Genomic DNA, 71323 nt, shown 5'->3' with positions numbered 1-71323 from the left:
GCTCAACGTCTACTCACGAACACATGGCCAAAAACAAAGCACAACAGTAAGCATACAAGCAAACAATAACAAAAACCAAGAAACAATACAACAATACATAAAAATAGCACACTAAACTAGTCTAAAACTATTCTACGCATTACAACGATCCCGTGGATATAAAGAATGCCTAAAATGGAGCTAAAACGCAAAATCTAGGTCAAAAACAAGTTCCAGGGACCTATTTGTAAGAAAACTGGAGTTCCAGGGGGTTTCTGGGCAAAACCGAGGACTAAAATGTAATTAAAGGATAGATCCCGGGGCTAACGTGCAAAACCGAGGCTCTGGACTGTGGGTTCTATTTCTATAAAGATCAGGGGTCTAACTGAATAAAACAGGGCCTGGTTGGAAACAGTTTTGAACGGGCGCGGACTGCGGGTTGAATCCTAAGAAACCGGGGGACTCTTTGACAAAAACACCAGCCCGAACCGGTATCTAGGGTTCTGGGACGTTGGATCTTGATCAAAAGGCTCAGATTCGTTGGGGGTCGGATCTAATCGCGTGCGTCCGAAACCAATCGGACGGCCATGGGGCTTTGGGCGCGCGGGCGGCGGCGGAACGCACGGAGCGCAGCGGCGCACGAGGGAGCTCGCCGGAGTTCGCCAAATCCGGCACTCCGGGGGTCGGTTTGAGCTGGGGATGGGCCGTGGAGGATGCTCGTGGCACGTGTAGTCCACCTGGGGTGCTGGTTAGGTTTGGGGAGGTTCAGAGCACTGAGTTCGGCGGCCATGGCGGCGAGGCCTCGCCGGCGTGCGGCGTTCTAAGGGCTCTAGGGGCTACGGCCTGTACATTCTAGCACAAAAAGAATCGGGGATGGTTGCGGGTGCTCACCGGGCCCGAAAACGAAGGTGCTGGCCGGGTGAAGTCAGTGGCGGCATTGTCCGGCGGCGTGGCGTGGACTGGTGCTCGCGGAACGGGCCGGCGGGGTGATCCTCCGGGCTACAGATCTTTACTGATCAACGAGTGAGGTCGCTGCGAAATGGTACGAGGGGTCAGAGAGGTTCAGCGGCCAATTGTGGTGAGATAAATCGATGTCGGAGGTGCTCACCGGCGGCGGGTCGGGGTGGAATTCCCGTGCGAGGCGTGGGGCAGAGGGTCGGGAAGGCGGCCGGTGTCGATCCTGGCCCCAAGGCGCTGCGGCGGCTCTCGGTGGCGGGGGCGCGGTGGAGCTGCGGGACCACGGCGGCGCAGGAGGCGTTGCATAGCGGAGCAAGGCGGGCGGCGCTAGGGTTTGATGCAGAGGGGTTGGTGGCGAGATAGGGTCTAGGGGCTGCGGCGCGGGTGGTTAAAAGACAGGGCAAGGCGGGAATTGCGGCGGGGCGCAGCGGGATAAGGATCCCGGCGAACTCGCCGGTGATATCGGGCGTCCGTTGCGCGGAGGGGGAAGAGAAGGGGGAAGGGGGCTCTGACGCGTGGGGCCGGTGCGTCAGAGGCGGGGTGCACGCAACGAGCGGAGGAGCTGGCAGGTGGGCCTACGGTTCGGGGCGTTGACGCGGGCTGAGCGCGGCATGGGCGCGGGGGCGAAAGGGCGCCGACATGTGGGGGCCACATGGCAGCGGGGCTAACGCGCGCGTGAGCGTGTGCGTTGCGCAGGGCGCGGGAGCAGGCCGGTGCGGGCAGACCGATCGCAGGAGGGAGTGGGCCGAGCGAAGGAGGATAGAAGGCTGTAGCGGACCGGAGCAGAGAAGGGCTGCCTAGGCCGCGGGAGAGGGAGAGATGGGTTGGGCCGAGAAGGAAGTGGGTTGGGCTGGGTTCTTCTCCTTCTAATTATTTTCCTTTTCTATTTCTAACTCAAACTCAAGCCAAATGAATTCAAATAAGTTTGAATTCAAACTCTAACCAAACAACAAGAGAAAATGATGCTCCAGCATGAATGCAACAACAAGTTAACCCTATGATAAATTTTAATTACTTGAGGAACAAAATTCTGATTAAATGCAAGACTAAACACAGCAAAGCTTAGAAATTTAAATAAAGCCAATTAAATTTATTATTAAAAGCTGGAATTTAATTTAGGGTGTTACAAATCCTACCCCCTGACAGGAATCTCGTCCCGAGATTCTGGGCTGGCTAGCAAAGAGATCCGGATATGTCTTTACAAACTCCTCTTCCTTCTTCTGGCAAGTCCTCCGGAAAGACATCTGGGAATTCAGACACCACGCAAATACTATCCATGGGTTTAGCCTCTATCTGATGAAGAAAACCAGAAGGCTCTGTAGCACTGACTGTCGCCTCTTGGCCATCAGATGCGGACAAGTGAACTGTCTGCTGAGCACAATCAATATGGACTCCCCATCTGGTAAGGGTCTCCATGCTCAAAATCACATCTATCCCCGAGGAATCAATGACAACCAAACCAGTGCGAAATTCTGCCCCCTTTATGACAATACTAACTCTGGAGCATATAGAGCATGTGTGTATCTGGCCCCCAGGTGAGGTAACTACCATAGCTGTCCTCCTACAAGAAACTGGTATACGGTGCTGCTCGGCAAATGACTTGGAAATGAAGGAATGAGTAGCACCGGTATCGAAAAGCACTGTAGCTGGATGAGAGTTGACCATGAACGTGCCAATAACCACGTTAGGAGCCTTGGCCGCTGACTCGGCCGTCACATGGTTCACCTTCCCCTGTCGTGGCGCCCTGGGTTGGGCTGGGCGCCCCTGCTGTCCTGCCTGCCGTGGAGCCTGAGGTGCTGGACAACTTTTGGCATAATGACCTTTTTGCCCGCATTTGTAGCACATGCGGTGGTGGTGAATGAGGCTACTTGGTTGACCTCCCTATGAACTTAATGTCACATCTTGCATTATTCCTGCTGCTTGCTCTTTGGACCCCTTGTGACCGTGTGGCTGAATCACATTCATAGTGATAGTCAACCCATCAACATAATCATAGAGTGCTTGGTTCTTGACCTGTGTATCTGCAGAGCACTCAGGGTCCTTTCTCTTCTGGATGGTCTGTAGCTCGTTGACCGATGGGCCGTTAAGGAAAAGGGAATCCTCTGCTAGCTACTCTTGACGAGACCTCTTTCTCTTTGTACTGGAGAACAACCTCTAGTTCCTCCTAGTTGTGGCTTCATCTTCAGTCGCATGAACTTGACGACAAGGAACGCCATAGAATTGGCAACATGGGCAAGTCTTCTCATCATTCTTCGGGTGGTGTGTCATCTGCGAAGACTGACCTTGTACCGTTATCGGCTGCTCCATGGAAACTATTGCCTGAACACCATCACCCATTGCACTATCTCCAAAGGCTTTTTGTTCTGCCGACATCTGAGCTGGGATAAAAGGAAACACAGGTAAGGTCAAGGAAGAGAGAAAAACTCCACTATTTAAGGTTCTATCTTATTTTAGACAACACTGCCCATGCATCACTGCTGCAAACTCCAGATAGATGTCACATAAACCCGAAAAAGAGAACTATAGAATAACTCTTCTGTCTCATCTGAGAGATTCTCAAATTCTTCTGTACTATCTTTAGGCCGGGGTGTCATAGGTGCGCAGAGGCGGCAGTCGCAGCGGAGAAGGACCGCCGGCGCCGGAAGCGCCGGCTGGACGCCCGCCGGCTGCCGCAGCCTCTCGCAGTGGGAGCACGAGGACGATGCTGCTACAGTGATGCTACAGTGCTCAACGCCAATTATTGCTACAGTGCTAGTAACGGGCATTAAATGTTTACACGTAACGGTAACTCACTCACATTACCAAAATGGAACCTCGATAATGGGCTTAAAAGTCCATTACTCATAATTGTGCTTTTCGTAATGGTCATTAACCGACCATTACGGTTATTTGTATTTTCAGTAACGGACGTTGGGAGACCGTTACGGATGATGAAATTATTAGTAACGGTTGTATTTAAGAACCGTTACGGGCTGCAGCCAAGTAACGGTCTCACCAAATGCCCGTTACCATTGTTACTTATCAGTAACGGGCGTTGTGGTGGCGTGGTCGGGCTCGAGCATGCCAGGATTATTGGTAACGCTCGTTGTTCTGCGCCCGTTACCAATGCCGTGTTACCTATTTGTGGTTTTTACATAGTGGTAGGAGAAGATGGCAACAAATAACTTATTAGAAGAATATTGATGCAATCTAAACACACATGGAGAGACGGAGTGGGAGTGCAAACTTGCAAACATGTCCCTGCTTTATCTGTTTTTCCATATTTTCCAACAGCCTATCACCAATGGCTGAACCGCGCGCTTGTTGATGGTCCTTAAGTATCATTTCCGACCGTCAACTCTTGCACCTTTTTACCGGAAATAATCACCAAACTTAGATATAGGGCATACAACTAACCATTTCCACAAGTTTTCGTGATTTGTCATATGTAGGCACCCATATCTGTAAAAAGAGAAAACACAAGTGAACACGAAGGAAAATGCACAGAAGGTTCACACTGGAATGTGTCACTTACAAGAAGGGTCCACATGTCAGAGAAAATGGGGGAACCAAGGAAAAAGCACCACGAGATCTTGACATGGGCCCACATATCAGACTCCCCGCAAAAGATCAGGATGAGAGGAGACCAGGTGGGGCCGGCCGCCCCTGTGGGCCGGCCGAACCTGGCCAGCCTCCCGTCCAGGTGCACTTTGACGTAGAGTAGCCCCTACTCCTCCTGATCACCTTCCATATATGTTTTTGGCGGGAACCGACCTTGAAGACTATAAAAGGGGGCTCCCTCCACCTCTCACAACACACACCATTTCATATGTGAAGGAGAAGAGTAGAGAGGCTCCACCTCTTTGTATCCTTAGCCTAGGGAGTGTGAGAGGAAGGAGTGCGAAGAAGAGCCGAACTTGTCGGCCTCTCTTCGGCTTTGTACCTCTACGGATACGGTACATTTGGAGTACATATCCGGGTTCTTCTAATTGGTGAGTTCTGGTAGAGTTATTCTTCTGTTCTCATTCGTTCACGGGTTCATCGTCCATTCTCGTAGCGGATACTCTAGAAGAGGGCCCCTGATAACGACGGGATAACCCTGCGCGACTCTAGTGTAGTAGTCGAAGGCATAGGCGTGGTGTCTGGGCCTTAGATTACCTTTGTTTGTCTCGTACTCAGCTGGCATTGTCGGGTAGATGGTAGGTGGTGACAGCCTTGTCCGTCCGCTACGGAGATAGGCTGCATGGTTAGTGCAGTCCCCCCCCCCCCCCCCGCCTGGGTACGACATAGAGCAATACCGGATATTCCTTGGCAGACCTGGGTCAAACCGGTGCCTGAAGTGAGTGAGTGGAAACATTAGTGTATCTTCGCTTGAACCCATCCTTAGTTCAGAACCACACTACCCTAAGGTCTCTCTATCTCCTATCTTCTTCGGGGTAATCTAGATAGAAGACAGTTACACACTCGTTCCCCTTGGAAAATACGATACCCTGAATACTCCCGGGTGAAGTGCTACAACGGTATTTCCGTGCGCTTGCAGATTCCTCTGTATGAGTTAAGAAATACCAACAAGCATTTCTGGTGCCGTTGCCGTGGAACGGTTGCTGTAGTTGTCTTCGAACCTGGTTACCCGTGTGTCTTTTCTTTTATCCTTTCTTTTATTTTATCCTTATACCATGTCAACCTTTTCGATCCACCAACTCTCTGCACCCTTGGGCGAGTTCTTAGAGCCACCACAGTCATCCAAGCCAATCACAGCTTCGGGCTTTGAACTCCGCCCTGGCTTCATAGCCATATTCCGGGAACAACCCTTCTCAGGATATGAGCTAGAAAATCCCTATCATCACCTACGAGAGTTCGAGCAAATGTGCTCTTGCTTGTCCATTATAGGCATGGCACAAGAAACACTTCGGTGGAAGTTATTTCCTTTCTCTCTTGCTGAGAAAGCGAAACAATGGTACACCCATAATGTGGGAAAGGTAAACGGAGAATGGGAGGAATTGCGGAACAGGTTCTGTCTCACATTCATCCCTATTTCTTGCATCGCTTCCCTACATAAAGAAATCCTCGACTTTTGTCAGGATGAGAAGGAGACCCTTGGGACAGCTTGGGCTAGATTTTCACAACTCACACATGCCGGCCCAGACTTGTCCATTCCCGACCATGTGCTGCTTCAGCATTTCTGGTTGGGGCTGAACAATGACACAGCCCAATAGCTTGATATCACTGCTGGGGGATCTTTCGCCTATAAAACCACTTCCGAAGGAGTGGCACTCCTGGATCGTATCCTGGAAAACACTTCCTTCACAGAGCCCCTCCCAGTAGTACAACCTTCAAGCCAGGAGGAAGTCCCGATAGCCGAACCCATTCATTCTGTAGTAACCCATGGCGAGTTATCGGCCAGACCTTCCCCTGAACCAGAAGACCCGGAGGAGGAAGAAATTCTGCCTCCGGAATTTCCGTTTAACATTGAGGAGGATATATTCTATGACTTTGGCAACACCACATTATATCCCCTCCAGAAAAGGCCTCCAGTCCCATTAGACCCACCAGGCAGTCTCGATAAGGCTTCCCTTAGAGAGACCGTAAAAAGGGTGACTGCTATCATGAGCAATGAATGGGTACAGGAAGGGGAAGCATCTTCTAAAATAATCCAATTTCATGCCCCCTCCTTAACCATTCCATGCTCCATAGAAGGGACTGCAGTCACAGCTCTTTACAATCCCATGGTTGGAGTAAACATTATCTCTGCTATGTTCGCGTCTGATCGCTTAGGCGAAAGACAAGTTACTCCAACTACAAAATCCCTTAGGACTGGGCCATATTCCACGCTAAGAGGGATTGGGATTGTGCACGAAGTGCCAGTTTGGCACAGGGAAACGGAGATTGCTCTAGACTTTCATGTCTTCGACGTCCAGGACTTCGACATCCTGATAGAGCATCCCGTAGAAAAGCTCTTCCTAGATGTTCTTGATCTAGGAGAACTTCAGGTGTCTCTTGGGGGAAAACCATTCACTTTGCCTATCGGCCAAGCCAAAAACTCCATGGCCGAATCTGTTCCCCAAGAAGGATCAATTGAGGAAGTGTTGGCAGTCATGCCAGAAGATGACTCTAAGCCCTCCTTAGAATGAGATGCTGAACTCTTCATCCAAGAAGAGGACGACTTAGAGGAAAATCTCGAACTGCCCTTTCGCGAGAAACCAACACGGCCTCCAATAGAACTAAAAGTCCTGTCCGACGGTCTTCGCTATGCTTTCCTCAATGGTGACACACAAACTCCCGTCATCATTAATAGTCACCTTTCTGACGAAGAGACGGCTAAACTCTTAGCCGTATTAGAAAAGCATAGATCCGTCTTTGGCTATTCACTCGAGGACCTAAAAGGGATCAGTCCTACTCTTTGCACTCATCGTATCCCTATCGACTCTACCTGCAGACCTTCTAGGGAGCCTCAGCGTAGGCTAAATAACACGATGAGAGAAGTCGTTAAGAAAGAGGTCCTTAAACTCTTACACGCCGGGATCATTTATCACGTGCCTCATAGCGAGTGGGTAAGCCCAGTACAAGTTGTACCGAAGAAGGGAGGTATGACAATCGCCCAAAACAGCAAAAACAAACTCATACCTCAAAGACCTGTCACGGGGTGGAGAATGTGCATAGAAGGAAACTCAACTCGGCCACGAAGAAAGACCACTTCCCGCTGCCCTTCATTGACGAAATGTTAGAGCGGTTGGCCAAGCATTCTTTCTTCTGTTTCCTTGATGGGTATTCTGGTTATCACCAAATCCCCATCCACCCTGATGATCAAAGCAAGACCACGTTTACTTGCCCATACGGAACCTATGCTTATCGCAGGATGTCTTTTGGGCCTTGTAACGCACCCGCATCGTTTCAGCGGTGTATGATGTCTATCTTTTAAGACATGATCGAGGAAATCATGGAAGTTTTCATGGACGATTTTTCCGTCTATGGAAAAACTTTTGATCATTGTCTCGAAAATTTAGACAGGGTCTTGCAGCGATGCCAAGAAAAGGACCTAGTGCTGAATTGGGAAAAATGTCACTTCATGGTCCGCGAAGGCATCGTCCTTGGACACCTTGTGTCCGAGAGGGGAATTGAGGTGGACAAAGCAAAAATAGATGTTATAGAACGTCTCCCACCTTCAGTTAACGTCAAGGGGATCCGTAGCTTCTTGGGTCATGCGGGTTTCTATCGCCGTTTTATTAAAGACTTCTCTCAGATCGCTAGACCCCTTACAAACCTCTTAGCTAAGGATGCGCCCTTTGAATTCACGGATGAGTGCCTTCGCGCCTTCGAAATCCTGAAAAAGGCACTCATCTCGGCTCCAATCATTCAACCCCCAGATTGGAACCTCCTGTTTGAAATAATGTGTGATGCTAGTGACTTTGCTGTTGGTGCGGTCCTAGGCCAAACCAAAGATAAGAAGCATCATGCAATTGCCTATGCTAGCAAAACTCTGACAGGAGCACAATTAAAATATGCCACTACTGAAAAAGAGCTCCTTGCAATTGTTTTTGCTATTGATAAGTTTAGATCTTACTTGGTTGGAGCAAAGGTTATTGTTTATACTGACCATGTAGCTTTGAAATACTTGCCCACCAAGAAAGATGCTAAGCCCCGTCTAATTTGGTGGATTCTCTTACTCCAAGAATCGACCTTGAAATAAAAGATAAAAAGGGAGTAGAGAATACTGTAGCCGATCATTTGTCACGTATGCAAGTTACTAACCGGCAGGAACCACCAATCAACGACTTCCTACGCGACGACATGCTGCTCAAAGTGACGGACTCCAACCCATGGTACGCAAATATTGTGAATTTCATGGTTTCAGGTTATGTACCACCGGGGGAGAACAAGAAAAAGCTGATCTTCGAGAGCAGACGTCACCTTTGGGATCCACCGTACCTGTACAGGGTGTGTACAGATGGATTATTGAGGAGATGTGTTCCTACAGCAGAAGGAGTACAAATAATAGAAAAGTACCATACTGCAGCTTATGGAGGCCACTTTGGAGCTTTTAGAACACAAGCAAAAATTTGGCAAAGTGGTTTCTTCAGGCCTACAATGTATGAAGACACTAGAGAATTCATTCGAAGGTGCCGAAGATGCCAGCTGCAGGGAGGCATCACCGCTCGTAATGCAATGCCCCTCACATACAATCTCCAAGTTGAACTATTCGATGTATGGGGCATTGACTTCATGGGACCATTCCTAAAGTCTCATGATTGCGAGTACATCCTGGTAGATGTGGACTACGTCTCCAAATGGGTGGAAGCATTACCCTGCCGAGCTGCAGACGCCAAGCATGCGAAGAAGATGTTTCATGAAATCATCTTCCCTCGTTTTGGAACACCAAGGATGGTTATAAGTGACGGGGGGGTCCCATTTCATCGACAAAACCTTCCATCGCTTCCTAAAGGAACTTGGTGCGAAACACAACATTGCTACACCCTATCACCCCCAGACCAGTGGACAGGCAGAAACTTCTAACAAACAAATCAAGAATATTCTGCAGAAGACGGTGAATGAGATGGGCAAAGGATGGAAGAATATGCTGCCTGATGCACTTTGGGCATATAGAACAGCATACAAGACACCCATCGGCATGTCACCGTACCACTGGTCTATGGGAAGACATGTCATCTCCCAGTTGAACTTGAGCATAGGGCCCATTGGGCCATTAAGAAATGGAACATGGACCACAAGCTCGCTGGGAAAAATACACAAATGCAGCTGGCAAAGTTGGAGGAATGGAGAGAAAAGGCATATCACAGTGCCAAGATTTACAAAGATCGCACCAAAAGATGGCACGACAAGAGGATCAAGCCTAAGGAGTTCAAGCTAGGTGATAAGGTACTAATGTTCAATTCCAGGGTAAAACTCTTCGGAGAAGGGAAACTTTGCAGCAAATGGAAAGGCCCGTACACCGTCAACAACACATCTTCTCACGGAGCAATCACACTTCAGGATAATGACGGTGAGTACTTTAAGGTAAATGGCCATCGACTTAAACTCTTTTATGAACCTTTCCGACCCGGTGAAGTTTTCGATGAAATCAAGTTAGTAGACTTTGATTCTATGCATCTTCTCCTTAGAAATGAAACCCGAGCACCCCTTGATCACCTAGCCCATAACCTTAAGAGCCCACACGAGAAAATTGAGGCCCAACCGAGCCCAGAGGGGGGCGGCCGAGCCTAGGGGCCGGCCGGTCCCACCTCATGGCCGTTGGTGCTGGGTCTTTGAATTTAAACTCTCCAACATCCCTTTTCATATTTCCTTGTGTGGAGACACCGAACTTCGGAAGGTTTGACACCATTTTGATCCTCTTTTTCCTTTAAATTCATCTCCTCCACTCTCCTTCTCATTCACCCAAGCTCCAAGCACTCCACCTTGCCTCAGCCTTTTCCCACCTGCAAAGCACCATTTCCATGGCCGGGAAGACGATTGTCCCGTTCGTTGGGTCCGAGTCCACGTACGGACTCAACGGCGAGCCATCTCCCGCCAACCAAGCTTTAGCGAGTCCTGCTGTGGAAGAAGAGGCAAGGCACATCGCCACGACACCGCTGGCGATCCTGCCAGCACCTGGGAGGAAGATGGCGCCGAGGGGCGCCGAGGAGGGGCGGCCGACCCCCTGGTTCGGCCAAACCAGGGAGGAGGGCCCTCGGCCTCCCCTTCGGCATGGCGCATCATCAAGAAGGCCTCTGCCCAGAGAGGCAGGGGAGGACGCCTGGGAACTACGTCAAGGCTGATGACGGGTGAATTTCGCCCAAAGAATGTCGCCGTTCGCCTTTTCGCCGATCCAATGCCTCCGATGCCCATGGAGGAGGGAATGCAGCATGCTTACACCGTAAGGGACAAGAGTGGCGACGTAGTTAGCCATCATTATACCACCTCATTCACCCCCATTAGCGACAACTCTCCAAAACGCTTTAGGGTCGTAGGAGTCCGGATTCCCGTAGGGGGGTACGGCAAGGGTCTCTTTCCCGCGCTCTCCCCCAAGGAGAAGGGAGAGACCGAATCCGTTGCATCCACCCCAAAAAGGGTGAAGAGGCACCTAACTCCTCCTCCCATCACACGTCCTGGGGGGCAGTATGAGAGTCAGGACGAGAAGGTCCTCAAGGGGCCCTAGGTCATCCAGCTTCTGAAAACTATAGTCGCGTTAAAGAAAGAAAATCAGAAGCAGGGCGACCAACTGGCGGAGTTATCCTTAGAGCTGAAATCGGTCAAGGACGACCTCGATACCCTCCGCCGCGGCCTTAGTTCCAGGATCTCCCGCCTGGAGAAGGGTAAGGACATCGCTTAGGTGTGCATCTCCACCAAGCGACAGGGCGCATTTACTTTTCATATTTAGTTTCTGAGCTTCATCTTTGCATCTTGTAATAAGCGCCCTTTTCATTTCAATATAATAAAGTTTGGACTCCCCGGATTTCAATCCGGTAGAGTTTCCCTTTTTTGTGCCACATTTTGTCTTGAGATTTTGTACAGGCACAGAAACAAGTGTGGGGGGTGCATGTCACAAACAAGCGACACAAAACCGACTCGACCAGCACGCAAAAGAGGAGGGCGAAAGGGGCCACCTCAGGGGCGGCCGCACCAATGGGTCGGCCGGCCCCTGATAATGCCCACTCGACTCCCCCCAGCTCCAGATCGTTGGTTTGCATCTCTAAATCTTTGAACCTCCCTGCATTCGTTTAAATTCAATGAATTGTTTCTAAAAATAAAAAGGAATACATCTCTCTATGCTTCCAAAAGAATAAAACCTTGCATGCATTTTATTCTTAGCTTTCTTTTTAACCTTGTGAATAATTTCCTATAGGGACCCCATGCTTTCTAAGTAATTGATCAATGAGATATGACTCGGTTTGATGGCACCATGCTCTTCCTGGCGAAAGCACTTGTTTTCTTTTTCAAAAATTGAAAATAATAAAAGCTTGACTCCTCAAATTATCGTAAATTCCTACCAGAGCCAAAGACAAGTTTTCATGCTAAGCATTCAAAAGTTGTTTACCTTTGCTTTGAGCTTTGTCAAATTCTTCAACCCTTGTTAGAAACTTGTCATGCTTTCTTGATCAAGATCACGTACACGTACTATACTTCCACACTGGGAGATAGTCTCCACATCCATCCACAAAAATAAGAACTCTATGACCATGCTCTCCAAAAAGACTTGGGCTATGCAAAAAGAAAATAAAAGATGTCTACCCAAAGAAGGTAGACCACATGCTCATGGAGTATGTCAAAAAAAAAGAGAAAGAAAAGATGCATGCCCAAAGAAGGTATGCCACATGCTTGCAAAGGCATGTCAAAAAAAATGTGCGATAGCTCACGGTCAAAAATAACAAGGGGAGAAAGAGTCAGAAAAAAAAGAGTTCATCCATGAAACACCAAAAATAGTCCACACACTTGCACATCTTGATCAGGTTGTATGACTCATTTCTGCTCGGATCCTGTTTTTGACTTAGCAATACAAGCAAGGCAAACATGCCCTTCCACTCCTACCCTAAGCCTCACATAAGCCTGAATAGATGGTAGGGGAAGGACGGCAACATCTTTGCCTTGGTGAGGATATAAAACAAAAAGAGTAACTCAGAGAGTAATTTGAGGAGCAAGGCTATCTTTTTGTTTTCAAAATAAAAATCTCTAAAGTGCTAAGCAGGGAGAGCTAAGAGCCTGAATTTCGAGTCGTTCCATTGTTCAATTACCCAAGACTGCATGGTAGCCAGCCAAAAATTCACAAGGACGAGAAGAAGCTTGGAATACCTTGTATGCTGGTTGAATTCAAGGAGTAGCATTGTAACACCCTAATTTAAATTTCAGCATTTAATAATAAATTTAATTGGCTTTATTTAATTTTCTAAGGTTTTATATGCTTAGACCTGCATTTAAATTAATTTTCTCTCACAAGTATTTAAAATTTTTTTCTAAGTTTAATATTGTGGTTGCATTCATGCTGGTGCATTGTTTTATTTGTTTGAGTGCTAGGGTTGAATTCAAATTTGAATTTGAATTCAATAGATTGAGTGGTGTGGAAATAGAAATAGAAAGGAATGGAGTTAGAAAAAAACCCAAACCATCTCAAACCAGCCCAACAACCCAACCCGCTCGGCCCACTCCTTCCCTGCTGGCCCAAACCTCAGCGCCAGCCCAGCCCGCCACCTCCTCTTCTTCCCTCCCCCGCGGGCCCAGCAACTCGCCCGGCCCAGCATCCCGCAGCCCAACAAGCCGCGCGCTTCCCCATCCTGGCTCACCGCACGTGCGACTGACAGGCATTGGCCCACCGGTCAGCGTTGTATTCTCCCCCTTCCTTCCTTCTTCCCCGCGCCGAACGCCTCTGCTCCGTCCAACCCCAGCCCCACTCGCCTGTCCCTGCTCCGTGGACCACCCCGACTCCCACAGGCCCACCGGTCAGCCTCGCCCCCATCCTCTAGAAGCTTCCACCCCAAGTCAGGGATCACGCCGAGTGGTTGGCGGGAGCCGCTTTCCCCGCGCAGGATCAGCGTCGTGCACCGCCGTGATCTCCGAGATCACCTTCCATAGCACCCAAGCCGAGATTCTCGGCACAGCTCCTTAAACGCCCCCGGGCACCCCTGTGCCCTCACCTTCGCCCCCACCACAGCCATAACCGAGGCACGCCGCGCCGAACCTTGCCCCGCCTTGCCTCTGCTCGGAGCAGAGCACCCCGCCGCCGTGGTTCCGCATGCCCAGGCCACCTCCGCCACCAAGAGCCACCGCAGGAGCTCCGCCTTGGTGCCAGGTGTGTCACCGCGGCCACCATCCCCGACTGTGACCCCCGCACACACGGGATTTCAGCCCGAGACCTGCCGCCGGTGAACTCGTCTGCCGCTACAATCCCACGCCGCTGATGCCGTTCCGGCCAAGCTGACCCCTCCTCTGGCTTCACAGGGACTCCACGCGTCGACCCGTGGAGCCCAGGAGCCCGGAGCACCCACACATCGACCCCGTCACCAGGCTCCGCGCCGACCTGCCGCCCGGACCTCACAGCCGACCACCCTACGCTGCAGCTCCACCCACATCGAGCCTCGGTGAGCTTCGTCTTTCCATCCCCTCCCTGTTAAACCGGTAGTTATAGCCTGTAACCCGTTCCAGAGGCCGGAACAACACCCACCGGCGTGCCTTCGCCGCGCACAGCGCCGCCCTGCCGTGGCGAGTTCACTACTGTGCAGTAGAATCCCGCACAGGCCTAGTCTAGGCTTGACCGTGCGCCACACACGCACACTGACCTAGTTTTGCCCAAACTCGAGCACTGGCGTCGCCCAGAACGCTCGCGCCGGCGAGCTTCGCCGCGCAGACCCGCTGCCGCATCTTCTAGCGCCGCCACAGACCTCCCCGAGCCCCGCTTAGAGCCCAGGTGGGTCACGCATAACGCGCTGACCACGCCTGACCCAAATCCCAGTCGAAACGACCCCCGGAGCGGCAGTCTTGGCCAAGTCCGGCGAGTTTTTCCCCACGCGCCGCCGCAGGACCTCTGTCCCGGCGAGCCCTGCCGCCGCCGTCGATCGGATCGGTCCTGGATCGCCCGATCTAAAATGGACGCGCGAGATTAGATCACCTTTGGATCTGATCTGAGCCGCGAGATCTCGATCCAACGGATCATATCTGAAGATACCCCTTCGCCCTGGCCATCTTGCTAAAGAGCCCCTGAACTTCTTTGAATTCAACCCGCGGTCCAAGTCTGTTCAAAAGTATTTACAGTTAGGCCCAGTTTTTAGCGTTTTAACCCCTGAGTTTTCCCAGACTAGAACCTGCCGTCCAGACCTGCTGTTTTTGCACATTAGACCCTAGAACTAAGGTTTAATTACGTTTAGGCCCTTGGTTTTTGCAGAAAACCCCCAGAAACTCTATTTTTCTTACAGTTAAGCCCCTGGACCTTGTTTTAGCTCTAGATTTCACATTCTAGCTCCATTTTAGGCGTTCTTTATGTCCACGCGATCGTTGTAACGTGTAGAATAGTTCTAGTTTAGTTTTGTTCGCTGTTTTTATGTATTGTTGTACTGTTTCTTAGTGTATGCTATTGTTTGCTTGTATGTTTATGTTGTGCATTGTTTTTGGCCATGTGTTCGTGAGTAGACGATGAGCTACCGGAGGAGACCCAATACCAGTACCAGGAGCCGTCTTCAGAGCAGTTTGAGCAGCAGGAGAACTTTGAGGAAGGTAAGTATAACATGAACAACACCTATCACTTTAAATACATTTTCATACTGCATTTTAATATTGTATGCCAATAAGGACTTTACTAGCCACTTTATATCCTTTATATATATCCCTTGGGTTGCATTTTGGTTAGTTGTGCTAGGTGCCGCGCTATAACACACTTGGTCCTTTTTAATTAATTTGATTAATGGTATATGCAACTTAATTCTGGGAGTGGCCCGTTTGAGTGGCTCACGTCTCGTTAAAAATTGATTTTTCTAGAAACTTGGTTTAGGGGGCTCGCACTGTGTTTTGTGCTAGCTACTCTCCATAAGGACCGTATGTCATTAGAGCGACAACCTAGGACAACCGCGCAACCACAAGACTGGAATGGAACGGTCTTGCCTGAATTTCGAGTTGTTCCATTGTTCAATTACCCAAGACTGCATGGTAGCCAGCCAAAAATTCACAAGGATGAGAAGAAGCTTGGAATAACTTGTATGCAGGTTGAATTCAAGGAGTAGCATCCACCATGGTCCTTCAACTTTACTCGAGGACGAGCAAAGGACCAAGTGTGGGGATGTTGTTGACGGTCCTTAAGTGTCGTTTCCGACCGTCAACTCTTGCAGCTTTTTACCGGAAATAATCACCAAACTTAGATATAGGGCTTACAACTAACCATTTCCACAAGTTTTGGTGATTTGTCATATGCAGGCACCCATATCTGTAAAAGAGAGAAAACACAAGTGAACACGAAGAAAAATGCACATAAGGTTCACACTGGAACGTGTCACTTACAAGAAGGGTCCACATGTCAGAGAAAACGGGGGAACCAAGGAAAAAGCATCATGAGATCTTGACATGGGCCCACATATCAGACTCCCCGCAAAAGATCAGGATGAGAGGAGACCAGGTGGGGCAGGCCGCCCCTGTGGGCCGGCCGAACCTGGCCAGCCTCTCGTCCAGGTGCACTTTGACGTTGAGTAGCCCCTACTCCTCCTGATCACCTTCCATATATGTTTTTGGCGGGAACCGACCTTGAAGACTATAAAAGGGGGCTCCCTCCACCTCTCACAACACACACCATTTCATATGTGAAGGAGAAGAGTAGAGAGGCTCCACCTCTTTGTATCCTTAGCCTAGGGAGTGTGAGAGGAAGGAGTGCGGAGAAGAGCCGGACTTGTCGGCCTCTCTTCGGCTTTGTACCTTTACGGATACGGTACATTTGGAGTACATATCTGGGTTCTTCTAATTGGTGAGTTCTGGTAGAGTTATTCTTCTGTTCTCATTCGTTCACGGGTTTATCGTCCGTTCTTATAGCGGATACTCTACAAGAGGGCCCCTGATAACGACGGGATAACCCTGCGCGACTCTAGAGTAGTAGTCGAAGGCATAGGCGTGGTGTCTGGGCCTTAGATTACCTTTGTTTGTCTCATACTCAGCTGGCATTGTGGGGTAGACGGCAGGTGGTGACAGCCATGTCCGTCCGCTACGGAGACAGTCTGTGTGGTTAGTGCAGTCCCCCCCCCCCCCCCCCCGCCTGGGTACGACATAGAGTGATACTGGATATTCGTTGGCAGACCAGGGTCAAACCGGTGCCTGAAGTGAGCGAGTGAACATTAGTGTATCTTCGCTTGAACCCATCCTTAGATCAGAACCACACTACCCTAAGGTCTCTCTATCTCCTATCTTCTTCGGGGTAATCTAGATAGAAGACAGTTACACACTCGTTCCCCGTGGAAAATACGATACCCTGAATACTCCCGGATGAAGTGCTACAACGGTATTTCCGTGCGCTTGCGGATTCCTCTGTAAGAGTTAGGAAATACTAACAGCGCTGAAGGGAAAAGTTAATCGCCGATGTCGACGTCAACATCTCACCATCTCTCGTGGGATAAACTCGCACCAAAAGGAAAAATATGGCGCAAATAGGACCTGCAGGCTCCGAACAACGGCGATGGAGTTGTTTTTTTTTTTGAGATCGGCGATCGATTTGTTAAGAGGAGCATGGCAGCCGGACCTACATGCTACGAGCATAGACGTTCGATCATGGGTGGACGGCCGGATTCACGTGACTACACTCTATCATCGTTTCAGGTGTAAGTTAGAGGATCTGATTCCGCCGATTCCTTTCGTTTCTTGGGAGTGGTGCCCTGTGACTGTATATAAATTGATCTTTTTTTCGCTATGTCTGGGAGATGGCCAAGCAGGTGTGCAATCATACAATATTTTTTTTGTCCTTAATGAAGCCCTTATTTCAGGCCTAACTTGAAGAATGATCAACGAATATGACGCTCAAGCTATTTGGTTTGCATCTCATATTGTTTTATATATAGCGCCTGTTTGGGAGCACTCCACTCCCAAATAGGCACTCCACTCCCAAAATAGGCACTCCACTTGTAGTCCATTCTATTTGGGTAGGACCGAGATAACGCGCGACCAATCGCGTAATCACCTATCGCGCGACCCCTATCCTATGCTGCCATGTGTCCTTCAGTTCCGTGCGTCAACACCACATGCATGCAAAGCAGCGAGTCATACATAAGATGTCCCTTTCGGAATGATGTCACTATTGATGTCAGCAATAAAAATTAGTTTTATTTTCTTTTAGTGATCATTAGTCTCTCATCAGGTATCCATTTTCAAATTCGTTTACACCATTGTGTTTCTTTTGACGAAATCTACAAAATAAGATCCATATTGAATATGTTTTGAAGCTGTTTATAAAACTATCAATTTATATTATATTATAGTAATAACTTATATAGATCATGTAGCAAATTATATTTTATCTTGAAGATATATATTAACGGGCATAACAACTTATGTTGTCCAATGTGGTAATTTATATAATTTATATGGACTTTTTGTATCAACGATTGTTGAGAAACCCAAATTTGTTACAATATGGAAAATTATATAGAGATCTGAGTAACAACTTATGTGAATTTAATATCACAATTTATGTAAAAACCTGTCAGGTAACTTGTATTGAATAATTTTATTACAATATATGCAAAATCAAGTTACATAGAAATTATGTAGCATCTTATAAAATGATTGTTGTCAACTTATTATTATGTGCGCTCACTCTCCTGCCTTTGAAAATCTAAAGTAAGCACTAATCTTTCTTATAGTCTTGAAACCAGGTTGACCATGTTGAGTTGGTTTTGCTTGCTCTTTTTCTCCTAACACCCTGCAAAAAAAAAGTGCAAAGAAAGTAAGCTAAGCATGAACAGTTTTTGCTGGTGGGGGAGAGTTGCCACATAGTTTGGTGCACATTGGTTGCTAATTATAAGTTGCTACATAAGTTGCTATTAAAAAAACAATAAAATTACCACATTGGTTGTTGATACAGATTGTACATGTTGTCTTCCACATTTAAAATTATTATGGAATCTCTGAGCCTTCGAGATTTTACATTTTGGAAGGAGACCTAATTGTTTTATTTGGGAACAAGCTTCATCGCTACCTTCAAATTTGTTTTTCCATACCATGCTGAAAAAATAAAAAAGTATAACTTGCACTTGATAGCTGAGTATCCCCATCTTCTGAGGGGTGATTTTTATAGACTGAGATCCTTTATATATGTGTTTGTGCTATACTATGCATAAATTGCTACATGACAATCCAAATGTAATAGAAACGACAGGTTATGTGCTCAATAAGTTGCTACCTGATGATCCAAAAATAAACTTCCCTCTAAAAATTATGCGTCACTCTATAAATTGAGCGAATTTCAATATAGATTGCTGGAGAAAAAGTATAAGTTGCCACATAATTTTTTCATAAGTTGCTACTTGCTATTAAGAAACACTATAGTATGCTCATAGTTTCTATGATACCACATGTCACTGCTGCTTGAAAATACAAAAAAACAGCACCTAATAAACTTTTTTGACATCCTCATGTGATAAAGACACAAGCCGACACATCAACTCTGATGATTAATCGCATAGATAAGAATCTAGCAGGTTATGTCATGATTGAACAGATAAAAGAACATAGGTAAGAGAGAGAAAGAGAGTAAAATAAATAAGGAGGAAATGACACAAAAAATACTGAAGTTGACACAATTATTAGAAAGTAAGTTGATCTAGGATATATCATAAGTTGACCTAGTAATATGGGTTCCCTACAGGTTTGGTGCCAGTTACCAGATCCCCTCGAGAAACAGTAATGTGTACCAAATGGCATGCTAGGCATGCCCTCTATCCTGCTTGCATTGTCTCTCCACTCACCCCGTCCCTGCCTATGGCATGAAAATAAATGGAGCTATCTCTATGTTGAAGTTTTATCACCAGCTACAATGAGAGTGAGAAAAGTCAGGCATGGTATATTTGGGTACAGGAAAATAAATAAATATGGACATCAATAATACTAGTAGCATAACAGATAAGAAAATGGGTAGCTAAAAATTGGACAGTTAATTGTATCGCCTTGAGTGTGAGTAATCCACAATCACTGCTGAGTTGAGAAAAAGAGAGAAAAAAGGAACATTTAATAAGTATTGTGAAGTTAATTCAGAATCTATATTGTACTAAATCTGCATAAGTTGCTACTACCATATGCACAATGTCTACATTTGAATGAGTTGCTAGTATCATATGCATAAAATTTGCTACTGCATAAGCGTAAAGTCTTTTACTACCGATGCATGAAGTTGCTACATAGATTGTCTGGTACAGAAGAAAAAATCAAATCTAGTTGCCCCATACCACCTCCACCCTCCCCAACATGATACGATGCATATGAATTTCCTATATATGTGAGATTAGATATTTATCGAATGAACCCAAAAAAGAGGACTTAAACATATCCAAAAAGAAAGAAGACTTAACTTAACTTCACTTAATCATCTTATTTCATCTTACCTTTTATCTTTTTAAGTTGACACTCCTATTCTCTCTCGAAGGAAGTTGTGTCAGTAACATCAAATTTGCGCTTCCATGTGATACTAGAAAGAAAAAGATAAAAAGATATAAAATAAAAATGCACTAGTTGTTTTCATCAAAAGTTGCTATATGGACGAGGATTAGCACGGGTGGGAGTTCAACAATAAAAAAGTCAGTGTATGTGATTTACAAGTAAATTAAAATAAAGTTGTTACATGTTGTACCAAATATAAAATATATTTCTGAATAAGTTGATACACGGACTATATAAGTTGCTGCATCTCGATAAAAAAATATTATACAAAGATAAAGACTACATTTCTCCATGTTCAGAAAAATCTCTGTAAGACTACATCTCGAATAAAATAAAACAACTGAAATGGCAGTGCATGTGCTCTGAATAAGTTGCTACATGTTGATCAAAAAATAAAAATCTATGAATATGTTACCATATGTTTTTATCATAAAAATTGACCAGTTCCATCTATTGTGTTTTTAGGGGAAAAGGTGGCTATTGCATCGGTTCCTATTAATGCAAAAACATACTTCATATCACCAACTATTAGCACAAACCAACTTGCTAATTGGACGACAACTAGAACTAGTGCATATGGGTGGTAGTGAATAAAAATCTCGTGCTGTTGCAAAAAATCAAAACTACATCCCCATATGAATTTCAGCATTTCTAATCCAAAAAAAGAAAAACTACACAATATAATTTCTGAGAATCAACTTATAATCTCTGTTAAAAAACCTGCACATTATAATCATCACGTGCAACACATCATCCTCTCAAAATGGATGGTTTCCAAAAATTCACACATCTTGGAGCACACATGAGCATTCTCATCATACAGGGAGCACATTCGACATGCAAGGGGAGCACATCATCACAAAACAGTAACAGATGATTATCTCTAAAAAATTCACACATGAGCGTTAATGCATTTTACAGATTTAACAGAGATTCATCATGAGTATCATTGCATTTATTTACAGGTTCTATACAAATTCATCACGTATGAGCATCATTCCATTACGACACAGCGGGGAGCAGGAGAAGGGCACACGAGTCACCTCAATTTGTCATCTGGGTCGGAGGGTGCCATGCGATGGGCGCTCGATGTAGTGAAGCCGCCCGCTTCTCCTCTGATGCTCGTCGATGCTACCCTCCTAGGGGAGTCGCCTCCTCCCCCGCTTGATGCTGGCTCGATAACCTGGTATGCGCGCAGCCCACGACTTCATCCCAGGAATCCTCGTCGCAGCCGCTAGCGGATGCCGTCCGTCTGGGTCCCGTCGCGCAGGCCGCAGTCGCCCCTCGATGCACCCCCCCGGAAAGTAGCCGTTGTCTCGGCACAAAGCTTCCCCGGGGCCTCCTCTCGGGCGCCGCTAGCAGGTGCTCCCGGCATGATGAGCCGTTGCTCCGCCACTCGACGTAGCCTCGCCGCGCAGCCGAGGTCGCATTGCGCGGATGCTCACCATGGCCCCGCCGCATAGCCGCTGCTCTACTGCCTCTCCGCTTGCCGCTGGTCGGTTGATGGCATCGGTTCCTTCGAAGAGAAGGAAGCAGCCCGATCTGATCTGGTAGCATCGTTTTCTTCCAAAAAGAAGAAGATAACCCCGATCTGATTTGGGGCAATTGGTAATGGCCGTCACGGTGTGATAAATGTGGGCTGGTCCGGGGTAAAAGGCCCGATGGCCTGCTGGGCCAAGACGTCGCGCGGTCACACTGGAGCGCGACCGGTCGTGGTTTAGATTTTTCCTTTCTATTTCGTCTCTCAGCAGTCAACATGAACAACATTTTTTCATTAAATGGGCCGGCCCAAATTACATGTTTCCCTTCGGGTGATGGTTCGTGTAACCATCACCTTAAGTGATGTATAGCTGCACCCATTTTTGTTGAGGGTTTCCTCTCCGGAACGAAGCGGCGGCGCTGCTTTCTTCCTTGTCGTGGCGACCGCTGCCGATCATCCTCGGATTGTGTGGAGTGCGTGTTCGAGCCCCTGCTGCTAGGGCACGACTTGGATTTCTGCTGGGATCCTATTCTTCTGATTGTGGTTCGTCGAGGCCACGGGTGGAAGAAATTATCTAGGGTTTGGTTTATATCCTGTGAGATTATCCCTCTATATATCTTTGTCCCGTTAGTACTGGATTGATCTCACGGAATTGTTTCCTCCATCTGTATTAAACTACTCTCTTGGTTCAATGTTGTTGCCGTGAGTTTATTACTTGGTATTTCCGTGAGACACATGTTGTGCTAGTTGATGTGGCTGTGACTAGTTGGATAATTAAATTATTCTCAATTCAATCAGACCTAGGTCCAGCAATTAATTATGTTGTTGGAAGAATATTGCAGTGCAGTTTGGTTGTAGCTGCTGACCTGATTTGATTTTCTTGATTGAATAATTATTGGGATTATTTATCAATTGAGTAAATCTTGTGAAGTCTAAATTCTCTAGACAGTACTCGTGTCCTTATCAATGTCTCTCCCAAATTTGTGATCTACTGCTACACATAACTCTGGCCAACTGTCAATGTTGTGCTGGGCTTCATATGTCTCAAGCCAAAGAGCAGCAACATTCTTGAAATTGATGGTTGCAAAGGGTGCCCATAAGTGTGCAGGAACATTATACATGGAAAAAATATTTCTCGCACTTCTCTTTCCAGACTTTGGGATGTTCACCAGTAAAAGTAGGAAAGTCTATATAACTTAGGCAGCTTATGAGGCAGAACCGTCCGAATTAATCCGGCTCAAGTGCGCTAACCATCTCCAATAAGGCAATACATGTTAACACGCACTTCAAACGGAGTAATCCGACAGTGCTGTCGGGTAAAATCCTGATAAAACCACTTATGCGTCGATCGAACCCAAAGCTTGCAAAACACTAGCACGAAGGCGAGTCCAGAGATTACAACATTTCAAAATTTATTACATCAAAAAGTACATCATAAATTTATTACAAACTGAGTTCGAATTCAGAAAGTATTTTTGAATCATAAAAGAGATCATCAGAGAAATAAAAATATAGAGTAGCGCCGAAACAAGACATCGTGATGAAGCCCGTACTGACATTAACCATACCCTCGAAGATTACACCTAAAATCTAAGCCACAAGCAAGGCTGAGTATACTAATACTCGGCAAAGCTTACCCGACTATGGGTATAACTTAGCCCACTAACTAGACATGGAAGGCTTTTGGCTTGAGGGGTTTGTTTTGCCAAAAAGCATCTAAAAGTGAGTCCTTACTTTCAAGTTTTAGCATCAAGTTCTAGTTCAATTAACAATTCTAGGTAAGCAACTATCCAACATCACACAGGTAGAAGTATTAATTTTTAGCATCCAACAATACTATCCGCAGCGGCTCCACGGGCACCGGCGGCCGGCGGCGGTGTTCTGGCGAGGTAGGGAGGGGGGTAGCCGGGCTGAGGAGGTTCAGAGGGCTGAGAGGAAGGTGGCTGCACATTCTATTTGGGCTGAGAAGTGGAAGAGGGAGGAGCTCGGCGTGCAGGTCTGAGGGGCGGCGGCAATGGCGTCAATGGTGGTCCGGCGAGGTGCTGGGAAAGGCTGTGGCGCGCAAGGAAGGTCGGCTCTACCTTTTCTAGGCAAGGTCGAGGGGAGGGGCGAGCTGGGCGTGCGCAAGCTGGGGAGGGGCGTGCTGCCGCGGCTCGACCGGCCGGCGGCCGTCATCGTGGCGCATGGACAGAAGGGGAGGGCGCGTGGCGTGTCCGCGTCGTGCCAGGGAGGACCGGTCTTGACGAAACCAGGGGCGCCTGGGGTGGTTTGGGTCGGGGCACGGCCATGCGGTCGGGACAGGTGGCGCCGGCGGCGTACGGTGCCGCAGGTAGGCAAGGCACAGGGAGAGGAAGATGAGAGATGAAGGTGAGGGCAAAATCGTAACTAGAGTAAAGTTCAGGGCCCGAACTGTAAACCAAAGTTCTCTCCTTCTTCCTGGCCTTAAATGAAAAACTTTTGAATACCATTTTTATTTAGTTTTTCAGAAATACAACTTTCGTTTCAGGCACTTTTTCATTTGAGTAATGATTTTGAAAGTTATTTAATTTACTTGTAAATGTACACATACATATGCATATACATATATACAAATGCTTGCAAAAGTGAAATTTGATGATGAATTGTGTTACATTTCTCTCGAGCATCAGTCCATAACATTGGTAGTTAATATTGATTTAACAAATTAAAAAACTTGGGTTGTCACAGCTTATACTCTCTAGGCTGGTGGTGGTAACTACTTTGTTTCCTACCACTGGACTCAGGTTCATCTCCAACAGCAATATGTAAGATGTGATTTGGAGACTAACCCTTGACCAGGGTGTGATGGAGGAAGGAATTCTTCCCATCGGCAACCTGGTAATGTGGTATGATGCGGTGGCCGTTGGCCCGCCCCTCTTCCTCGTGCAGTGGGGCCTAAGGTGGAGCAGTGGTTGTGGCTGCTTCTAACACCTCGATGCGCGACGTAAGATCCTTGATCGAGTGATTGAGCTCGGTGGAGATCTTGTCAGTGTCGATGCTCCAGGTGTTGGTGGCGTCGATGGTGGTGACGAGTTTGAGTAGGCCGGGCTGCAGGAACTTGACCTCCGCCAGCAGGAGATCGAGCTTCTCCTCGGTTGTAGTCATCCGAGCGGTAAGGGTCGGCGGCTTCCTTCCTCGTTGTCTAGGTTTTGGTGGAGGTGGTGGCAGCAGCGGTGGACTGGAGGTTTGGGTTGGTTGATTTGGCTCGGAAGTGGTGGTGGCGGCAAGTAGCGCCAGGGTCAATTTCTCCGGCAGGACAAGTGAGATCGAGTCGCCGCCGTGGAGAAAAAGGGCTGTGAGGCCAAATGTAGCGATCTAGGTAGGAGGAATGCCGGCGTCCCGCGCGGCAAGGAGGTCGGTGGCGCCGCCTCGAACAGACAAGAGGAGGAAGAGGAAGGAAGACGAGTTTTCGGTATTATGTTTCATACTCTTCTCTAGGTTCCAGTATTCATAGTTATCGGCACGTAGGCTGGGATTACACGAGCTCATAGGCCCAAGACGGCACGCAAGCCCAAGGTAGCAGGCCCATGAAAGATTATAACAAGACGCCGCCGGGCATGACACGTATATGCCTGACGACCTCCTCTATATCCACCCGGATCTGTCACATCGCAGAGCTCCTCTTGGCAAGCGAGGATGGCTGGCAGGGAGGATGGGTGCGGTTCTCTCTCGCGGATCCAGCGCGGAGAGGCAGCACACGGGATGGGAGGCGGGCACGCGTAGAGGATAAACAGAAAACGGCAAGTAGAGGCCTCGGACCCGTGGGAGATGGGAGATGACGCGTTGGAGCTGAAATAGGAGCCTTGGTAAATACAAAAATGCTAAAACACCAACATCCGGACGGAATGGACGCTGACATATATTTCAATAGTTGATCTTCAAAATTATTATTTCGATATGTTTCATGCTGAATGTTGCATGAAACATGATATTTATGTTACAGCAAAAATTTTCGTATCCAAAAGTGAAACAACTTAATTAATTTAATTAATTTTTCCCATATTTTTCAATATTGCACCTACATATTTTTAATATTGCAAATATCTTATTTTGATGTTGCAACGGAACGTCCTATGAGAAAATTCCCATCAGACATCGTGGCACTGTCAAGCCCGTGTTAAATATGCTATTACCAAGCACCGCATGCACTAAATCCACGGTCGTGGAAGCGACATAATTAAATCCACGTATCCCGGCCCTCCAGTAATAATCCTGCATGCCATCCGGCCATCCGGGCCTCCATTCAACAAATTGCAGATGTCACAGTATTTCGTGCTGGTGGTGTTGCGACTAGTCAACTGAGTGTTTTTCTTTAACTGTCTGAGTGCGTTTAGCTCAAGTCATACATCTGACCAAATTTGTAAGTGCAAACGGGCAATCCCTTCACTATGCAGTCCAACTTGCATATAATATTTCACATAAAATTTCAAAAAGAACAGGGCTACAGGTCCATTAGCTGCTTGCTAGATGAAAATTAAAAAGGCCCCTTTGATACTCCAACAGCGTGATGATGGCTAATGAAGTGTCCTCCCACGAAGCATGGGTACATGATACCTATCCACATCAAGTGCACCATGATACCAATATGGCTCAGGAACAGGCCATCTGCCATACAATATATTTTTTCCAATAAGTTGGCTGTTAAACACTAGTAACAAGTGGCAATGAGAAAAAAAAAAGCATACCTGGTTTTCATTTTCTGCGCCTTGAGTACTGGAGTGCCTTTATTGTTTATTTGCATAGGAACAACAAATCCTTTGTATGATAAACATCTGTCATACAACATATCTTTTCGGCATAAGTTCATAAGAATAAATTATGCCTACCCAGTTAGCAGAGACGTGACATGTAAAAAATACCTTTCCAATGGTGGTGGAAAATTTTTCACTCCTCTCAAAGCATTGACAATCTTACTCTTTGGCAAGAAAGGAGTTACTTTACTCCCTTCGTAGAAATTCATGCCAACAAAACTTCCATCAAAATCAACAAGAGGGCCTCCAATCCCAGCCTAGTACAAAAGAAAACAGAAGCCAAAAGCTACAGGATTCAGTAGATTATTATGACTACAGAGATAAATCAGACAGATTCTGATTCAGCTACCATGTAGAAAACATTAAGAGATTCACCATAGTACCTTATTGATTCTACAAGTGGATAGCTTAAGATCTCTGCTGTTCAGTTTGGTCTCTTTGTTTCTATGCTTCACTTCACCAATGGAGCCCATTAAAAGTCCTTGATCTGCGTCTCGCCCTACAGCTACTACTTTAGATGCCTTGGGATTTTGATTGAAAATGTCTTCCAGACAAATAGCATGCAAATTCTTAACACTGACAATAGCAAAATTATAGTTTAAATTATACAATTCTAATGTCCCACTGACACGTTGATTTGGTGGGAGGAACACCTCAATCTGCAATGAATAAAGTGAGCTCAGCTAACTACCATATAACTAATAAAAAGAAACAAAAGGCTTGGAGAACTAACCGTCAAGCTATTATCAATTTTTTCATGATGAAGGCGGCTTCTAACCAAACTGGCTGAAGTCAGGACGAAAGTGTGCATGTTCCACTTTATAAGCAAGCCTGTGCATGCAAAAAACCTACTTGGCCCTACATATAAGAACTTTAATATTCAGTTTGCGAAGATCACACATACCATAACAAAAAAAGTAATGAGCATACAACAGCAGAAAGCACCATTGAAGGAAGCAAGTGAGACAACACGACGTGATATATTTGTCACAACTTTTTTTGAAAGATGCTCCCAGACACATTTCTCAGAACCAACAGGTGGATAACCGAAAGGATACCCTTTCCAAGCACGTACTTCACCAAAGTATCCTTCAAAGGAGTTAAGCAATTCCCCATTCACTTGTTAAAGAAACAAGCAAAGAAGTTAGATATAAAGAAGTGACCAAGGGACACATCAATAATATCAAAAGTAGCAACTTACGCTCAAGCATAAGTGGTGGCGGCAAGGGATAGCCTAAGGATTTCATACGATTAATAGTTCTCACAAATCCTGAGGCAATAATGTGATCAATATTAGCAAACAGGTGATATATATGATAACACTCATATAGTATTCTGCGCACAATGGACAACGGGTAACATTTAGAATAATTGCTTGCGTGATTATTCACACCTGAAGGGACTATGCTTGATACACCATCAGGCAATAAATATTCACGGAAGTGCAGTTGTTTAGGACTGCAAAAGAACACACTAGAGTCGTTAAGAAATCCTCATTTAGATAAATATACTAGCTTCAACATTAAGACATGACAACTAATTTAGCAACAAGACGCGTGGCATTTGCAAAGGTGTCCACCAGATCTAGCAGGAACCAAACTAGATAGATTGGGAACATCTCAAAAATACTAGATGCGCTGAGTATAGAAGACATACTTGAGTATCTGAAAATGCTTCAAGCGTTCATGAAGTAACTTCTGTGGAAGGAAGTTGTATTTCTCATTTGCACACTGATTACAACAATAAAGGTTCATCCCAAGAAAACTCACACCACTTCCATTAAGCGTCTCTACCACAAGTGGTCCTCCAAGTACAGCCTAGAACAAAATCGAAAGTGGTAGCATGCACAGAGATACATTAGACCACATATATCACATTGCAATTATTTGTTTCGAGATTTTCATCATGCCGAAGTGCAAGAACCAAATCGACAGCATACCTCTGAGTAATTTTGGCCATCAACAAACCAGGTGTTGTTCACCATATCCCCCCCAAGCAGATCCATAGTCATCAAACTGCCTGACTTGAAGGCACGCCCAACAGCTAGTACTCTATCATCAGGAGGAACAGTTGCTTCAACATCCAGATCTACAGGATGAACAGCTTGGAGGCCAAAGGATGTGACAATAGCAATATCTTTGTCATATAGTCCCAGAAACCCATTGATAGTTCTTCTATCAGGAAGGCACACTTCAACCTGTAGTGATAAAGGCAGTACATCAACATAAAATGGCCGCAATTAGCTTCAAGAAACAAAGAAAAATGGACACAGTGATAAGTAGAACGAACTCTCAATTGATCATCTTTATATCTATTTTTGTTGAATTCTTCAACAAGATGTGCTGAAGTCACAAATCTTGTTAGGTGAAGTTTAGAGTTCCCGCGTGGTAGAGGTATGCCTGAGCATGCAAATAGCATCTTATCTCCTACACAAGATCATGATTTAAAAGCATTAACAAGTGACAACAAAATACTAATTTGGAAAATTCATAAGTGCACAGGCTACAGCAGAACAATCACCATCAAAAAGAGCAAGTGAGACGACCATGGAAGATAAATCTTGATAAATTTTTTGATCAGATGGGACTGAATATCCAAATGATTTTTCTTCAAAAGTAGTGCCTGGAACAACTCGATCAGGAAGTTTGAAAAACAGTTCCTCCTCTGCAGCACATCGTTTCAATTCAGCATCAACCAATGCCGCCTCCATTGATTGAACTAATTAACAAACAGGATACACCACAACCATCAGTGCTCCATTAGAGCATTATGCACAGAAAAGAAAGAATTTGCAAATGAAAAATCAATGACTCACGTTTTAGCAGGTGTTTTATGGCCCTTCTATAGCCTTCTGTTCCATCACTCGAGCGTTTTGATGACTCAAGTTTGTTCTTTCTATTTATGGCTCCCTGTTCCCTACTCACACCTGGTGTGCGATCAATCCTCTGCTTGTTTCTCAGGGTCTTTGCCGTCCTGAAGTAAAAAGTTAATGCAAATGTAAGTAAAGCAACTATGGCATCGCCTTGTTGTAAGATTTGATTGAAACCTAAAAAGTAAAGTCTTTTGTCAGGTTCACTGATAATACTATCGAAGGGCGGGCCTGGTGCAGCGGTAGAGCCTACCGTCTGTAACCGGAAGGTCCCGGGTTCGAGCCCCAGCCTCTGCACATTTGTGTGGGTAAGGCTTGGGGCTTAAAGACAACCCTCCCCAGACCCCGCACAGTGCGGGAAGCCTACGGCACTGGGTACGCCCTTTACTGATAATACTATCAACAAAAATACTATGAAATGCTCAGATTCAGCCCCAATGTAGTTAGCGGTCGAGTATAAACTCATTTCGAACTGCTCCCTCCGTGAGCAACTACCCTAGACAAGTAAGCAAATGAGAAATAGACACATCGCGCAATTTGTTCCCGATGAAGCAGGAGAATCGGGGACGAATTTGGGGATCTAGGGTTGAGGCGAATTGCGAGACGCGTACGCCGCTGAATTATACACAGCAATAAATACTATGAAATGATCAGATTCAGCCCCAATCTAATTAGCCGTCGAGTAGAAACTCATTTCGAATTGCCCCGGGAGCAACTAACCTAGAAAAGCAAATGAGAAATAGACACTTACATCGCGCAATTTGTTCCCGAGGAAGCAGGCGAATCGGGGACGGATTTGGGGATCTAGTGTCGAGGCGAATCGAGAGACGCGTGCGTGGCTGTCTTATACAAGCCGGACTCGCCGTCACCTGTCCTGCCCCCGCCCCCGCGTCGCTGCCGCTGGTCCGCGTGATGACGGGATGATCTAGGGTTTGTGCTTGACTGCTTGTGCAGCGCCGGTGCAGCTACGCGTTTTCTTTTTCGTTTTCTTTTAGCTGGCTGCGCGTTTTTCAATATTCATCTGCGCTTCTCGTAAGAAGGTTAGGACTTACTCCTTAGGAAGCCAATGTTCGCTTACAAATCGGACAGCGCGGTTTTTTATTTTTATATTTTTTATTTTCATTTTTTACAAAAAAAATATATTTTCAATTTGGAAATTTACAGCAATATAGCCCGGCCTCCCCGCTACCGGGCGGACGGGACCTGGCCACCCAGCAGCGGGGCGGCAGGGGCATTTCTGAAAAAAAAAATTCGCATAAAAAATTGCGCACAGGTCCCTGGGAGCCGGCTGCCCGGCAGCGGGACGGCCGGCCCTGGCCGCCCGGCTGCGGGGCGACCGGCCGTAATTTTTGCAATTTAACCCTTTTCGCGAAAGAATTTCACATATGTGTCTTTTTTATAACTTTTTGCAGAAATAGACTCTGTAGGCCGGCGCCGAGATAACACGTCTTGGCGCCACAGATCACGGCGCCGAGGTGCCACGCACGCACAAGCAATCTAGTGAATCTTCGAACTTGCCTTTAATATTTTCGGACCTTTTCAGAAGACTAGAATATTGTGAACCACACATTAAATATAACGGTAAGAATTAAGAACTAAAAACTGCATTACACAATATAAACAATAGGAATTACATCATAATACAACGTTAATAAAACACACATCAGACATGCAGTGGCATGGCAGAACCCGTTGCAACTACGGTAAACAGATTCTGAACTAAGCTAACATGCCTTAGGTAATTTAAAAAAACAGAACAAACACAACGATGCAGCATGTCACTAGCACTAGGTAGTCCTAGTAGCCGTACCCCCACGTAGCAAACTGCGTTGAGCCTTCTCCGCAGTATTGAAAGAACATCTAGGCCCCTAGTGGGTTTTGGTGTATTGATTGACAATATGATTAAAGGACTAACTTGTTTGCATGAGATTATGAGCAGATATTTAATTTGTGGAATGATATAGCTCATGTATTACAAGCAAATGTGTATGTCCCATTTACAATCATTATATGTGACAAGCTAGAATGAGAAAGAAGAATGGAAGAGCAAGGTATTCTTGTGTAGTATGAAGGCTCTAATATTGTGTTGAACCTTGTTAGTTTATGTGGGACTCAAAGTGGCAAGCAAAAGTTGTAAAAGAAAATAGAGCAAGGTATTCATGGTTGATATAAAGGCTCTAATGTGCGAAGGCTTGTTTCGGATGTATATGACAAGCGAAATAAGAAAAAGGAAAATGTGAGCAAGTATTCATGATTGACATGAAGGCTCAAATATCTATTAAAGGCTTATTCGACTTATGATAAAATTCGTATGACAAGTAAAGGTTATCAGAATGAGACAATATGTTGTTGCATGGTCTCAAATTGGAAAGACTTGTCGCATGAGATGAATATTATTGTACAAGGGAAGCAAGCAAGAGAAAGGTGAATGAGACATGAGTTGATGTGCATATGTTATCTCAAATTAGAAGGCTTGTATATAAGATTAAGTTGAGAATTCAAATTGACAACGAAGATTTCATGCATGACACAAATCAATATGAGTTCAAGATGGACGGCTAGGATAAAGGTAGAGGACCGAGAGACGTGTTTCAAGAGGCTATGCAAGCATTGGCTTGGGGGAGCAAGGAAACCGATACGGGTCAAAATACTGGAGATCCTAGAGTCATGGAGAGCTCTATGTTGAAGAGTGTCATTATTTAGAAAATGGGAGTGACTTGTGAATCAAAGATGGATTTCATTCTTATATGAAGGAAGATTCAAAGTCACTAGCTCAATCAGACATGCTCACTGAAATTAAGGATGTTGACAACCTCAAGATATTGATTGAAGAAGTTCGGCTTGATCAAGACATGAAAGCTCAAGTGTTTTGTATGTCATTTTATGTAAACTTGAGAATAGGATGCCGTACTATCAAGAGGGATGCAACATCAGTGGTTTGACATTACCAAAAGTGCTCATAGCTATCCCATGTGAGAAAAATCAGAAAGAAACACTTGGGAGCAGAAAACCTACTTGGATCGGTCTGACCGGTCCAGCCGACCGGTCTGACCGGTCGGGGTCCAACGACTAGTTATTTTGAACTGACCGGTCTGACCGGTCTGGGGGACCGGTCTGACCGGTCTAAGTCTGACAGAGCAATGGCTAGTTTTGAGAGAGGGGTATTTATACCCCACACCCTCACCCATTCGTGAAGGCCGAAGCCATTACATTCTAGAGCCATCTCTGAGCCGTGAGAGCACTTGAGAAGTCCTCCCCAACCTCTCTTTGTGAGATTTGAGTGATTAGAGTTGAATCCTTTGAGTTGGGTTGAGTGAAATTTTTGCTAAGAGAGCATTTGAGCAGTGAGAGCATAAGCCCTAGCTTGAGCACTTGTGGTTGTGTCGCCTAACTTGATTGAAGCATTTGTTACTCTTGGAGGAGAAGCCTCCTAGACGGCTAGGCGTCGCCGGCTAGCTCCCAAGCTTGTGGTGAGCAGCGGCAAGTTTGTTGCAGCAGCGATCGTGTGGCACGAGGACACATGGTCATATAGTGGAAAGGAGGAGATAGCTTGACCTTGTGGTCGCGATAAGCTTCCTCAACGGAGACTAGGATTCACACGTGGTGAACGTGGTGAATCCGAACTTCGGTGAAACAAATCTCTGTGTCTCCTTGCATTATTTTCATTTTGTTTGCCTCACACTTTGTACTCTAGCTTTACTTGTGCTTCCGCTTCGATCTACTTGGTTTTGTTGTTTCTGTGTGTGCAGGGTTAAGAAATACATTTGTAAGCATCTAAAGAAGCACCTTACCAAGCTACATTTGTGCTAGAGCTCGTAAAGGGGAGGATTAACACTTTTGTGCAGGTTCTGCGTAGGATCGGTCTGACCGGTCTGCTCAACCGGTCCGACCGGTCTGAGTGTTTGAATCTTGTTTCTAAGCCTAGTACCGGTTTGACCGGTCTTCTAGACCGGTCTGACCGGTTGGTTGCTGACAATTGTGTTAAGTGCTTTAATCTGCAGGATTAATTTTAAACGCCTATTCACCCCCCCTCTAGGCGACATCACGCGATTAAGGTCCTTTCAATTGGTATCAGAGCTACGGTCTCCGGATTGAAGCTTAACCGCTTGGAGAATCGCGATGTCGACACCTCGTGAGGTACCGTTTGAGCTACTTCGTTGTGATGGCTCAAACTATCCTTCTTGGTATGCTCATGTACTTAATATTCTAAGGACCATGGGTCCTTCCTTTGAGCGTGTTGTCAAGGCAAGTGTCCTTCCCAAGGACGTTGATGATTTGTCCAAATTGTCAACCGAGGAAAAAGAATGCTTGTCTTGCAACCACCGTGTCACTAACCTCTTGTTTGAGTATATGGACAAAGAACTTTCAGATTCCATACAAGAGGAGAAGTTATTGAGAAAGACACGAAGTGAAGCTCATCATCATTAGAAGTTCTTAGAGAAGATATATGAAGATGAGAGTGAAAATGAAGATGAGGAAGAGGAGTCACTAGAGGTGTATTCTACTGCAACAATAAATACTCATCCTCTTGTGACTTCTCACGATGATCAAGGAGCAAGATCTAAGAAGTCTGCTGGTTCCCTATTGGAACCTGTTAGACCGGTATGCAAGACCAGTCAGACCGGTCCTATCAGGGGGCAGCGCAAAGAAAGCAAGAAATGCTCCCGTAGGCGATCAAGACAAGTTTCAGTTGTATCAGCATCCTCAAGTGATGTTGATCACCAATGCTTGATGGCCAATGGCAACAAAGAACACGTCCAAGAAGTTGAGCCAATAAAAACTATAAGAAAGGAGCTTGAATGCCTCAAGCTCAACTATGACTTGTTGGTAAGTAAATCAGAAGCTTCCTCTGCAAACTCTTCACGTCGCATAGATTCATTGCAGAAGGAAAATCAAATGCTCAAGACTAAATTGGAAAAGCTCTCTAGTGATCATGTGACTCTACAAGGAACTCATATGGAACTTGAAAAATCCTATGAGAAGCTTGTGGAATCACATGTGATGATTGAAATGGCCCATGAGGTTGTGGTTAACACGGTAAAATCCTATGAACCTCTCATACACACTTGCACATGCTCACAAGTTCAAATTGATTTGACTTGCACTAAACCATGTTGTTCTCAAGCAAGCCAATCTAGTATTGAGCAAGTGTTTGTAGAATCTTGTGATGACTTCATAGCAAAAGAAAATGAAGATCTTATGTGTGAAGTAAAAAGACTCAAAGAAGAAGTGACCAAGTTGAAGGGCAAGGGGCAAGTGAGACCATCTCAAGATAACCGCGATCCCGTGGTGAAGAAGCTTGAGATGGGCTCAAACTTCACTAGCTCAGCTCATCAACTAGGTCAAAAGAGCATCAAACACAAGATTCCAAGAAAGAAAACTCTAGAACACATCAGGTGTTTCAAGTGTCTAGAGAAAGGGCACTATGCAAGAAATTGTCAAATCAAGTCTGACGAGGAAGCTCAATTATCAAGAAATCAAAAAGGGCTTCTAGAAAATAGAATGTGACATGGATGCAAGAAATTGGGGCATATGGTTCACTGCTGTCCACAGAAGTGCAGGTCTGACCAGACCGGTCAGACCGGTCGTACCATACCGGTCAGACCGGTCCAGGCCAGTGCAGCTGCTGGACCTATCAAGAAGCCCACTAGAAGCACCTTTGCACACAGAAGGACTACTGATGCCCAGAAGTCCAAAATACAAGTAAATAGCACCTTTGTCAAGCTCAAACATCGAATTTGCTATACATGTCGAGCAAAAGGGCATATGAGTAAGGATTGTCTAAATGGTAAAGTACTCAACTCTAAACTTGTTCAATATAACTTTGCTAGACTTGGAAGGGATAAAATAAGTACTTATGCTACTAAAATAATTCAATCACCAAATGCTAGCATAAGAGCTATTTGGGTTCCCAAGTCGATTGTAACTAATATAGTAGGGTCCAACAAGGGTTGGACACCAAAGAATGCTTGAAAGAGTTTCAGGTACATGGAGATGCATTGGAGAGCTTGGTACATAGAAGAATATTGCATATTCATGTCATTGACCAAGTCTATGGAATTATTACATATCTTCATCCAATGTCATCTCGGTAACTCGTTTTAAATTCTATATGTCTTAGTCACTTGGCTCAAGATGAGAGCAAGTGTGTCAGTTGTGACACTCTAATAGTAACTAAGGCATACTATTTTGAGTTACTCCCTATTTGACATGAGATACATTTAATGTCTCTTGTGTAGAGCAATGTCTTGTTTTATTACAGGTATAAACACACACATGAATAATCTTTAAAAAGAGGCAAGACATGAAAGAATTGAAGCATTCTGCAGTTTGACTGGTGTGACCGGTCTGACCGGTTCATCACACAGATCTGACCGGTGTGAACCAGCTAGCTGCAACAGTAAAGCCAAGTGTGTAAAGATGCTTACAAAATTCTTTTATCAAGAGTGAATGCTTTCAGTATTATCTCATGGGGTCATGTACTACATGCAGTAAGAAATTCTTGTACAATTCTCATTTCATATCTTATTCATGTGCTTTGAGACAAAGATTGTGAAGTGACCTCTTTCAATTCCTTAACATGGATAAAGTGCATCAAAAGAAATTCAAAACTCTTATGCACTTATTTAGGGGGAGATCACTTTACAATTTGTGTCTTTCAGACTAACATTTTCTCGAGTGAATGTGTAGTCTCTTATAGTATTGATTATGCTCATTATGGATCCAATATAAGTTAATATGAGTTTATTCATCAATTGGATCAAATATCGATTGACAAAGCATAATCATGAAGTACTCATGCTACATTGCACACTATTTCTCATCTATGAGAACTAGTGATTGTTTCTAAAAGTTTAAGCACGAGTTTAAGTGGCTAAGAGGCAAAGGTATGTTTTCTAGTTATTATGCTTTACCATTGAGCATCTAGGCCAGTATTAATGCTAGTGTGTGCACTTGTATACATCAAGCTCAAGAAATCTTGTCACCTAGATACTTAGCTAAAACCTTCCTAATTGTGACTAAGTGTCAATCTTGTGTAAATTTGAGTAAGGTTTGTGCTAAACTCTCTAGTGTGGTGATAGCTTGTCTTGTAGCATGCTATGAGTGTTATAGGATAGATGTTTTTCTTCGAAAAAACTCAACTAGCATGATAGGTTGTGTGTCAAATTTGAAAATATTTGGATCTTGGTCTTTGTGACCATATCAATCTACTTGTGACTATAGTTCTCATTGATTGTTTGATGGCTAGTCACAAGTAGTGAGACCTTCTCAAGTCCATAGATCTTTATCCTAAACACTTCTCTCATCCAAGGACCGGTTATATTTGGAAAATCATCTCTTCCTTGGAAGTGACAAGGAGCTCTTGATTAGGAATTATGTATTCATCAAAATACTCCTTTCTTAGTCATCCACCTATTCCAATTCATGGTTTGCACATAAGGTCAGAAAATATGAATTTTTGGAAGTGCTTAACCATTTGATCAAGGAATTATCATTCTAAAACTTTTTGTGATCAATATCCCGGATTCTCTGGATATTTTGCCGGATACTCTGGGATACATCCGGATTCTCCGGATATACACCCCGATAATCTGGAAGGCAAATTTTCTGGCACTTCAGGTGAGACCGGTCTGACCGGTATGTAATACCGGTCTGACCGGTCCAACCCGGTAACAGCCATTTATTCTCTCCGCAATGTAAAACAGTCAAATTTGGTTTGGATCAATGGATTTATCTTACATATCTATCTTTTTCCCAGTATATATCTCATCTCAAAATTATTCTAAGAGAAACATCTTTTGGACTTCAACTCTTAGCTGCCAAGGGAATACCGGTCTGACCGGTATGCATGACCGGTCTGACCGGTCCAACCGGACAGTTATCCTTTTACTCCTTCACGGGCTAAACAGTGAAACTTTTTCACTTTTATCCCTCCACCGACACCTCTTTCCTCCCTCCACCGTGTCTCTCCTCCTCATGCGCCCAAGAAGACCTCCATTGGCGATTTGGAGTTCTAACCAAGGAAGAAGAGTTTCCTCTTGGGGATTTGGTGCACATCCCCGACCGGCCTGACCGCTCTCCCAAGGCGGTCCTTCGTTTTCCTCTCAAAGATTCGGCTCTAAAGGTACCCAATGGCTTGTTTTTCATCGATCTATCTATCGAAGCCATAGATTTGAAATACCTCTGGTAGAACAACTCCTGCAACATCCTAGAGCCTGCCCCTAGAAGATCTTTCAGTTTTGTTGGATATTTTGGAAGATATCACAACCTAGGGTTAGACTGGCCAGACCGGTCTGACAGGTCGATCCGACCGGTCTAACCGGTCTTACCAGTGAAACCCTAGGTCGTGATTCTGGACAATGTGTTCAACACATCTATACAAGAATGGATCTAGATCTCCATAGAAATTATTCATGATCAAATCCTTGCCTAGGAACTAGTTTTGGAGCCATTGGCTCTGCTCTGAGCGATACCGGTCTGACCGGTTTCTGAGACCGGTCTGACCGGTAGGACCAGAACAGACCCAATTGCTGCAATTTTGGTTCCTAAACTTTCTACAAATCCTATGCCTATATATTCCTGTGGTCTCATATCATTCTAATCCATATTCTTGGACCCAGGATCTGCAGCAAAATGGCAGGGGGACGTGAGAGGAGAACAAAGCGCAGATTTGATGTTGGCGGTGCAAATCAAGATGAGAGTGGTTCTAGTGGCACCAATGTGATCAGTGGCAGAGAGTTGAGGCCTAGGGAGAGAAAGAGATCAGCAACAACATCTATTGATGACATAGTGGAGGAAAGTGAGCACACCTCTAGTGATGAGGATAATGTGGAGGACTCTCCTTATAGGGTTGAGCAAAGAATTGGGAAGGCTCCAGCAGAAGAAAGCAGCAGTGAGGAAGAAGAAGAAACTGCTGGAAATGATGAAGTAGAAAAGGAAAAAGACAGGGAGGAGAGTCTCATCTATCCCATTATACAAAGGCCTATCAGACTTGGCTCCAGGAAATGTGTTGATTATTATGGAAAGGGAATGACAAGGGAGGTGAAAAGGTGGAGAAGCATTGATCCTTATCCCGAGCCAAAGAACGCAGTTGATCCTAGATTTCACACCTTGTTCCAGCAGGACTTCTATGAGTCCAGTTATTCTAAGGGACAGAAAGATTGCCATTGAGGTACAGTGTGTTGACTGGAGGAGTGTGGAAAAGACTAATGATCCTCTGTTTCAGCGTATTATAGATGCATGTGAGAGCAAACATGTCAAGGATCTCATGGGATTTCAGAAGGATTGGAACAAGGAGCTTATTGCCCAGTTTTATGCCACCGTGCATTTTGGATATTTGAAAAATGAGAGAGCCATGTTCTGGATGACTGAGGGAAACTACTATAGAGTTACTTTTGCTCAGTTTGTTCGTGTGCTTGGACTTGACAGGCATGATGCAAACAGGCCAAAAATTCATAACCAGGTGGCTCTCCCAAATGAGGAAATGAATTTTATGTATCCTAGGAGTGAGACAGGAAATGCAGGGAAAGCAACCGGACTCTACACCTATTACTCCATTCTAAACCGGTTGCTCAGAAACACCATATCTCAGAGAGGTGGAAATCCATCAGACATATCTCTTCATGCAAGAAATTTGCTGGCATGCTTTGGGCCAAATGGAGAAGAATTCAGTGTGGCTGATTATATATGGGAGGAAATTAAATACATCTCAGAAAACCCATTGAAGATCTGTGCATATGCGCCATACTTGATGGAATTAATTGAAAAAGCGACAAAGACTACATATCAAACCGATGTAAAACATGAGTCTTTTCGTCCTAAGATGCCCAAGCATAGAAGGGAGCCATCACCTCACAGATACTCAGAGCCTGAGGATGATATAGTTGTAGAAGAAGAAGAGGGAGGACAGCACGCTCAGCAGCAGTAGCCATCTCCTGGTGGACTGACTGGGACCGGTCTGACCGGTGCCCAAGACCGGTCTGACCGGTCTCGGCCTGAGCAGCACAGGCACAGGCACGGCTCCACATCTCCCATTAAGAAGCTAATTAATTTGTTTGTGGGGATGTGTAAGAGCCAGAGAGATATAGAAGTTGAGCAGCAGAGGCAGTGGAGGGCTAGCAAGAAAGAAAGAGATTCAGTTAAGATGATGCATAATGCAATGAATCTACAGCCGCCTCGCTCACCCGTTTCTCCTTCACCTCCTGAGGCTGTAATACCATCAGTTGAGGACCGAGTTCAAGGATATGTGGACTCCGGATACTTTGAGCAGTATGGTCATATCTTCTACCCGGATGTCAGTGGTCCTTCTCAGGCACCTCCACCACCTCCTGGAGAAGGAGTGTTTGGCACGTATTCAGGGCACTTCTATGAAGGAGAAGGACCTTCACATGAGTCATCTCGACCTTCTGCAGCAGATCAGTTTGCTACTCGATTATCCAATGCTGTGTTTGGCCACCACTGGGATGATCATTCCTCTTTAGGTGGAAATGGAGGAAATGGACAGTGATGGGCAACCTGGTTTCTTCTCCCAGCCCCTTTTATGGTGATGGATGACAAAGGTTGAGAAGAACGAGATTAAAGCTTAGGAAAAACAAAGAGGGAGAAGAACAAGGACTAAATCTTGAAGAAGGAGAAGAAGAGAGAAAATTCAGAGTTTTTGCTTTCTGTTCTAACAGACCGGTCTGTGCTTTGGAGCTCTGAAATTTGTAATAATCTCGTACTTTATCTAGTTCGTGGACTTGAGGACATTTGTATTGTGTGCTAATGAGTGTAATAGACTTAATCATTCTATCTAAGTGATATTGTGATAGTGTGATGCAAATTGTTTGATGTAATGTTTTTGGCTGGCTGACTGGGGCAGACCGGTCTGTGAGACCGGTCTGACCGGTAGGCACCAGACTAAGTCACTTTCCTTTCTTTTTGATGAACTGAGTTATCCTGTCATATGCATCACGTATAGAATTTTTTGTGTAGGCGCACTTACACTTTTTCACCCCCACGGATGCTGAGATTTAGGGGGAGTTCCATATTTCTTTGATTTGTGCAACATTGGCATGTGAGGCCAAATTTGTTGAGTTTTATTCTTTTGCACAAATTAAAGGGGAACTCAAATTAAATCTGAGAATTCAAAAGAGTTATTGAATATCTTTTTGTAAGCTTTAATCGGTTTGTCATCAATCACCAAAAAGGGGGAGATTGAAAGAGCATCTATGCCCCTAGTGGGTTTTGGTGTATTGATTGACAATATGATTAAAGGACTAACTTGTTTGCATGAGATTATGAGCAGATATTTAATTTGTGGAATGATATAGCTCATGTATTACAAGCAAATGTGTATGTCCCATTTACAATCATTATATGTGACAAGCTAGAATGAGAAAGAAGAATGGAAGAGCAAGGTATTCTTGTGTAGTATGAAGGCTCTAATATTGTGTTGAAGCTTGTTAGTTTATGTGGGACTCAAAGTGGCAAGCAAAAGTTGTAAAAGAAAATAGAGCAAGGTATTCATGGTTGATATAAAGGCTCTAATGTGCGAAGGCTTGTTTCGGATGTATATGACAAGCGAAACTAAGAAAAAGGAAAATGTGAGCAAGTATTCATGATTGACATGAAGGCTCAAATATCTATTAAAGGCTTATTCGACTTATGATAAAATTCGTATGACAAGTAAAGGTTATCAGAATGAGACAATATGTTGTTGCATAGGTCTCAAATTGGAAAGACTTGTCGCATGAGATGAATATTATTGTACAAGGGAAGCAAGCAAGAGAAAGGATGAATGAGACATGAGTTGATGTGCATATGTTATCTCAAATTAGAAGGCTTGTATATAAGATTGAGTTGAGAATTCAAATTGACAACGAAGATTTCATGCATGACACAAATCAATATGAGTTCAAGATGGACAGGCTAGGATAAAGGTAGAGGACCGAGAGGACGTGTTTCAAGAGGCTACTGCAAGCATTGGCTTGGGGGAGCAAGGAAACCGATACGGGTCAAAATACTGGAGATCCTAGAGTCATGGAGAGCTCTATGTTGAAGAGTGTCATTATTTAGGAAAATGGGAGTGACTTGTGAATCAAAGATGGATTTCATTCTTATATGAAGGAAGATTCAAAGTCACTAGCTCAAGCAGGACATGCTCACTGAAATTAAGGATGTTGACAACCTCAAGATATTGATTGAAGAAGTTCGGCTTGATCAAGACATGAAAGCTCAAGTGTTTTGTATGTCATTTTATGTAAACTTGAGAATAGGATGCCGTACTATCAAGAGGGATGCAACATCAGTGGTTTGACATTACCAAAAGTGCTCATAGCTATCCCATGTGAGAAAAATCAGAAAGAAACACTTGGGAGCAGAAAACCTACTTGGACCGGTCTGACCGGTCCAGCCGACCGGTCTGACCGGTCGGGGTCCAACGGACTAGTTATTTTGAACTGACCGGTCTGACCGGTCTGGGGGACCGGTCTGACCGGTCTAAGTCTGACAGAGCAACGGCTAGTTTTGAGAGAGGGGGTATTTATACCCCACACCCTCACCCATTCGCTGAAGGCCGAAGCCATTACATTCTAGAGCCATCTCTGAGCCGTGAGAGCACTTGAGAAGTCCTCCCCAACCTCTCTTTGTGAGATTTGAGTGATTAGAGTTGAATCCTTTGAGTTGGGTTGAGTGAAATTTTTGCTAAGAGAGCATTTGAGCAGTGAGAGCATAAGCCCTAGCTTGAGCACTTGTGGTTGTGTCGCCAACTTGATTGAAGCATTTGTTACTCTTGGAGGAGAAGCCTCCTAGACGGCTAGGCGTCGCCGGCTAGCTCCCAAGCTTGTGGTGAGCAGCGGCAAGTTTGTTGCAGGCAGCGATCGTGTGGCACGAGGACACATGGTCATATAGTGGAAAGGAGGAGATAGCTTGACCTTGTGGTCGCGATAAGCTTCCTCAACGGAGACTAGGATTCACACGTGGTGAACGTGGTGAATCCGAACTTCGGTGAAACAAATCTCTGTGTCTCCTTGCATTATTTTCATTTTGTTTGCCTCACACTTTGTACTCTAGCTTTACTTGTGCTTCCGCTTCGATCTACTTGGTTTTGTTGTTTCTGTGTGTGCAGTGTTAAGAAATACATTTGTAAGCATCTAAAGAAGCACCTTACCAAGCTACATTTGTGCTAGAGCTCGTAAAGGGGAGGATTAACACTTTTGTGCAGGTTCTGCGTAGGATCGGTCTGACCGGTCTGCTCAACCGGTCTGACCGGTCTGAGTGTTTGAATCCTGTTTCTAAGCCTAGTACCGGTTTGACCGGTCTTCCAGACCGGTCTGACCGGTTGGTTGCTGACAATTGTGTTAAGTGCTTTAATCTGCAGGATTAATTTTAAATGCCTATTCACCCCCCCTCTAGGCGACATCACGCGATTAAGGTCCTTTCAAGTATCCACCCATTGCATGTGGTGCAGGCGGTGGTGCCGGAGGGGCAGGGCCCTTCTTCTTGTGACAAGGGAAATTGCAGTAAGGAATAGTGCATGGTTCATCCTGTGAAGCGGCAGCATTGCTGGTATCATCATCTTCGTCGTCTTTGTTACCCTCGCTCACTTCCTCGTAATGGTTCACCTTACATTACAGATCAAAGATCTTTATCTGGAGGTACTCAATGAACTCCTGAACTAAATCAATTGGTGCAGGATCGACCCAACTGGTAAAGCCACAGTTTTCTGGAGCATCTGAAGACTGCAAAATAAATTTAATATAAGGTGTCTCAATGAAGATAAAGAAATAAAACAACTGAGTATTACCCATGCGTGTGGGTATTTGAAGAAACGCCGACCGTCATCCATCCCGTCGGTGCACATCTGCACTAAGCAGTCCTCACCATGTCTGCATTTTGGCACGGTTCTCTACGGTTATCGTATTGTCGAAGTGGAGTTTCATGGTAAATTCACTCTTGTGCTGTGGCGGAAACTTAAACACTGGTTCCGGAAAGGAATCAGGTCCAAGAGGCCCCTCCCATATTATGGGGTCTCCCTTTCTTCCCCCTTTTCCTTTCTCAAAACCGTAGTAATTCTTCCAGCTAGACCCACCTCCAGACATTGGGTATACAATGAGCTTTGGTGCTTGAGTGCTGCTGGGAGTTCACAAACTTCGGAGTATTTATAGGCGTACAAAGGTCTGATACCCGGAGTGTGGAGTGTAAATGCACCTGAAAAGCCTACATGACAATACAGTGAAGAGACTAGCTGACCGAACACTGAAAAGGCTAGATTCAATTCTCGAACTGACTACTCGATGCATTTCTGTGCATGCAGAGCATCTAAGTGCATGCAGACTCACAGCACTGCATCGCTGCCGCTCGGTCGATCGTGCCTAGATGCCGCCTTCCCCACTACACGCCACAGACCTTCGCTGTAGAATGACAGTTCTGTCGTCCTCACCCGAGAGACTGCTTTGAAGGTGAGCTGGTGTGGTTGCCGTGTTGTCACATCTTTTTGAAATTGTGAAAGGGCACTGCTATTGGGCTGTCGTCTTTTGTCACGTTTGTCTGGGCAAACAATGCGACATATGGGAAACCCCTGATCGCCGTGCTGAGCAGTGGCAACCTGTGATCTCGTACTCGCAGCTAGATACACTATGGTCCCTATTTTGGGCTATACGAGTGTGTAACGAAGTTTACTCTATATGTGGTAGTCGTCATCATCGTCGGCGGGATCTCGGCCGCTAACTCTTCCCGCACCTAACTTGTCCTTCATTAAATCGCGGAAAAAAATCGCAAGAACTTCCCTTATTTCACGAGCATTATGGAACCCACAAACATAACAAGTTCACATCAATAATATCTATAGAAACAAATGACAAGTAAACTACCACAATCATAAACAACCATAATCCGAACAGTCGAAACAGTCCATAATAACAATAGAGAAACAAGTGCCAACAACTAACCACCCCTACCATTCCGACCTCTTTTACGTTGTGCGTGTACGTGATATGTAGGGTAGCTATGACGGTCCGGTGGCCTCACGTCTCTGGCAGGACGGCATAACAAAGCCACATGTGTATGCAAGCTAGGATCATCGTCCTGGGCAGGCGTAGCAAACAACCGTGTAAAGTCGTCGAAGGAGGCCGCGTCGTTGTCTTCAGACCACCCTATAGATCAAAAAAAATTTAAGCAACATTCAATAGGTGAATGCAATTCCGTACAAATTATACTACGTACCCTGTGTTTCAGGTGGAGGTGGTGGTGGATAGGAAGAAGCTCATTCATATCCTCCTGGTTGCGGCATAGGGTGATACGAAGACGGCCCCGCTCCGGTGAACTGTTGTGATCCTGAGTATAAATAATAACGTATGAGCCTTCGATCATAAAATATAAGCAAATAAAATTATGCACCACATATTTACATAAAGTCCATCCAGCTGGTGGCATAGAGGTAAACTAGGTTCCTTGAAATGGAGCCCCTTGCGAGGCACCTGGCCCTCCATAGGGCTGAGAACCGGGGTACCCGTACCCTGTGTGGAGTCATATTTAAATACTGCATATAAACATACGGATCGGTAAATATCACACCATACCTTCGTACTGTCGGTGGTATAAGGGAGGCTGCTGCCATGCGGGACCACAAGGAACCGACGTCGATGCTTGCGACGATCCGTATGAATCCTCGTACTCCGTCCGCGTACCAAAGGCCTGAAGGATGCCTCGAGCTCTATCACGTTGAGTGGTCCAGGCCTCGAGTTGTGCCCGCATGCTCATCGTAGACCCGCCATGAATCCTCATTACATTCAGTGAGCAATCTAATTCAAGCAACCTACAGGCCTCGAACTGCAACAAAAAAAACTTAGTATACAAATCTTAAAAGATCGAAAATGCCGTCAACATTTACTCACCGCCCCAGCTAATGCCTCATCCCTGTGTCATGCATAGCGATCCTGCGAAGTCGCAACATGCGGCTGTGAATGCATGTCAACATACGTCAAACGGCAACGAGTCTTCGGTTCGTACCAGGTCAGGTACGCCCGAAACGAAGGCTCAGTGTGTGGACCGGTATCCTCTGCCAACTGCTCGCCTGCATCATCCCACGCAGCCACCCATGGTTGTAATCTAGTGACCCACATTGTCGAGAAAGGATGTCCAGCCCTTGATAAACTGCACGTTAAATAGAAATTAGTTTCACGTTATTAGTACATGGGGGCTTATACATTTTTGTTACCTATGATCGTGGCGCTGAACACGATCCAACGCTGAAGATACAGGGAAAGACTGGCGTCGACCGAACTGCCTCATGACTCTATCCGGGCAGTGGGCCTCAACTGCAACGTCGCACACCAAAGTTGCAGTAGTCATTCGGGCTGGGCATTCGGTTCTAACCGAACCGATCGGTTCGGTTCTTCAGTTCTTCACAAATTCGGTTCTCAAAAAATAGGGACCGATCGGTTCTTTCCAGGAGTGGGAACCGAGGAAATTCGGTTTCGGTTCTTTCGGTTCAGTTCCGGTTATAACCGAATTAACCGAGCCACCTCAACATGGTTCACGAAATCAAAAAAAAAACAGGCGCCGACCAGTGCCGCCGTTCGCCTCCTCGCCCGTTGCTGGCGCCACCACCACCGCCCTCGCGCAAGCGCTGGCCACCGCCCGCCGGAGTGACCGCCGCCGTCGATCCACCGCCGTCGCGCCCTCCCGCGGCCGCGCGCTGTCACCGCCGCCCCGTCCCGCGGCCGCGCGCCAGCGCCGTCGCCCCGCCGGGAGGAAGGGAGGGAGGGAGGCGGCGGCCGGGCGTGGCGCCGCCGCGCCGGGAGGTAGGGAGGGAGCCGGGGGCTCTGGCGGAGGCGGAAGCAGCGGCGCCGGCCGCCGGCGGAGCGGGGGGATGCGGACACAGCAGCGCCGGCCGCCGGCGGAATGGGCGTAGGGCAAGCGGTGGCCGGTGGGGGTCGGCGGAGTGGGGACTGTGGAGGGGGCGGCGGCCGGCGGGGTCAGGGTGGGGGATCTCGGGAGGGACCGAGGGAGCCTGGCGGCTGGCGCAGTGGCGCCTGGTGGGGTGGGGTTGGGGTGGGCTAGGGTTAGTTATGGGCCGACGGCTTGGGCCATTTTGGGCTTCGGGGGGCTAATGGCATATGGGCTCGGTTCCTCGGTTAACCGAGTTCAAGAACCGAACCGAACCGAAATTTTCGGTTCCTCAGAATTAGGAACCGAACAGAGAACCGAAATTGTCGGTTTCGGTTCTTTCGGTTTTGGTTCTCGGTTAATTCGGTTCGGTCCTCGGTTCTCGATTAAATTTGCCCAGCCCGAGTAGTCATCCATAGGCCCTGGTCCTGTGTGCACACCGAAGATATCCCAAGCGGTGCACGTGCGGCTATAGCCGAAGGACTGTATGACTCCCACACAATGTCTTCTGGGGTCAATCGATCAAATTCGGCAACAAACTCAGGATAAGGCCGCGGGTCTGTACATGTGCCCATGTTTTCTACAAAAATAAAAATTATGTGTACATAAGAAAGGTATTGAGGGAACAATGTATGACCATAGTATGCATAGAATATAAATTTTTATCGGGTCCATACCTGTCGAGAGTGCTAGAGAGTCCCCATGGTGGGTCTGTCGTTCTCCGTGTCACCGTACATATCCGGCTTGTACGGTGACTAGTCAATCATGGGACGACCGATAGCAATCCTCTCGTAAGACCAAAGCTGTAGCAGAATTGGGCACCCTGTTAGGACAGCATTCCTATCATTCTGACGTGATGCCTTGCAGAGTCCACGATATGTGCATGCAAGAACCGCTAAACCCCAACTATATAAGGGTATGGCATCCTCATCTGCATCGGCGATCTCCTGTGCGTAGGGCAGAAGCACCCTATCCACACAGTGGCCGTGTGAGTTGTTGAACATGATGTACCCAAACAACCATAGCAGGTATGCCTCGAGTGATCTAGTCACGCTGTACTCATCAGCATAGGCTGCCAACAGATCCGGCTGCAATGAAGTACGAACATTGATAATAAGAAACACATGAGGTATTTCAAAGCCATAAAATACATCAACACATCGTTTTGTACGAAATTGTACCTGAAACTGTAGGAGCCATGACTTGGAAGGACCTTTCGACTGTGGGTGCTCATTGAAATCTTCAGGATCAATCGTGGTGGCAACACCTACAAAACGTTCCACAAGATCCTCCAGCCACGTAGAAGGTACCACGCGGGGCCCGACAGCGTCTCCGGTGATAGAAAGACCAAGCAGCATCGCAACGTCCTGCAGGGTCGGTGCCATCTCCCCACAAGGGAGGTGGAACGTGTGTGTCTCAGGTCTCCATGTGTCAACGAGAGCTGAAAGTAGAGACCTGTCTAGCTTCACCAAAGCACTCTCAGCAAGACGAGCCACAATGAGAAGACATGCCTCGCTCAGCCTGCATCATACAGTGCACAAATGTTAATACATTATATAACGAAATGTATAATGGATAAAAACAGAAAATAGACGACATATCACCTGGGCACCCATCATGGGTCTACAGGAACCAACTCTGCAGGTGGACGTGGACGCAGCACGTTTAGTTCTTGGTGCTGAACCTTCGCAAGGAAGGACCGGTGACCCGAGTCTATTGTTGGGTCCAGCAACGCAGGAGTAACCCCGACCAGACCTACCACGTAAGATCAAAACAATACAATACAATCACACACATCTAAATATTTCTAATAGTTCCTTATATTTCCTAAATAATTTCTAAGATTTTCTAACGATTTATAATAATTTCTAATATTTTATAAATTTTCTAATATTATCTTGCAATTTTTAAGATTAATTAATTAGATTGCTAATGTACTATATCAACGCTAATCACTACAAGTAACTACACTTAAATGTACCACTAATCAGTCCTAATAATAATTAAACTGATTGCTAATCTACTGTTTCAACAAAATAGTTTCTATAATTTTCTAACATTCTCTACAATTTTCTAACATTTTCTACAATTTGCTAATATTATCTTGCAATTTTTTTGATTTTCTAATACTTCTCTAACAATTTTCTAGTATTTTCTAATACTATATCTAACACTAAATGTACTATATCAACGCTAATCACTGTAAGTAACTGCACCTAAATGTACCACTAATCACTCCTAACAATGATTGAATTGATTGCTAACCTATTGTTTCAAAAAAATAATTACAACATAATTTATTTATAAAATGTAGAAAACAGTCGCCGGTTTGAAAATCCGGCAGGGCTTCGCCGCTTTGCCTCTCTCTCACCCATCCTCTCCCTCCCTCCCTCTCTTTTCTTTTTTTTCTGGATTTTTAGTGAGGCAAATCAGGGGTTGAGGGGCAGCCAACACCTTATATAGGGTAGGGGGCCCGGTCGCCCCGCAGGCGGGTGGCCAGGGCCCGCCGCCCCGCTGCCGGGCAGCCTGGAGGGCTGGCCGCCCCGCTGCCGGGCGGCCGGTCCTCCAGGGACCTCGACGCAATTTTTTGTCGATTTTTTTTTTCAGATAAGCCTCTTCCGCCCGACAGCCGGGCGGCCAGGTCCCGTCCGCCCGACAGCGGGGCGGCCGGAGTATATTTCTGTAAATTTCCAAATCGAAAATATATTTTTGTAAAAAACGAAAATAAAAAATAAAAAACCGCGAGTTCTGCTCACACGTTTTCGCAGGGCGGGCCTAGCTGGCTGGCAGGTCTACCTGCGCCTGCCTGCATCCAGTTCATCCACGTGAGGAGAAGGATGATGGGAGGCCAGCCTCGTCGAGCTGATAGGGAGGACAGTGTGCGGCGAACAGTATGTCTCTGGTTACAGAGAAGGAATATTTATAGAGTTCTGTTTGGTAAATTTGTTTTCCTTGTTTTATTTCGATATATTGGCCTCCCTTCGATTTGCAGGAAACTGAACAGAAACTGGCTGAAGTTGTATCCGACCTGTGGACAGGTGTGTTATAAGATTTCTAAATCCACTCAAGATCATATGATTTTTCGTTTCATATATATCTGAAAAACAAAAAAATAGCTAATCAAATATTTTCTCTCTCTCCTGGCTTAGAGATTGCATGGGGTGCAATTGTTATCTACAGTATATCTTAGTTATCCATTATTTAAAGTTGTATTTTGACATCGTCTGATGTTCTCTACCTTGTCGGAATACTTACATTTTTTTCTTATAATATTGCGCTATCATTTTTTACTTTCTGTTCTAAAAGGCTGATGCTCGAAACAAAATTTGAGTGAAATAATTGATATATTCTTTATTCAAAAAATTTTGGTGTTGCATTGTGATTTAATTTCAGAGGTCCATGGCTCAATTGCGTCTGTATAATTGTAAGATTACTACTTAACATGTATAATTTTTTTGCAAATTATTAGTACAGGTAAAAAAATAGCCAATCACTTTGCTTTTATGAAAGTGAGTGTCACATTGTAAACATTGCTCTCTTCATTTTTTGAAAAATATAAATATTGCGACAATTCCAGATTGAGCGCTACATCAAATATGTAGATATCCTTTTATAATATGGTGGGATTTCTACAACTCTTTGCACAAAGAATTTAACGACAAAGTTATTAAGCAATTTTAATGTATGACATGCTACTTTTTTTCTACTGTCCGAAGTTATTATTTATTAAATGTTAAGAACTGACAACCGTGTGGGTACATATTTTTTCTATAGATATAAATTGTTACTAATTATAAAATTTTTATTTGTATATTTTTTAAAACACTGCATGCCGCTCGTGCGTCTATGCTAGTTGATTAAAAGGTACCAATGTCATGTATAACAAAATGCTAATGTTTCAAACGTCATTTTAGCGAAGTAGATGTTTGAAGTTCTATAATTGCGAAGCGCATTGTTTGATGTCCTATAATTGCAATTTTCTTTAGCGAGCGAGCGTCTATTAGCTTTACTCTTAGGGCGTCCGCAATAGTTAGCTATTTAGCTAGTTAGATTTGATGTGGCAATAGAAGAGAGAGTAGTCACTGGCTATGAGTAAATAGCTGATTTATTTCACGTAGCCTGAGAATATATGAGAAAACTGTGTGGATCTAATAATATAAAATAATCTTTTTTTTAATCTCTTAACTCCACATCAACATACTACATAAGTACTAGCTATTCCCACTATAAGACACCCTTACGGCATGCATTGCGAACTGACCTACTCGCGAGGCTCGAGGGGCCACGTGTACAACTAGTGCGCAGTGGCTGTTCTGTTTATTTTATAATATCCGTCACATCGAATCTTTAAACATATATATGAAATATTTAATATAATTAAAAAAATAATTAATTACATAATATAATTGATTTATACGAAATTAATTTTTTAAACATAGTATAACTGATTTATACAAAATTAATCTTTTAAACATAATTAGTTTATAATTAAATTTATAACTATTAAATAATAATAAAATATACTACAGCACCAAAACTTACATTTTTTTTCGGGAGACTGAGGCGCTCGATCGAGTTTGAGTCCAACCCAACTCCGCCCCGTACTATCCTCACCAAAAAAAAAACTCCTCCCCGTACTCCCGTCGGTAGTTCCTCGAGTCCACGCCGTACCTGGCGACGCGTCTCATCTCGCCAACACCGCTGGCGTAAAAACGCGCGCAACGCCCCGGCGGCGACCGTCTCCCACCGGGCGCCTGTCTCGGCGCCGCGGCCACCCCACCCCGATGGCCTACCGACGGAAGCCCCAGCCCCAGCCGCCGCCCTCCTTCGAGCACCACCACCCACCGTCCGTGGGCCCCGCCTCCCCGGACTCCCTCGCCGCGCAGGCCATGCGCGCCTCTGCCGCGCACCGGGACGCCTCCTCCATCGCCTCCGCCTACTCCTCGGCCTCGGCGGCCGCCCGCCGGAGCCACCACGAGCCCTCCGTCTCCACCCCGTCCCCGGTACGCCGCGCCGTGCCCCTCTCTCTATCTCTCTCGCTCTTATTCCCTGTGCGGTTTCGCCTCTAGATGCGTCGGGGTCGGATCTGGCCCGGTCACCGGCAGCGGCATGTTGGGAAATGAAGTTTTCATTGGGGGTCGGTTAACCTGCGGATCATGTCGTGTTTATGCGTAGTATATAACCGTCTGATTCGTGTAAAATTGACCGATTGCTGGTTAACTTTTTATGCTTGACTTCGCCGGTTCCTCGTTGAAAAATGCTCCTGTCCTCGGAATCGCTGAAGTGACCGGGACTGTTTATCTTGTGTTCAGAAGTGATGTTTGTTGGTTTTGGTCTTGGTGCAGGACTCTTCGGGTTACGAATACACTTCCATGAAGAGCTTGAACGAGGCCAAGTACGGATTCTGGGGTGCCCTCGCACGGAAGGCAAAGTCGCTTCTTGATGAGGATGGCTCCCCAGGGCAGCATGAATCGCCAACAGGGCAGCAGTCACCGAGAGATGATGCGTCAGTAGGTGTCCAGGTGGGGATCTGCAATCCTCGTGTCATTATGTTTGCCTTAATTGATTTCTTGGGTGTTAATTTTAAGTTGAACTCCTTGTCATGTAATTGAAGCCACTTAACATCTGTACTTTTGGTTACTTTAATAGATCTACCAGTACATTCCAAGCTTGACATTGCCAGTGTTTGTGTTTCTGTTGTAGAGCTATCATCTTTTAGTTACAATTATGGTTTACTCTGTAAAACTTTCTCCTGATTCACTGCCAACTGCTGTCATCATTATGGTTCCTTTTGAGATGTTCATGTGGGACACTGACATTTCTCTTTCTCATGATGCCGCAGCATCCACGCTCACAGCAATTGCCAGGAGAGACATGGAAATCTGAGACACCTCCATCCCAGAAGAGATCTGAGGCCATAACTTCCTCCCTTAACTATATTGGAGGCACAATAAAAAACGCCCTTGAAGTAAGTTTCTGTATCAATTCTTCGTCCTTTTACTTAAAAAAGAATACATGAAAATAGATCCCCCTTAGTATCGGTTCTTTGTATCACAAGGACAATGTTATCTGCACCAAGAATTGCTAAAATGCTTCATATCCAGTATAATATGTGGGAAAGGAAATTCCTTGCTTTTCCTTTTCTTTGGCTCCATGTTGGTCTATTTCCTGGTGTATCAAGTGGCACCAAGCTTGTTTCTTGTGATTGTTTGGTTACATTTGTGGGCTGATTTATCCTTTGGTTACAACACTTTTTGGTGTTGACATTCCATCTGCACTGAGAATCGGTGACAGTTATATATCTTTACCTTGTTGGTCTATTTCCTGGTCTAGCAATGGCAATAAAGTTTTTTTTGTGATTTTTTCCTTAACTAGATTTATGATTAAAATATCCTTTGGTTATGTCAGGTTCCATTGTTGATTCATATTGTATTTTGTCAGGAAGGTCGGGCCGTTGTAGAGAATAAAACAGCCGACATTATTCAGGAGACGCGCAAACTGAACATAAGAAGAAAAGGAGCCGTTTCAAATACACAAGGAGAAGCTGGTCACAAACTTACTCACAAATATCTTCCTCAAAATCCTCTTGACCATGAAACTCAGTTGAAGGCATCTCGCGATGTAAGGTGGCAAATAGGTGTCACTAGATATGTTGCTTCAGTGCTCCATTTTGCATGTTTGAATCCACTGTACGGAAAAATGTCAAATTTATTTTGCTTGGCTGGGATAAGGAACGCGATAATTTTCATTTGATTGATAACAGTGATTTTGGCTTTCATTGTGCCATCTTTTCAGCTATGACTGAACTATTGTCTCCATCTTTTACCCATACAGGTTGCAAATGCCATGGCTGCAAAAGCAAAATTGCTATTGCGCGAGCTGAAAACTGTGAAGGCAGATTTAGCGTTCGCGAAAGAACGTTGTGCTCAGCTTGAAGAAGAGAACAAAATGTTGCGAGAAAGTTATGACAAGGGTGATAATCCAGAAGATGATGATCTGGTTAGTCTCTGTTTGAGACAAATAAGAAACTAAAAAATTATTTGGAGTATTGGTTGCTGATGAAATTATCTCTAAAAATGTATTTTTGCTACTCTATCAGCATTTAATGTTCTACTAAAATACTATAGCCTATTTATTTTCCATGTCATTATCCAGTTTTTCCGCATTTAAAGTTCTACTAAAATACTATAGCCTATTTATTTTCCACGTAATTGTCCAGTTTTTTTTTAACTTATTGGCTATTGATAATGATTACTCGCTCCGTCCTGCTTTAACTGTCGCTAGGAAAGCGCGCCTGTAAGGAGAATACCTGTTCCTGAGCGACTCTTAAATCGGGACAGAGGGAGTAGGTCATTATGTCAACACTGAGTGCAACTTCCTTGAGTTGATGAGTTATAATAAGTTACATGCTCAATTTAAGCTTTGTTGTGGAAGGAACTAGTCCATTCTCTTGTTGTTTCTCAAGAGTTCCTAGCAAAGCAAGGTTTTGAGACGTCAAAAATCCTAACTACTAGTACTAGTTGCTCATAGTTTGCAATGAAGTAATGAACTAAAACTTATTTCACCGTTATCTGTTGAACCACAATCACAGTAAGCTGCCAGCGGACCTGTGCTACCCCTTAGCTCTGTCATAGCCCCTTTAGAGATCTATAGCTGGGCCTGCATCTTGGCTTCAAATCTGCGCCTTCAGTTTGGTCACTTGCTTAATTTAGCTGTGCAGAGGCATGTGTTGCTCATATGGCTTGCATTTGCATCACGCCTTTAGTTACTGTCCTCCATGTTCAAATTTGTTTAAATCAGTCTGTTGAGCCAGTTTTAAACTCATATTTTTAGAATTTTACCATCAACTAATTTTTTTTCAAGTAGTAACATTCCCTCCGTACAAAAATATATGGTGTATTTTGTTACATTAGGATAAGCCTTTGACCACTAATTACTATATAAGTACATAATTTTTGGAATGCAAAACAGTTGTTATTAGATGTTGATTCAAAAGTACTTAAGATTTGTATCACAACACAGTAATATTTAGTCAAACCATTGTTCTAAATAAAAAAATTGCTATATATCTTTGAACAGTAGTAGTCTTTTAACAATATTACCCACTATTAATGTATGTTGATGAAAACATTATGGGTTTATGCGGAACACCCATTGACATTGTGTGAGTATGTTTGTTGGATGTTTGCTCCAATTAGCACAATGAAATTATTGAACCAATCAACCAACAATTGGTCCCTAGATGTTTTTTGTTGGCTCTGCTCAATAAAATGCATATAGAAAATGTTATCCCTGTTAGATCTAATTACATTCACACAAACTTGTGGTTCATAATTGTTTTATGACTGACAAATTTTCTCTATATCACCTAGCAAAAGAAACCCATAGTGTAATGTTTACATAACCATGCCACCATTTGAGTATAGCTACCATATACTGCATCTTTTTAGGCAACAATTTCGTAGACCAAGTATTTTTGGAACATAAGGTGCGACACAAACAAAAAAACATCACTTTGGTTTGGTTCCTCCTAGCAGACAATATGTTAATTTATCAGTTATTTTTCATAGCAGCTACCCCCATGAAAATGAAAGAAACAATCGGTTTGTGATGGTGGCTCATAGAATGGTTTCATAAAAATTTGCAAATAATAATCTGGTTCTCTGAATTTGTTTTGTAGAATATTTTTTGACTAAGCGAAGTAGCATTTGTGTAGTTTGATATAAACTTTTATGGCTAGCTAAATGGGCAAGGTTCTAAGTCAATCTGCCACTGTGATTGACCATACATTGTTCATTGCTTTTGCAGATCCGTCTCCAGTTAGAGACACTTTTAGCAGAAAAGGCACGGCTAGCACATGAGAATTCTGTATATGCTCGAGAAAACCGATTCCTGCGAGAAATTGTCGAGTACCACCAACTGACTATGCAGGATGTCATATATGTAGACGAAGGCATTGAAGAGGTCACCGAAGTGTACCCTACACAAGTATTACCCCGTACTGGATCAAGCGTTGGTCGTGCAGCTGCTCCAACTACACCTAAACCTGGAGCAGCATCAACATCCATCATTGTACCGGAATCTTGCTCTGTTGTACCAGCTTCTCCAAAGTCCCTGTCGCGGACTTCCTCTCTGAGCAATTGAGCAATAGAGCAAGCTTGTTGCCTCCCAACCTTCGCAGGAGAGCAACAAGGTGGTTGGTCATCGGTCGATACATTTTATACTGACATTGCTCGTGTAATCAAGTACCCACGGTTGTCATGCCTGTGTGTTGTTGCTACTGAGCTCTGGCCAAATTTCAAGAACCGTGTTAGTGCTTGGTATGCTCGTACTGGCTGTGTAACTTATACGAGTGACTATTTGGCATCTTCAATTCTGTTATGTTTTTTTACTAAAAAAAATTCTGTTCTGTTTTTGTGTCAGTGCCTAATGTTATTTTTCTTGTTGACCCTGTTCCTATGATAACGCTGTTCGCATGAAATTTGGGTTGTAGTGAATGACTTCATATGACAAAACAATCATGGGACCATATTATTGAACTATTCAATTTCAAAACCAAGGTGATTTAAAATCTCATATGTGAATAATAAATTCATAACTCCCTCTTTTTTAATATAGTTTTGTTCGGACAAGCGTTTTACAGTTTTGATGTCATTGTATTCATATTAAAAAAATATGTTCTTATGAATACAGTTTTGTATCACACAAATGAAAACTAGAGTAATTGTTGGACAAAGCCTTGCCCTTAGAAAATGGAATATGCTTGGTAAAAAAATGTGAAGCGGTATAATTTAAAATTTTGAAATATCTAGATAAAGGAAAAAAACAACCACAAATTGCATAGAAATAAAATAAAAGCCACTCCTTGGACAACATTCCTAAGGAAATCACAGTAGTGATGAACAAAGAATTACATGCCACATCATCAAATAGTACATGCTAACATTATCACTAATTCAGTTCATATTTGTACAAAAACTATAGCGTTAGCCTAATAAAAAGTAGGACTATACAAGATTGCATTGCTTGGGCTTTTGAATATATTCATCGCAACAATCTAAGAGGGAACTGGTCATCTTAAAATTGGATTTCGAGAAGGCCTTTGATTCTATCGAGCATGACACTATCCTGAAAGTTTTGGAAAGAATTGGTTTCAGTTCAACATGGATTGATCGGGTCCAAAAAAATTTTGATAGTGCAACTACCTCGGTCCTGTATACAAGATTGCATTGCTTTGGCTTTTGAATATATTCATCAATGTCAACAATCTAAGAGGGAATTGGTCTTCTTAAAATTGGATTTCGAGAAGGCCTTTGATTCTATCGAGCATGACACTATCCTTAAAGTTTTAGAAAGAATTGATTTCAGTTCAACATGGATTGATTGGGTCCAAAGAATTTTTGACAGTGCAACTACCTCGGTCCTGTTAAATGGCATACCTGGCACTCAATTTCATTGCAAAAGAGGAGTTAGACAAGGCGATTCCCTCTCACCTTTGCTATTTGTCCTTGCTGCAAACCTCCTTCAATGCATTGTCAATAAAGGCTCACACCCAAGGAGTATTTCACTTCCTATTGAGGCTGGTCTCAGCAACAAATTCCCTATCATACAATATGAAGATGACACCATCTTGATCATGCAAGCTTCACAAAGAGAGAACATTTGTCTAAAAGGACTTCAGTCTTTTGCTAAATCAACTGGTCTAAAAGTTAATTTTGCCAAGTCACAAATGATCCCCTAAACTTGTCTCAAGAACAAACAGGCATCCTTGCAAACACCTTTGGGTGTCAAATTGGCACCCTGCCCTTTACATATCTTGGATTGCCTCTTGGCACAACCAAATCCAGAATTGATGATTATATGCCCCTTATGGATAGAAACTTAAAGAAGATTAACCCCTATTTCTTCCTTTCTCACTCAGACTGGGAAGTTACAACTGGTTAATTCTGTGCTCTCTTCCTTGCCAATCTATACAATGTGCTGCTTGAAGATCCCCATTGCAGTCCTAGACTTTATTTATAGAGCCAGGAAACTCTGCCTGTGGAAGGGTTCTGAAATCAATGCGAAGAACAAATCTTTGGTGGCATGGCCCAAAGCGACAAAGCCCAAGAACAAAGGAGGATTGGGGATTGTTGATCTTAGAACACATAATGACGCCCTGCTCCTAAAACATCTTGATAAGTTTTACAATAAAAGAAACATCCCCTAGGTTAATATGGTATGGCAAGCCTATTATTCTCAAGGACAAATTCCCCATACCACAGCAGACAGAGGATCCTTTTGGTGGAGGGATCTACTTCATTTGTGTGACAAATTCAGATATGTTGCTAGCTGTGCTGTGGGGGATGGCACATCTGTTTCATTCTGGTTAGATGTATGGAATGGGCACTATCTTCAAGAAAAACTGCCAAGGCCCTTCTCCTTTGCCAAGAACCATAAAATCTTAGTGGCTGCTTTTCTATCAATCACTGACATGAGCAGTCATTTTCACCTTCTTTTGTCTGAGCAACCCAGCAGGAATATGTAGAGCTACAGGGAATCATTCAGGACACCCAATTAAGATAGGAATATGTAGAGCTACAGGGAATCATTCAGGACACCCAATTAAGAGAGGACAACGATAAGTGGAATTACATTTGGGGCGCGAAAAATATACATCAAAAAGCTTTTATAACCATATGTACAAAGATTTTCAGCCTCCAAGACCCTTTCTCTGGATTTGGTAATCAAGATGTTGCAACAAATTGAGAGTTTTCTCATGGCTGTTACTAATAGATAGATTCAACACTAAGAATATACTGAAAAGGAAGAATTTCAAAATTGAAGGGAACAATTATAATTGTGTCCTCTGTGCCTTGCAAAGAGAAGAAACAGTTATGCATCATCTTTTCTTCACTTGCCCTTTTGCGACCAGATGCTGGCAAATGATTGGAATTCAATGCCAGCTTGGAACTCCTTTCTTTCAGATGCTGGAGATTGCCAAGCACAATTTTAATGGCACTTTCTTCATGGAGATCTTTATTATAGCAGCATGTCAAATCTGGAAGCAAAGAAATGGCAATTTAAGAAAAGAACTCCACATTGGACGCCACATCATTCAAATACGTACAACTACATAGGGGTAATGATCGTATTGATATTGTCAAACGACTTTAGTGGCCGCAATTTGCACTTTTCAAAATACGATGGTCAAACTGAAACATGGTAACAAGTATAATGACTATTCATGCATTTTACTCTTATCTAAAATACCACAAGTCCATGAAAGGTCATGGATGCGCGGCAATGCGTACCAATTATCTAGTGTAGATCTATGTTGCAAGAAACCTAAAATTCATTCAAAAATCTTGAAGGCAAATCATAATTCATGTAGAATAGTGTGTATAGAATAGAATATAACCAGGAGGGTTCAATGTTGTACTCTTTTCTCCTTTGTGAGTTTTTACTTACAGATTTCTCACATAATTTCACTCTTTTCTCATTTGTGAGTTTTTACTTAAAGATTTCTTACATAAGATTTTTTATGAGGCAACATGTACAATAAAAATGCGATTGATATGTACTCTTTTGTCTTTTCTTCAAGAGCTGTTTTTTCCGCTAGGGTTACACACGGATGGAGTTTTAATGAGGCATGTGCATTCGTGGTAGTCGCCTAAGAAGAGTGTTGTAAAACAACCGAACTCTCAGTAAAGAAGGGAGGGAGGACAAAAAGTCTTATTCCTACTCATGGGCTCTTAGAAAAATGTACTAGATTAGTTTTGAGTATATATACGGAGGTAAATTTTACTGTAAATCATCAATATTTAGAGAATAAAAAGTAGTCGCTCATAATGTATCTTCTATATTATTCTTATGCTTGTCGTGAGTGGCAAGTGAGGCAGAGGATCCATTCGCTGATGACATGTTTTACAAGAAGGACCGCAGCACGGCACACAGCACAACAAATTCGCTTGGCGCGCGAACCTTGCAAACCGATTCAACCCGGACGCACACGACACCACTAGGGACACCACCTGCTCGCTTTGCATTCGGGACAAACAAATTCATCTCAACCCCCGAAAGCCCCCGGACCCGCCGGCCGCCGGCGCCGGGCGAGCAGCACCGCCGCCGCACAACTCGAAGACCGGCCTCTTCCGGAACTGCCCCTCGGCCTTGTCCGTACCCACCCTCGTTCCCCTGGGGCAGAACCGTCCATTCCCCGCCCCGCTGACGATTTACTAGCCGTTAGACGGTTACTTCACCCCGTCCTTTTCCTCCCCGCAGGGTTCGAATTCGAATCCCCGGACCCTCCAAACTCCAAATCCCCCAACATCATCAACGGCGCCTCGTTTCTTTTAGCGATTGGATCGAGTAATCCCAAACTGAGGCTGATGGGGATGGAAGCGAAATGTGGTGGCCTGGCCGTCGCTGCCGGCGCCACGGTCCGGCGGCCGCTGCAGCAGCGGGACACCAACGTGGCCGCGTCCACGGTGGTGGTCGCCAAGGCCGCGCCGAAGCCCAAGGCGAAGCCGCCGAAGGCCGTGACGAGGCTGGCTGCTTCGCCTTCACCGCTCCTACCGCCGCCGCCGCCGGCGGCGGTGGTGGCGAAGCCGCAGGTGAAGGCTGAGTGTGGCGCGGCGGCCGTGGCGGAGGTGTCGCTCGCGGAGGAGCTCGAGAGGGCTCGCGAGCGGCGGGGCCGGCTGCGGGAGGCGAGGGAGCGGACGGAGCGGGAGATGGATTGTCGAGCGGAGGCGCTGGACCGGGAGGCAGCGGAGTGGGAGCGCCGCGCGGGCGAGCAGCGGAGGCTCGTCGCCGAGCTCACGCGCCTCGTTGGGATGCCCGAGGTCAGTCCGCGATCCTGTTTCTATCATCTATGGATCCATTCCATATATTTTGCGGTCGATTTTGATGATTTAGATTACGTAAATTTTTGTGGCAGGTCTATACTCCTGTGGAATCGCTGAGATCCAGGGAGGAGAGGAAGCGAAGAGGGGCGATTGGTCCTTCGGTTTCAAGGGTAATAATGCATTGCATCCTAATCTACTTCAATTCCATTTGATTCTTCTGGAGACACATCTCCTTGGCTGAATTACTGCTAGCTGAGAACGCTGTTTGCATTTTGCCGACTAATTTGCCTTCCTGCCGAAATGCTCTGCCATGGTATTTGCCGTTCATCTTGATTACGAACATGCTGCAGGGTTCCACCTCGACAGCATCAACATTGCCGGCTGATGTTGGAGCAGAATCCTGTAGCGATCAGGAATCTGAGGCAACTGGAGTGACAAATGAGAGGGTGAAAACAACTGAGATCACAGCATGATTTTGTGCCACGCGCTCGGTTCAACTGAAAACAGAGGCGCCTGTGCCTCTGTTCTTTTCTCGTATAAATTGTCAGTTGTGAATGAAATCAAATGGCTTGTTTGAGTGTTTTGTTCTGAATATTATGCAACAGAAGGTACTATCGATCTGACACTATCTACATGGTAAAATGTCTGGAAATGAGATGTTGCCAAGAACAGAAGCTCGCCCATTTATGAATGCGACACACTGGTTTGTTCAAAAAACCACTATCTTACTGTTATGTAATAACGAAATGTACACTTCCTGGCATCATGCTTTCATCCTAATTCAAGTATGCAACAGTGAAACATAAAACTATCTGCAAATCTATCCTAGCGTGTAAGTAATCCTAACAGCACTTACACAACTACACTTCCTGAAATTTGCTATTCTGGAGCGCCGCGTGAGCTCAAATAATCGAGCAGGAGTTGGGGTTGTCGTCGCTGAACATGGACGGTGTGTACCGGGGAGACGACCGCGTCGTATGGGCCACCAGCATAGTCGTGCCAGCAATCGCACGTGCCGTGGCCATGAGAAAAACGCCAGTAGCTGTAGCAGCAGCAGCAGCAGTAGCCGTAGCTGTGTGACAGTAGCGGCACAATCTGGTGATCGTGATCATGCTCGCGCGTGCCTGCAGTTACCGTGCACACTGGAACACCGATCGTCGTCACGTCCTCAGCTTCTATGGTGTCTTCTTCATCCATGTCCGCGTCATCGCCGAGGGCCACGGGATCGGCCTTCTTGTCGTCGGGGACGCTACCGGCGGCAGCCACTTTCCCCCTGTTTTCTTGCTTCTCGACTCCGCCGTTGTCGTCCGTGCTGGCGACCACGTTCTGCTGACGGAGAAGGGTCTCGATGCGAGCAAAGCGAACAAAGCTGGCGACTGGCGAGGACAAGGTCCTGGACGCAGCGGTCGATCTCGCGTTCCACCTCGTCGAGCGGGTCGGCCATCCGCACACCGGCGATGACGAGGGCACGAAGGAAGCCACCGCTGGGCTGACACCGGCGCGCCTGCCGCAGCGCGCGGCGGAGCGCCTCCTCCAACCTTTCCAGCAGGCTTCGCGTGGCGTCTTCCGTCGTCATCCCCTCCTGCGCCCCATCCAGCTCCCGAAGAAGGTCCCTGAGGCGACCGACACGCTCGGCGACCCTCTCGCAGTGGCTCTTGCTCCGGCTCGCCGTCTCCACCGCCGCCAGGAGTTCCTGCGCGATCCCCACGATCGACCGCACCGTGCTCAGCGACTCCATCCCTGCGAGTACTCCGTCTTCTTCTGAATTGTGTGTGTATGTGTATGCTTGTGTGTGGATCACACATCGTCGTCCTCTCATGGTCGCTCTATAAATACGTTTCCCCCGGACGAAGGAAATAGTCTTGGCATTCTTTTGCTTTACTTGCACGGAATAGTTGATCTGTGTCCCGACCGCGTACGACGGGCATGCTGCGACATTTCCCTGCATCATCCATGTTGATGTTGGTACCTTCAAGTCCGTTGCAAATTAAAGATGTTGCCATCTGTATCGTATCGAAGATACTTTAAATTACACATCTTTCAGGAAGAATACAAGAGGTTGGCAAACATGCGTCGTCTCGCCGTTAGTCACTCTGCTAGTTTGCTTACTCTGTTATCAAGGACAAAGCCTAAAATTATATTTAAAAGAAAACTTGCGCTAAGCAATAAGGATTAATTTCAAAACGATGCAGGACAACAATTTCTCAAAACTATATATCAGCACATAAATTTTAATATAATTACCGCACTATTTCAGATGATTATTTTTATTAAAAAAACAAAAACTGGAGCTATCTGAATATTGTGTGTGTGTGTGGGTGGGGGTGGGGGCTCAGGGCGGGCTGACCAGGGGCGTCTATTCGTCGCTTTAAGCGACTTCCGACGATCCCATCGCAGAAGCGTCCGGTGGGCGAGCGGGCGCGCGGTGCGCTGAAGCGGAGTCGGAAGCTTGGGCCCGGCCCATTAAGCTAATTGAAGCGGGCGTCTATTTTTTCAAATGTTAATTACTTTATAGTTTTCTGAGTGTTTTAAAACATTTCTAATTCGACCTGCCTCATATATTTATTTTCTTATTCTTCACGTCTGTCTTGATTATGAACCTTCATGTACTCGTAACAAAGTCCAGAACAATTTCAAATGGATTGGCAGAACTTTTTAAAATGTTCTCAGAAGTAATTCCTGGAACTTTTTCAAAAGGACTGACAGAACTTTTTTAATTGTTCTCAGAAGTAATTCCTAAAACCCTTTTTGGAACATTTGGAATGGAGTGACAACTTTTTCAAATGTTCTCAGAAGCAATTCGTGGAACCTTTTCTTGAAACATTTCAATTGGAGTGATAGAAAATTTTCAAATATTCTCAGAAGTAATTCTTGAAACTTTTTTTGGAACATTTCAAATGGAATTACATAACATTTTCAAGTGTTCTCAGAAGTAAATACTGGAACCTTTTTGGGAACATTTTCAAATGGAGTGTCAGGAACACTTTCAAATGTTCTCAGAATTCTGGAGCAGATGTTAAGAAAGATGGAACAAGAGAAAAGGTTCTATAACGAAATAGAGTAATAAACAGTACGCTTAGTTTTTCAGAGCTGCAGACATGTAAACTTAAGCCTATGTAAACTACTTGAACTGCAAAAAGTATCATCTCATAGAACCCAGTTACTTTGACATTCTTGAGGGGCCACAACATAAAAGCTTGGCTTCAGAATTCATGGTAGGTCCTGCAACAAAAAAACATGATGAATTAGACCACCAAAAATTGTAAAAATTAAGAAAATGATAATGCATGTATCCACATGTTGGTATCATGCATTATCATCATCAAATGTGATAACTGCTCTCTTCTCCCTGTTCTTCCTGTCAAGCGTATTGGAACCCATTCTTGCCTTCCTTTTGGAACTAACTGCAGATTGAGTATTCTGAATAAGCAACAAGATGATAGTACTAATAAACTGTGAGGTAGTACTATATGAACTGAATAAGAGAAACAAACAAAGTATGAAAAGCTATAAGAACGAGATAAGACCGAATTTTGGCTTTTATCTTGGCAAGCCATATCAACTGAATAAGCATATAGAACTAAACAAAAAATGATAAACAAAACTTGAATAAAAGGAAACAAAATGAATAGATATATACCTCTGCAATTAATTTCTGCTACATCAATGCTTGCTTCAGTATCATATCCCATTGCAATAGTGATTGCAGGAGTTATATCATCTTCCAAAATCTGGTGAAACTAAAAAGATTGAATTAGACTGAACTGCTTGATCACATGATTTGATGGAACTATTGAGAAGATTAATTGGAATGTCTCCAGAAGGAATCCTAAGGATTTGTTGAACCATAAATCTGGTGAACTTGAAATTCTATCCTCTGTGCATAAACTGATAAGGCTCAATGACAAGCAGACCCATCACCCATTCAAGAAAAGACAACAGAACACTGAACTTGCGGATAGCCAAAATACTTTAAAAACCATTCTTTACAACAAAACCTTTTTAATCTTCTGATAGAGAATCGATAACTTTTTTAAACCGCTTAGTGGAAAAATGATTCTTCAAACGATCCATAACTGTTAGCACAGTGCAGAGACAACTAATAAAAAAACAAAAGCAACAAGTTTGAAACAACTTGAGGAGTAGGCTGGGGGGATGGTAAAAAATGGATGTATAAAGCTATTCGACCGGGAGATTTATGGTATAGGTACAACCATGAACGCTAGGAAGTAGGAACTGAGCAAGAAAAAATGAATGTATAAAGCTAAAGAACTTTGGAACAAATTCATGCGTCCAGGAGCATAAATAAAGAGATACATCTCTCAAACATAACAAAAATGAATTTCACCCAAATAAGTAGATAGCTAACTACTAATTTAAATTGTATACAATTCAGAAATAAAAAAGTAATGGTTCCAGATGAGTGTCTAGCTAACTGCATACTTGAATTGAGACACACCGGATGCGTACACTAAAAAGAATTGGATCGAGAACAGAATCAATATAAATGCTAAACTTTGGGCTACCTGATGAATCTCAAAAACAGATACAAAACAGATGAATGCTAAACCCAAAAAATATTTATCAAACAATTAAAATTGTTGATTTCACAAATTCCAAATTTGTTTGAGAACAATTCAAAGTGTTTCGAATATTGGTAACAAAAATGTTCCCAAGAAAGGTTTTTCACTTTATAAAATGTTTGTAAACATTTCAGAAAGTTCCTAGATGTTTGAAACATTCCAGAATTATTTGGAAACATTTCAGAGTGTTCCCCATAGAAAATGTTTACCCAAAAAATATTCATCGAACAATTCAAATTGCTGGTTTCACATATTCCGAATTTGTTTGATAACAATTCAAAGTGTTCTGAATAATCAAATTATTTGGAAACATTTCAAAATGTTCCCCTAGAAATGTTAACACAAAAAATGTTCGTCAAACAATTCAAATTGCTATAAACGTTTCACAAATTCCGAAACTGTTTGAGAACAATTCAAAGTGTTCTGAATAATCAAAATATTTCAAAATTATTTGAAAACATTTCAGAGTGTTCCCGTAGAAATGTTTACACAAAAAATGTCGTCAAACGATTCAAATTGTTATAAACATTTCACAAATTCCGAATTTGTTTGAGAACAATTCAAAGTGTTTCGAATATTGGTAACAAAAATATTCCCAAGAAAGGTTTTGCACTTTATGAAATGTTTGTATACATTTCAGAATGTTCTGAGATGTTTGAAACATTCCAAAATTATTTGGAAACAAGTAAGTTGATGCAGTGTCAAAAAGAATGGCAGACAATATGCTTTTGAAAAGACTGACTACACCAGATATGTACTTCTCTTGGGAAAACTTGAAACACAAAACTCCAGCAGGAATCAGTAGCATGATATCTAACTTGCAGAGAAGAAGATAAAACAAGCAGCACAGCAGGTCAGCAACAAGTGCTGAAACTTAGTCTTGCTTAAACCTCATAAAGGAAACACCCTTAAATCAGCCGCATGCATGTGGCAAAGTATGTAGAAACATTATATACTCCCAGATTAATATATAGATAATGCAACCCCTAGAATCAGAACTATCAATTATGTCACCCTAAACATCAGATACATATTTCTCTTGGTCAGTCTTCTAAATGCTATTCAGACAAAAGGATTCATGGCAAGAGCTTCAGAGAAGAAATGCTAGTCAGACAAAGGTGACTGAATACTAAATGTTAGAACTGAGAACAGCAGACTATTAACAAATTAATCACAACGGATGAAGTTAGATGCAACTGGAGGTTATCTTGTTACCAGCCTAGCTAATCAATCAGATCAAAACTGGCGAACAGGAGAGAACGGGCTCATGAAATGAAATGAAACGAACCGAAACGAAACAAATCGGGCACATTCAGACGAAATGAAACGAACCTTGGAAGGAGATCAGAAGCAATCAACAAACAGCATTAGGGCGACGTGAAGGAGATCAGAAGCAATCAACAAACAGCCAATAAAGAAAAAAAAAGAACAGAATGGACGGGCGACAGCTGCCTGCCTGCTTCTGCGATGGCTCGGAGAAATATCGCGCGCGCGATAAATAGAAATCCCAGGATGACCGCCAGATTCAGTAAACTACGTTGGGTATCAACGTAACGTAGTTATACTGCATCGACGGAAAAAACGAGTATATGACTATAAGCATCATAGCACAATTTCATGGAACTTCAGTTTTGAATCCGTGCCATATACGAAAGATACTGCAGCGTGGACTATTGCCATATATATAACTCGTAATCGTAATATAGCGCGGTCGGCGTGCTAATGGTAAATAACGAATGTTGCGTGCTTCTATGCCGTACTACGGTGTACGCGAGAAATAATTAACTTGGCCTGTAACTGTAAGCCTATGATCGTAGATTGTTCTGAGATCTGATCTGATTGATTTAGCGCGTGGCTTTGCGATATGCAGATCATGCAAGGTCTGAGCCAGCAGTTTCGCGATCAGTCCCCAGCTCGTGGACTCATCAAAGCAAAATCATGGCTTTAAAGCCTAGGAGTAGCAAATGAAAACGAGGGTGTTTAATTGGGCTGCAATGGGCTGTTCTTTGCTTGCTGGATCAAATGAGAGTGCACATGACCACCAAACCGACGGCCCTGTGCGCCCAACACATGAAAACATTGGTTTCTCCAGTGCTAGCCATGTTTCAATTTGGAAAAAAATTCTAAATTACTCCCCTAAACTACAGCCAAAGTTTAGATAACCCCTAAACTATTATTTAGTTCATTTTACGCCCAAACTATACATTTTGGTTCAAATTACCTCCTAATATAATTTGTCTTTTTTATTTCTCCTTGCATCGGTGGAGTCTTAAACTAAAATTTTACAAAATGATAGTACACATCATAACACATCTTAGAAAAAATACATCATAATTTATTATTATTATTATTTTGATAGGTTAGGATATTTAATAATAAATTAATCATTAAATTTATATGAAAAATAACAATGAAAAATTTATAACAATTTTTTAATATGCATTGTGTTCTCCACTACTACTCTACAAAACTTGAAATTAAAATTCAACTTGTGTATGGAGAAACAAAAAAGAGAAATTGTAATATGGGGTAAAATGAACTAAATTGCATAGTTTAGGAGGTAAAATGAACCAAATTATAATTTATGGGGTTATCTAGACTTTGGCTATAGTTCAGGGGAGTAATTTAGACTTTTTCTTTAAATTTTTCTCTTTTTCTATTTCATTTTTGCTTCGGCGGTGACTTCATAATATGTAGTCTGCCGTGGTCCTTTTTCCATCATGAGTTAGGACAAGGCGACCAATATAGCTATGGGTCATCGAACTGATAAAATTGTGGCTTAGATTTTTTTTAAGAGTAAAATGCACCCTCAAACTTAACTTAGGGTGTCATTCCAGTCTTTAAACTTCTAAATGGTTGTGGCAGTACACCCCAGATTAATCCGGCTCAAGTGCAGCGATCAATGCCAAAACGACAAGCTAATCTGCCTTGCACTTCAAACGGAATAAAATAGTTGCTCTGTTGGGTAGAATCCTGATTAAACCACTTAAACAAGGATTGAATACAAAGCTGCATACAACTCACTCGAAAGCGAGTCTAGAGATTACAACACTTCACAATTATTTACATCACACAAACCAAGAAGTAAATTATACTAAAAACTATTTTTGAAGTTCAGAAACAACATTTCAGAGTTAACATCAGTTCAGAATTTACATGGTAGCCGAGAAATTTCAAAGTTAAAGGAACGGAAGTTCAGAGTTTGTAAATCAGCGAAAACAAAATAAACGTGAGCATCTAACGTCGATAATGATCTTCACAATGAAACCCGTATGTGAAAATCATCCCATACAACCACAACATCACTGTTGACCCAGGGAAGTATCCCACTCCACGGACCAACCAGCAGGAAGAGTACAAGGCCAAGTCATGCTAGCTGTTAAGTCCTCAAATGATGCACTTGTAAACAAAGCCACAAGCAAGACTGGGTATACTAATACTCAGTAAGGCTTACCCGACCTGTGGTATAACTTAGCCACTTAACTAGACATGCAAGGTTGTTGGCTATTGGGTTTGTTTTGATAAAAAGCAACAAAGAGTATGTTAAAAAAAACTTTCAGATTTTAGCTTTCAAGTTCTAGTGCAGTTAACCATTCTAAGTGAGCAGCTATACCTGATCAAACAAGTTGCAATAAGTTTATACAAACATCCGAGTTCATCATCATCATTGAGTTCCACTTCTTACTCTATGTGGCAAAAGGGTCAAGTAGTCTCAATAACTGTGAGAAACGGACGATTCGAATCGAATTTGTTAACCTGGCCAGGGAAACCTAACACACACATGGGGAGCATCCTCACCCATACAAAATTTTTCTTCTCTTTCCAGCTCGTGGATTAGGATCACCCCCTTCGAGTAAAAGAGGTCCACAAACCATGGAATGACGTCGGGTGTGGCTGCTCACTGCACTCGCATGTGGCCGCATGAGAAACATCTTTCAAAGAGGGTGAGGGTAAAGTCCACTCCCTAGTGTGATCAAGTACTCTGCTTACTGCTTACCATATTTTACAGCATGTGACTAGTACGTTCAAACACTTAACCACCACTACCACACACTGCGGCCTTATCATATTCATCACTAGACGACGGAGTGCCATAATCATCATCATCAACATCAACATCAGCATCAATATTTACTCGCCCGTCAATCCTTATAGTTGCAGTATGTAGTTGATCCAACAACTCCTATTTTTCTCACGAGTGACAGGAAATCACTCGACTTTTACCAGTCCTATTTAGCAAAGCAACTACTCGTATCCAAATTCTAGTAAGCAGTACAAGAGTACCTAAGATCATGCCGCTAGAGTTTCATCCAACTCCTACACATAAATGCACAAACAAGTACAGATATGTAAACATATATGTGTAACTGCATAAGTAGGTAAAATATAGGATTATGCTCTGGGGCTTGCCTTTTTGGGTTGGTGTTGACAGCCATTATTTCACATTTTGACTATCAACTTCTCAAAATAAATTGAGCTTTACACTCTGTTCCATTCATATTTTAATTATTTCTAACGAGTTCCACAAGTTTTGGATGAGTTCTGATTTCATGTGAACATGTGCCAAAATTGGACGAAAATGGGTGAAAACCCAGGCCGACCAGCCTCTCCTAGGCCGGCCGGCCTGGCACCCCCATAAACACTGCCACGTATTCAATCCAGATGCAAAGTAACAAGAGTACAATGCCTCTGAGTCATGGATTGGACGTCGTTTGATTAAATGGACTGAAAGGCTTGTACATGGGTCAAAGGACCTACAACTCAGTGCAAACTCGAGTACAAGTCAGTAATCCAGCACCCAGGGATGATCACAAGCATTGTAGTGTAACGTTGGTGCAATGGAGGGCTGAGAGCTGCAAGAGGTATGCTGACTGGCCTCCCTCAGGCCGGCCGGCCTAGCACGTGCATACGTTGAAGTCAAGCAACCCACACCGACACAAGGAAGAGATTAGAGACATCTAGGAGAAGGCGGTGGACACGTGGCTAGGGGAGGCCAGTTGGCCCCACTTGGAAGCCTCTGAAGATGAGTCTTGGCGTGAAGGTTAAGCTCAACCGCCGTACCTACTTACCACTAACACCACGTGCTTCACCAGCTGAGAACCGACCTTGGAGCACTGTAAATAGCACCCCCCCCATTCATCACTTGTAACACTCACTCACTCACTCACTCACTCACTCACTCACTCACTCACTCACTCACTCACTCACTCACTCACTCACACACACACACACGCACACACACACAAAGGAGCTCATTCTCTCTTTACTTTCTAGAGTAGGTTAGTAGTTTGGGAGTTATAGTCGAGTCGAGCTTGCCTCAGGATTTCGGAGTAGTCAGAAGTCTTGTATAGCTCTTGTATCTTTCTTTTGACTTTATCAACATAAGTTATCTTATCTATTTATCTGAGTCAGCTTTACTTTCCGCATTTATTTACCTTCCCAAGTTTGAGTGTTCAGCTTGTGCACGGAAGTATGTTTTCCGTTAGCATTAGACGAAGTTATCTCTATTGTTTTCGGGATCTTATCTTACGAGTTTTCTTGTCCGGACTAGAGAACTCAAGTTAGTTCTCTATGTTGAGGGGGATTTCTCTTGAAGGCCTCAAGAAAAATCCTAGCTCCGAGTACGGATGTGGTGTCTGAGCTCATTGTTAGCTAGAAAGTGTGTTCCACCCCACGGAACCGATGTGGTAGGCGGCAGGTGGTGACAGCTTTGTCCATCCCTTGTAGTTCACCATGTTCGGGTGCTTTCATTGCAGTAGTTGCAGGTTGCCGTTGGACTCCCCTCTCATCCCTTTCTTAAGTCCTTCCTCTTCCAGCCGCCGAAGTAAGCTCTGGTTCCCGAAGACTAGTTAGGTGCTAAGTCTGGTCTAAAGAGGCTAGCTCGATAGTTTAGAAGTGTATCAGGTTTCTTATCTCGCTCGTTATCCTCTCGGTTGCAACCTCTATAAACAATTGATCCTCTGTGTGTCATTCGGTCATTGTCTGGCCACTTATCTTACCTACCAATCTGGCTTACCCCTGTCAAGTTAGTCAGTTGATTAAACCAGTACGATTATCATTTGATTTACGATACTCTTTACTATAGTGTTTCCCTAAGGAAACTTACGATACCCTGGTATACTCCAAGGTGAAGTGCTACAACGGTGATTCTGTGCGCTTGCTGAATTAACATTTTATTGGGCATAAGAAATGCCAAAAAGCATTTTTGACGCCTAAGCTGAGGAAGCAATTGCTAAAGATATCGTAGATAGTTTGATAAACTATACTATTTCTTCGTCACTAACCTTAGCGGGCTTACCATTGCTCTTTCTATCTTTGTGACTGATGTAGAGCAGTGTATGACTGGTTTCGATCTACCAAGGAACTTCAATCTGAACCTAGAAAGAATTGGGAGAATTGTGAGACGTCGAGTCGTCCTACCTTAGAAGAGACTCACTTGGACCCAAGGTTCCCCATCCACGACAACTTCATCACCCATGTCTCACTAGACTCTTCGTTATCTCATAGCCCCGACCAGTAGCCATATCCCTACTAGACTGAATCAAGACCAAGCCAGCAATGACGACATTGAGCTAAAGACTGGACTGGTGAACATAGTCCAAGCAAGTCTATTCTGCGGTAAAGCATCTGAGGATGCCAATGCTCTCCTCCAGAATTTCCTGGAAGTGAGTAGTGCCATCAACCTAAGGGGACTATGATGGATATCATCCGCCTTCGACTATTTCCCTTCTTTCTGCTCGAAAAGTCAAAGACGTGGTTTTACACCAATAATCACTAGTGGAAATCGATGCATCGATGACGAACAGCTTTCGTCACAGAAAGAACCAATTTCGTCGTGCAAAAAATCCTACGAGGAATTTGTGATGATTACTGACGAAACAACCAAAATGTCAGTAAAATGATTTTTTCAC

At 44.3% G+C, this 71323-nt stretch overlaps 3 protein-coding genes and 3 long non-coding RNA genes across 7 annotated transcripts; 2 read left to right on the top strand and 4 right to left on the bottom strand.

Annotated features, from left to right (window-relative positions):
* Positions 1-25796: 25796 nt before the first annotated feature.
* Positions 25797-30179, bottom strand: LOC120699137. Of its 2 annotated transcripts, none has more exons than XM_039983007.1 (14): positions 29886-30179; positions 29081-29238; positions 28786-28983; positions 28555-28691; positions 28205-28462; positions 27922-28082; positions 27659-27723; positions 27467-27535; positions 27211-27384; positions 26999-27123; positions 26649-26924; positions 26374-26522; positions 26200-26286; positions 25797-26119 (listed from the first exon to the last, which is right to left on the bottom strand). In XM_039983007.1, coding segments are annotated over exons 1-14 (1950 nt in total). In that variant the 5' UTR covers positions 29888-30179; the 3' UTR covers positions 25797-26028. The 2 variants fall into 2 exon arrangements, with proteins under 2 accessions (XP_039838941.1, XP_039838942.1); XM_039983008.1 differs by lacking the exon at positions 29886-30179 and adding an exon at positions 29662-29680.
* Positions 30180-44638: 14459 nt separating this feature from the next.
* On the bottom strand, positions 44639-45468 carry LOC120701449. Its single transcript, XR_005686104.1, has 3 exons — positions 45333-45468; positions 45010-45268; positions 44639-44944 (listed from the first exon to the last, which is right to left on the bottom strand). It is a non-coding gene; the product is annotated as an uncharacterized LOC120701449 (long non-coding RNA).
* A 1626-nt stretch (positions 45469-47094) lies between these two features.
* Positions 47095-47853, bottom strand: LOC120701448. The gene is made up of 2 exons (XR_005686103.1): positions 47608-47853; positions 47095-47524 (listed from the first exon to the last, which is right to left on the bottom strand). It is a non-coding gene; the product is annotated as an uncharacterized LOC120701448 (long non-coding RNA).
* A 2797-nt stretch (positions 47854-50650) lies between these two features.
* Positions 50651-55425, top strand: LOC120699136. The gene is made up of 6 exons (XM_039983006.1): positions 50651-51006; positions 51349-51525; positions 51846-51971; positions 52445-52624; positions 52838-53002; positions 54812-55425. The coding sequence occupies exons 1-6, from the start codon at positions 50788-50790 to the stop codon at positions 55145-55147; spliced, it is 1203 nt and encodes a 400-aa protein (XP_039838940.1). The 5' UTR covers positions 50651-50787; the 3' UTR covers positions 55148-55425.
* A 3654-nt stretch (positions 55426-59079) lies between these two features.
* On the top strand, positions 59080-60421 carry LOC120701447 (translation initiation factor IF-2-like). Its single transcript, XM_039985487.1, has 3 exons — positions 59080-59826; positions 59922-59999; positions 60180-60421. Exons 1-3 carry the CDS (start codon positions 59374-59376, stop codon positions 60300-60302), a joined length of 654 nt encoding a protein of 217 aa, XP_039841421.1. The 5' UTR covers positions 59080-59373; the 3' UTR covers positions 60303-60421.
* Positions 60422-62796: 2375 nt separating this feature from the next.
* On the bottom strand, positions 62797-65808 carry LOC120701446. The gene is made up of 3 exons (XR_005686102.1): positions 65745-65808; positions 63470-63560; positions 62797-63051 (listed from the first exon to the last, which is right to left on the bottom strand). It is a non-coding gene; the product is annotated as an uncharacterized LOC120701446 (long non-coding RNA).
* Between the last annotated feature and the right edge of the window lie 5515 nt (positions 65809-71323).

Source organism: Panicum virgatum, chromosome 3K (genome assembly GCF_016808335.1).
Source record: "Panicum virgatum strain AP13 chromosome 3K, P.virgatum_v5, whole genome shotgun sequence".
Taxonomy (NCBI): domain Eukaryota; kingdom Viridiplantae; phylum Streptophyta; class Magnoliopsida; order Poales; family Poaceae; genus Panicum; species Panicum virgatum.
Note: the sequence above shows the minus strand (reverse complement) of the source record. Positions and strands in the feature narration are given on the sequence as shown.

Excerpts from the sequence above, each read along its gene's own strand:
- LOC120701447 (XM_039985487.1), top strand. The coding sequence starts at position 59,374 with ATGGGGATGGAAGCGAAATGTGGTGGCCTGGCCGTCGCTGCCGGCGCC. Across the intron at positions 59,827-59,921 it reads GCCTCGTTGGGATGCCCGAG|GTCTATACTCCTGTGGAATC; the intron begins GTCAGTCCGCGA and ends TTTTTGTGGCAG. Across the intron at positions 60,000-60,179 it reads TTGGTCCTTCGGTTTCAAGG|GGTTCCACCTCGACAGCATC; the intron begins GTAATAATGCAT and ends AACATGCTGCAG.
- LOC120699136 (XM_039983006.1), top strand. The coding sequence starts at position 50,788 with ATGGCCTACCGACGGAAGCCCCAGCCCCAGCCGCCGCCCTCCTTCGAG. Across the intron at positions 51,526-51,845 it reads ATGCGTCAGTAGGTGTCCAG|CATCCACGCTCACAGCAATT; the intron begins GTGGGGATCTGC and ends ATGATGCCGCAG. Across the intron at positions 53,003-54,811 it reads ATCCAGAAGATGATGATCTG|ATCCGTCTCCAGTTAGAGAC; the intron begins GTTAGTCTCTGT and ends TTGCTTTTGCAG.
- LOC120699137 (XM_039983007.1), bottom strand. Across the intron at positions 28,463-28,554 it reads ATAAAGATGATCAATTGAGA|GTTGAAGTGTGCCTTCCTGA; the intron begins GTTCGTTCTACT and ends TTATCACTACAG. Across the intron at positions 28,083-28,204 it reads ATGGCCAAAATTACTCAGAG|GCTGTACTTGGAGGACCACT; the intron begins GTATGCTGTCGA and ends ATTTTGTTCTAG.